The sequence below is a fragment of the Manis javanica genome, chromosome 3 (assembly GCF_040802235.1).
Source record: "Manis javanica isolate MJ-LG chromosome 3, MJ_LKY, whole genome shotgun sequence".
NCBI lineage: Eukaryota > Metazoa > Chordata > Mammalia > Pholidota > Manidae > Manis > Manis javanica.
Genome location: NC_133158.1, coordinates 63,775,755 through 63,847,843, shown reverse-complemented (window position 1 = coordinate 63,847,843; position 72,089 = coordinate 63,775,755). Strand labels below are relative to the sequence as shown.

At 37.7% G+C, this 72,089-nt stretch overlaps 1 long non-coding RNA gene across 1 annotated transcript; it reads left to right on the top strand.

The window, feature by feature from the left end:
- The first annotated feature begins 36,236 nt into the window (after positions 1-36,236).
- On the top strand, positions 36,237-39,452 carry LOC140848161 (uncharacterized). Its single transcript, XR_012128713.1, has 3 exons — positions 36,237-36,356; positions 38,849-39,017; positions 39,361-39,452. It is a non-coding gene; the product is annotated as an uncharacterized lncRNA (long non-coding RNA).
- Positions 39,453-72,089: the final 32,637 nt, after the last annotated feature.

Here is a 72,089-nt window from a genome sequence, read left to right as displayed (position 1 = left end):
GTTGGGAACCTCGGAGTTGAGCAGGTAGCCAGGGGGATGGAGCGCTTGATGCTCTTGATAGTTCTCAACCTGCTGGGCAGAGTGCACCCAGACAACCTTGTCCACTTATCCCTTCACCCACACAGCAAATTCCATGCAAACTCCATCCTTCAGCAGCTTTCTTGCTGCTAGGAAGCCTCTCAGACCACCTACCTTTCTTTTGTCTCAGAGTGGCTGGATGTGGATCCCTTTCCTCCACAAATGGCTAGAATTTCAGTTTCTCCAAGTATTCTGCCTGTCTTAGCTTTTCAACCCCACTAATCTCCAGAGCATCATGCAACGTAGGTTTGTGCTCCCATAGCATATCTCCAGGGCTGGGTGTTCAGTAGTCCTAGACTTCCACCCCCTCTCCACTCCATTTCTCTTCCTTTCACCAGTGAACTGGGGTGGGGGAAGAACTTGGGTCCCACTGGATCAAGGCTTTGGTACGTTACCCTGTTTCATGAGGTCTACTCTGTTCTCTAGGTGTATGCAGTCTGGTGCAGCCTTTTTTCCTGTTGCTCTTTTAGGATTAGTTGTATTAACTATATTTTAATATATGTGGTTTTGGGAGGAGTTCTCTGTCTCACCTCTCACACTGCCATCTGGAATCCAGTGTCCTTAATATAACATTTTATGTCAACTAATCTTCATGACAAACTTTTTAGAAAAGATGCCTACCTTCTCTAGATTTTTTTGCATGTGTTCACCTAAGGTCTAACTCATTCAAGCTGTAATATTACAGTGCATTTACATAGTTCTTATTGCTCTATATTTATATCCTCATCATAATTAGAATTCTTGCCAGTCAGAAACATTGTTCTACCCTTATCAAATTACTAAAGAGAAGAGAGGGACTCTAAAAGAAAAACAGTTATTGAAAGGGAATTTAGAACCAAGCTTACTCCAGTCTTCATTTCTTGGTTTTTGGTTTTCCTGAAGAAAAACTATTCTTGGATTTCCCATAATCACATAAGGATTCCTAACCTTTGTTTGGAAAAGGATGGACAATTAAACCATGAAGTAGAATCATGTTTAAAAGTGGAAAAAAAATCAATGCCCTGCTCTCCTGAGAGGGACCTAGTAGAGGAGATTAATAATGAACATTCCTCATATCAGGGCTGGAGCCTGGTTTGTGGACATGCGCACAGCTGTGCCGGTCTTGGAGTGGGGAAGAGACAGGAAGAGCTCTGTGCTTACTTCCTGTAGCTTTTATTTTATTTAGACCCCCACCTATGAGCTTCACTCTGCAACGCTAAAGGTGGGGATAAGACATGCAAAGTGACATTCACGCAGAACCATAGCATTTGTCATCACTTTTAGGTCACAAGTGAAATTGGGCTTTAATGGGAAATTTGCCTTAGGCTCAGCAGATGGTTACAAAACATCATAAGCATCGGTCTGCCTTCTGTATATTGATGGGTTATAATAGAATATAAAACTGCAAAGGAACTCATATCCTGTCCAAATCAATCTGGTCCCTCCCTCGCCTGTTCCTCCCATTTTTTTCTATTTATATTATTTGCCACAACACATACCTTGCTGCATTCAACCTGTGCCAATCACACGGGTTTATGATGAGAGAGGAGTGTGGGTGGGAATAGAAGAGTAACACATTTCTATACTAGACTTGTTGGGCTTAGATCATATGCTGATTTCTCTCCTTCTTTAAAAAAAAAAACCTTTTAAAATTTGAGGTGAAAAGGTAAGCACATTGGATGGAGATTTATTTACTCAGATGCCATCTCTGATCATTCTCATCTTTAAATCATCCTGGAGCTGCATTTCCAACCTTTCTGGACATTGATATTAATGTTCCCAGCTCTTGGCAGTAGCTGGTAGAGGAGGCATTTCATAATTCAGATGTAAAAATTAAAAGCCAAATGCTAGAGGGGGTGCACAGCAGCAGATTCCATCCATCTAATTGTTGACTGAAAACCCTTCAGAAATCCAGCCTTTCACAGCCCTCCCTTAGCAAGGGAATGCAAAATTAACAGATAAATAATGGGGGCCTAGAAATGCACTTGCCTTCTACACTTGAGAAAATGAAAAAGAAAAGAACAATATAGGTGATGAGAGAGGAGTGTGGGTGGGAATAGAAGAGTAACACATTTCTATACTAGACTTGGTGGGCTTAGATCATATGCTGATTTCTCTCCTTCTTTAAAAAGAAACCCTTTTAAAATTTGAGGTGAAAAGGTAAGCACATTGGATGGAGATTTATTTACTCGGATGCCATCTCTGGATGATTCCATAAATATTATGACTTTGAGGATATTCAAGCAGATTTTCAATTGGTACACAAGGGTAGAGAAGGGTAGCGAGCTCTGGGAAAGTCCAGCGGAAGATAATGCTTAACTAGCAGCGGCAAGAGAGTCAGTGGTGCTCATCAGCAGGAAGTTGACACCACTGGATATCCAGGAAATGTGCCTCTCACTCACACAGATCGAGAACTCCGTGGACAAAGGTCCCATGATCCTCTTCATTAGTCATTGGCACCAAGGTCTTATTTCTCTCTTTTGTCAATTAATGTTCTTATGTCATAGGGAAACTATATCCTCAATTTTCTGCAGCTAGAAAGATTGGCTTACCATTATTCTTTTCTTCAAAAACAATCCCCAAATTTGAAAGATGGAGAAACTTGGAGAGGATATGAATGATCTTAACTAATTACAGATTAAAATAATTTGAAGAGACATTTTGCCATAAATTCAATACTGCAACTCCATCCAGTCAAAAAAAGAAAACTGCCTTCACTTCATCTCCATGTCTATCTAGAGCTGTGTCCCCCCTACCAGCTAGCTCATATTATTTTACAGTTGGAAAAAATATAGTCAATAGAAAGCAGAGAAAGGTCATTCTTCATCGACTTCCTACCTCTACCAGTATCTTTGTTTTGTTTTGTTTTCTAAATTAGTTTATTATTGTTGTTTTTGGTTTTACTATGTGGCTATATCTGATAAAGAAGAGAAAGGGGCTTCTTGTCAATTCTGGCCAAGGTCCTGTTTCCTTGCCTACTTATTTTCATGACTTAAGATGGTCTATTTCAAAAACACGGCTGCTTTCTCTAGAAACTCTGAGCCAATGTCCACACCAAAATAACCATTACAGTACTGATTCTGTGAGAATTCTTATAGTTATTTATAAACCCCAAATTTAAGTGAGGTTTGTTTTTCTAAAAAGAGTATGCCATGACAGGTGTTTGCACAATTTGTTTTTCCCATAAATTATAAAATAGTTAAGTGCTTCTTGCTTGTTATTACTTTATTCTCGTAATTTCTGTCCTAATCATTGCTGAAGTGATTTTTCTAAGGAAGTAAAGCATGCATTGCTACTTAAAAGAGTTTAATTTTCCTTTGTCTTCTGTTTCATTTTCTTCTTCAAAACATGTTGAAAATAATATTTTTATTCTCCATGACTCCAGGGTCTTAAGCAACTTGTTTGTTAGGCCAGAATAGGGGCAGAACACAGAATAATTTTCATAAGTTCCAACAGTTTCAAAGCCCGAAAATAAAAACTTAAAGAAAAAAGAAGATGAAAACAGGCTGTCCATCTGCTGATTTACAGATGTGTATGGAGAAGAGAGTGCTGCTACATTTTCAATTGTGTTATTTGTTGCTGTTTTAGTTGGGTTATTTGTTGCTTTGCACGTCTTTCCCTTAAGAGAATGCTTTCTAACCTGCCTTTCAGCCTGTCAGGAATGAGAAGCCAGGGACTCAGGAAGCTTATGATTGTAACAGGCAGTGTTTGTACTAACCAAAGCCAGGCACCAAGGCCGACTGGGTGAAGCACTGCAAATATATGTGTGGTTCAAAGGAGCAAAGAGATGTCCCTGGTTAGAAGGAAACCTATGAAACAAGATGGACAAGAGATGCTACAAAGCTTAGGAAAATGAAAGAGGATGGATGGGGGAAAGGGGAGACAGGGAGTGCTTGAATTCAAACTTGGACTTAGGTTTTATGTGAGGTCAACTCAATATGCCTGCAGAGATGAAGCCCTACTATTCTTTTTTGTAAAGGACAATAAAACAGAAAAACAAATAAAAACCCCACAGACTTCAAACACCCTGCAAGAAGCTCCTACTGAGTCTCAGATTCTCACCTCCCTCTACCTCTCACACTGCCTTATCTTATCTGATGCAGCTTCATAGTCCCTGGGCACCACAACAGATTGCTCACCACCCACATGCTCTTCAGTACATGAAGGGAGAGGAGAGAAATCTTGGTGATTCTTGCACAGGTGGAGCAGAGGAAAAAACTAACAAAATCATGCTTCTGAGCTTAGCTTATACACTTGAGAAGTTTCTCTGCTTTGTTTCATGGCTTTGTGAGTGTGACACTTTTAAATAATGTGAAAGGCACCATTTGCATTATTTGATTATCTCGATAAATTTCCGCCCCAGTTTCAGGGTATTAAGTATCAACTTGGAAGGCAACTGAAAGTCAGTATCTAGTGCTGTTTGGCTCCAAAAGGCGCATTTTCCTTCCACAGTGATGGAAGGCTGTGAGAATGCACTAGTCTCCTGAGTTCGCCTGTTTAAACAATGTCCCTGCCCTTCCACGCAGGCATCAGAGAGCACAACAGGCATGTGCCACTTTAGGGATCTCTCTAGTATTGTTGTCATTTCTCCTCAGTTTGTGCAACCATCTTCCCCTGGCCTCCCAAAGGTGCACTATGGCACAATCACAGCCCTGCTGCAATCATATTTAAAGAGTTTTTTGGGTTTCAGTGCAATGGAGGGGCAGTTTCATCATTTGCGGAAACAGCAGGGAGACTGGCAAAAATATGCCATAGATTTCTTGCCTGTGAAAGGATTAAATGGAAGTGAACCCTGTGATAGAGCTGGTTTTTCAAAATAATGAGCACCATGTCTCTTGTCAAACAGCCTGAGTTCGAGGTCCATAAAGAAGTGTAATTAAATTTGCATTAAAATTCAGTGGGAACAGTTCTGGCTTCTAGAAGAAGAATGGGTAATGTCAGAGAAAGAAAAGGAAGGAGCAATTGGCTTGCAAGATCTAGGTCTTTCCACATGGATGGGATAATCTAGAATATGTTTTATTGTAATAAAGGACTGGATCTGCTCTTTGAGTTGACTGGAGTAAGCTTTCAATGTTCTTTGGCATAACTGTAATTCCAAGCATAGCTCAAATCAAAATAGAGCCTGGGGTTCTTCACAAATTATGCATTAACTCAGCAGGGAAGCTGTAGAACATAGGGTTCCAGAGCCAAGACTCGACCTCAAAGTCCAGCATCAACATTTACAAACTTGGTGACTTCAGACACGTTACTTCTTTTTATCTGCTCTCTCTTTTGTAAATAGAAATAGGAATTGTAATTCCTGTCAGGTTATTGTGAGGATCCAGTGATATAACACCTAATAAACCACTGCATAGTTCTTTCAGATTTTAGGAACTGCTCAGTAAATAGTAGTTGAAATTAGCTAGAGGATGTCTCATATTTTCTAGCACTCAACCAACATCCTAAAAGCTGCAGCTAAAACACTAAACTAAACTCCATTACTTTACATCAATATGGAGCATATAATGAAGGGGCAGAAAATGATGTCAATTATAGTTTTCTTGTAAGGATATTTATTCACCATCAAACTTAATTCTTGATGTTTTCTACCACAGAACAGTGGGTCTAATCACAACAAATTTGTATTGAGGATTCCCTGCGCACAAGACAAACTGATAGTACACATTCTCCTGTGTGCTTGCCCGTTCTAAGTTTTCAGACACATTACATAAAAAATAGGACCCACAAGGGGATTAAAGATGGCAGCATGAAAGGTGAGACAGAGGCTTCCTCCTAAAACCATATAATACAAAAATATAATTGATACAACTAATCTTGACAGAGCAACAGGAAAGAGGACAGCACCAGACTGCATATACCTGGAGAAAAGAGCAGATGTCACTGAACGGCACCAATCCTACTACTCTGCAACCCCCGACATTGCTTCAGAGGCTGAGCAGCTCCAGAGAGTGGAGCTTCTGTACACTAGAGGGCACCATGCACAAATATGAAACGCCAAAGGAAACTGGTTCAGAGTGAAATGAATAACTCCTGAGAAAGATTACATGGACCTCATGACTCTTCCTGAAAGGGAGTATAAAATTAAAATCATTAACATGCTAATAGAGGTACGGAAAGATATTCAAGAACTCAGTAATGAATTCCATCAGAGATCCAATCATTGAAGAGTATAATGGAGGGTATTAAAAGCAGATTGGATATGGTGGAAGAGATGATAAATGAAATAGAAACCAGAGAAGAGGAATACAAAGAAGCTGAGGCACAGAGAGAATAAAGGATCTCTAAGAATGAAAGAATATTGAGAGAACTGTGTGACCAATCTAAATGGAACAATATTCGCATTATAGGGATACCAGAAGAAGAAGAGACAAAGGGATAGAAAGTGTTTTTGAGGAGGTAATTGCTGAAAACTTCCTAATCTGGGGAATGAGATAGTCTCTCAGGTCATGGAGGTCCCCAGATCTCCCAATGCAAGGGACCCAAGGAAGACAACACCAAGACATACAGTAATTAAAATGGCAAAGATCAAGGATAAGGACAGACTGTTAAAAGCAGCCAGAGAGAGAAAAAAGAGCATATACAAAGGAAAGCCCATCAGGCTAACATCAGACTTCTCAGCAGAAACCTTACAGGCCAGAAGGGAGTGGCATGATGTATTTAATGCCATGAAGCACAAGGGCCTTGAACCAAGATTACTTTATCTGGCAAGATTATCACTTAAACTTGAAGGAGGGATTAAACAATTTCCAGATAAGCAAAAGCTGAGAGAATTTACCTCCCAAAAACCATCTCTGCAGTCTATTTTGGAGGTACTGCTATAGAAGTATTCCTAAGGTTTAATAGCTGTCACCAGAGGTAATAAAATCACAGTAAAGAAAGTAGAACAGATAATCACTAAGCAAATGCAAAATTAAATTAACTATCCCCAAAGTCAATCAAGGGATTGCCAAAAAGTACAGAATATGATACCTAATAATAAAGAATGGAGGAGAAAGAAAAAGGAGGAGAAAAAGAAAAGAACCCTTAGACTATGTTTATAATAGCATATTAAGTGAGTTAAGTTAGACTCTTAGATAGTAGGGAAGTTAACCGCGAACCTTTGGTAACCACGAATCTAAAGTCTGCAATGGCAATAAGTACATACCTATCAATAATAACCCTAAATGTAAATGGACTGAATGCACCAATCAAAAAACATAGAGTCACAGAATGGATAAAAAAACAAGACCCATCTATATGCTGCTTATAAGAGACTCACTTTAAACCCAAAGATATACACAGACTAAAAGTGAAGGGACGGAAAAAGATATTTCATGCAACAGATAGGGAGAAAAAAGCAGGTGTTGCAGTGCTTGTATCAGACAAAATAGACTTCAAAACAAAGAAAGTCACAAGAGACAAAGAACGACATTACATAATGATAAAGGGGTCAGTTCAACAAGAGGATATAACTATTAAAAACATCTATTCACCAAACACAGGATCACCTACACATGTGAAACAAATACTAACAGAATTAAAGGGGGAAATAGAATGTAATGTATTCATTCTAGGAGACTTCAACACTCCACTCACTCCAAAGGACAGATCAACCACACAGAAAATAAGGACACAGAGGCACTGAACAACACATTAGAACAGATGGACCTAACAGACATCTACAGAACTCTACTTCCAAAAGCAGCAGAATACAGATTCTTCTCAAGTGCACATGGAACATTTTCAAGAATAGATCATATACTAGGCCATAAAAAGTGCCTTGGTAAATTCAAAAGATTGAACATTCAGATTGGGAAGGAAGAAGTGAAATTGTACCAACCAGTTTCTCAGACAACAAAGGTATGAAACTAGAAATAAATTACACAAAGAAAATGAAAAATCCCACAAACACATGGAGGTTTCACAACATGCTCCTAAATAACCAATGGACCAACGACCAAGTAAAAACAGAGATCAAGCAATATATGGAGACAAATGACAACAATAATTCAACACTGCAAAATCTGTGGGACGCAGCCAAGTCTGTGCTAAGAGGAAAGTATATTGCAATGCAGGCCTACCTAAGGAAAGAAGAACAATTCCATATTAGCAGTCTAAACTCACAATTAATGAAACTAGAAGGAGTGACATAATAAAGATTAGAGCATAAATAAATAAAATCAAGAAGAATAAAACAATAGAAAGAATCAATGAAAGCAAGAGTTAGGTCTTTGAGAAAATAAACAAAATAGATAAACCCTTAGCCAGACTTATCAAGAAAAAAAGAGAGTCTACACACATAAACAGAATGAGAAATGGGAAAGAAAAATTACTACAGATACCACAGAAGTACAAAGAATTACTAGAGAATACTATGAAAAATTATATGCTAACAAAATGGATAACCCAGAAGAAATGAACAACTTTATAGAAAAATACAACCTCCAAAGCTGACCAAGGAAGAAGCAGAAAATCTGAACTGACCAATTACCAGCAACAAAATTGAATTGGTAATCAAAACATTACCTAAGAGCAAAACACCTGGACCAGATGGTATCACCACTGAGTTTATCAAACAGTTAGTGAAGACCTAATACCCATCCTTCTTAAAGTTTTCCAAAGAGAAGAAGAAGAGGGAATACTCCCAAACTCATTCTATGAGGCCAGCATCACTGTAATGCCAAAACCAGGCAAAGACACCACAAAAAAATAAAATTACAGACCAATATCTCTGATGAACATAGATGCAAAAATACTCCACAAAATATTAGCAAACTGAATTCAAAAATACATCAAGAGGATCATATACCATGATCATGTGGGATTCATCTCAGGGATGCAAGGATGGTACAACATTCGAAAATCCATCAACATCATCTACCACATGAGCAAAAAGAAGAACAAAAACCACATGATAATCTCCATAGATGCTGAAAAAGCATTTGACAAAATTCAACATACTTTCATAATAAAAACTCTCAACAAAATGGGTATAGAGGGCAAGTATACCCATACCTCAACATAATAAAGGCCATATATGACAAACCCACAGCCAACATCATACTTAACAGTGAGAAGCTGAAAGCTTTTCCTTTAAGACTGGAGAAAAGACAAGGAAGCCAGCCCACTTTCCCCACTTCTATTCAACATAGTATGGAGGTCCTAGCCACCACAATCAGACAATACAAAGAAAAAGAAGACATTCAGATTGGCAAGGAAGAGGTTAAACTGTCCCTGTTTGCAGATTACATGCTATTGTATGTAAAAAACCCTAAAGAATCCACTCCAAAACTACCAGATCTAGTATCTGAATTCAGCAAAGTTGCAGGATACAAAATTAATACAGACAAATATGTGGCATTCCTGTACACTAACAATGAGCTAGCAGAGACAGAAATCAGGAAAAAAATTCCATTCACAGTTGCATCAAAAAGAATAAAATACCTAGGAATAAACCTAACCAAGGAAGTGAAAGACGTATACCCGGAAAACTACAAGACACTCTTAAGAGAAATTAAAGATGATACCAATAAATGGAAACTCATCCCATGCTCATGAATAGGAAGAATTAATACTGTCAAAATGGCCATCCTACCTAAAGCAACTATATATTCAATGCAATTCCTATCAAAATACCAACAGCATTATTCAACGAACTGGAGAAAATTGTTCTAAAATTCAAATGGAACCACAAAAGACCTCGAATAGCCATAGTAATTCTGAGAAGGAATAATGAAGCTGGGGGCATTATGCTCCCCAACTTCAAGCTCTACTACAAAGCCACAGTAATCAAGATAATTTGGTACTGGCACAAGAACAGAACAATAGACCAATGGAACAGACTAGAGAGCCCTGAAATAAACTGAACCATATATGGTCAATTAATATACGATAAAGGAGCCATGGGCATACAATGGGGGAAATGACAGCCTCTTCAACAGCTGGTTTGGCAAAACTGGACAGCTACATGCAACATAATGAAACTGAATTATTGTTTAACCCCATACACAAAAGTAAACTCGAAATGGATTAAAGACTTGGATGTAAGTCATGAAACCATAAAACTCTTAGAAGACAACATAGGCAAACATCTCCTGAATATAAGCATGAACAACTTCTTCCTGAATGTATCTCCCCAAGCAAGGGAAACAAAAGCAAAAATGAACTCATGGGACTACATCAAACTAAAAATTTTCTGTACAGCAAAGGACACCATCAACAGAACAAAAAGGCATCCTACAGTATGGGAGAATATATTTGTAAATGACATATCCCACAAGGGGTTAACATCCAAAATATATAAAGAACTTACATGCCTCAACACCCAAAAAGCAAACAACCAGATTAACAAATGGGCAGAGGATATGAAGAGATGGTTCTCCAAAGAAGAAATTCAGATGGCCAACAGACACAGGAAAAGATGCTCCACATCACTAATCATCAAGGAAATGCAAATTAAAACCACAATGAGATATCACCTCAGACCAGCTAGGATGGCCAGCATCCAAAAGACAAACAACAAATGGTGGTGAGGATGCAGAGAAAGGGGAACCCTCCTACACTGCTGGTGGGAATGTAAACTAGTTCAACCATTGTGGAAAGCAAAATGGAGGTTCCTCAAAAAACTAAAAACAGAAATACCATTTGACTGGGAATCCCATTCCTTGGAATTTACCCAAAGAATACAACTTCTCAGTGGTACAGATGTGGTACATATACACAATGGAATACTATTTGTCCATAAGAAAGAAACAAATCCTACCATTTGCAACAGCATGGATGGAGCTGGAGGACATTATACTCAGTGAAACAAGTCAGGCTGAGAAAGACAAATGCCAATTGATTTCCCTCATTTGTGGAGTGTAACAATGAAGCAAAACTGAAGGAACAAAATAGCAGCAGAGTCAGAGACTACAAGAATGAACTAGTGGTTACCAAAGGGGAGGGGTGTGGGAAGGTGGTGGGGATGGAGGGAGAAGGGGATTGAGGGGTTTTATGTTTAGTACATATGGTGTGGGGGATCACGGGGAGACAGTGTAGCACAGAGAAGGTACATAGTGGATCTGTGGCATCTTACTACACTGATGGACAGTGACTGCTTTGGGGTATGGGTGCGGACTTGATAATGTGGGTGAATGTAGTAACCACATTGTTTTTTCATGTGAAACCTTCATAAGAGTGTATATCAATTATACCTTAATAAAAAAAATAGGACCCACATCTTAAAAATCACCATGTGTACCAGATAGTAGCTATCTGGGAGTAGCCATATCACTTTGATTCCTGGGATCTCCAGAGAAAACAATGTGTATATTTTAATAAAATGAACCACCTCGGAACTGTCAAGTATTTATGATGGCAAAATAAACAATCATTTATATGACTCAGATGGTGAAGGTCATGCTACAGTGACTTGTATACAACACGTTCCAGGTGTTCACCATAGTTTGACGAACTCTGCAAAAAGATAAAATCATTAAGATAGCAATTTTTGCACTGGGCTTTCCAGAGCAGTCAGATTTCAGTAGGAGAGACTTGAAAGTGGGAATTGAGCATTGTGGGCCTAAATCCCTCATCCTTGCCTCATTCAAAGCAGCTCCTTCTCTTTTATCTGTTTTATGTATTAGGCTCTGATTAAACCATCTCAAAAAGGGGGCATTCTGCTGCTAAACGTCAATCAATCAAATAAACAGTTTGAAAACCACAGCATTAAGAAGGTTCAATCCAGTGACTTTTCCCTTTAACACCTCCAAAGCTTACCTGTCACAAAATTTACAGCAGCTTTTAATGTTCAAATTGTGTCAAGGACTACTACAAAGTTAATGCTAAATCCTTTCCACTCTATAGCATAGCTTCTTTCTCTTTCCTGTATCCTGAGAAAATTAACTTACGTGCTCTGATGGGAGACAAGGAATGGCCATCCTACAGAGGCCATTCTGTAGGATGCACTGCACTTTAAAACACATCACTAACCACATTTATTTGTGTGTATGTTTACAGGATTAGAGAAGGTGGAATACAGATAATTACATGTATTAAGCAAAGTTTGTTTGTTTTTCTGTTTGCTTTAATTTTCTTTTGGCTTAACTAGATCTCCATAATGATTCTTTTTAAATGCCAACTTTCCCAGATGCTATTGTGAAGATCCAAGCAAACTACTTTTTCATTACTACTTTCTGTGCTTCAGGACTTCATCTACTTATCCAAGCAACTTTACTGAGTTCCCACTATGTTGGGGAGATTGTGGAATGATGAAATTAATAGACCTTCCATGATCCAAACAAGTACGACTGGTGTACACACACATGGAGACGGCATGTAGAACAGAATGGACGCAGGCTTTGCTCATTCACAGGGTCAGACTGGCAGTGCTGTGGAAGTCCCTCTAAGTTCTGTGAACTTGAGTAAGTGATTTTTTTTCTCACCGAGTCTCCATTTCCTGATCTGTGGAATTGGGCTTCATGATATCTTCCTCATGTATTCCTGATGATTAGATGTGGAAATATATGTGTTCAGAAACTAACCCACTACTTAGCACAAGATACTTACTCAATGGCTGGTAAGAATTATTTTTCTCTGGAAGGCACCTTAGGGCCATGAAATAAAACCACATCTCTCCTGCAAGCCTGTGGAGGAATACTCAGGTGGTGGTGCATTAGTGAAACCATCTATTTGGCAAAAGGCCTCAAAGTAGTCTCCATCACTCTCAACCGCAGGGAAAATTGTACTGTCTCCAAGCATTTGCTAAATTAATAGAACTCTAACTTGGTTAGAAACATACTTACTTAGTATAAATCGGCCTTTATTATGGGAGCTAATGCCTTGTGAGCCCAGGTGTAAAATGGGAGGGAGTTCCAAAATACTCTACAAACATGCTTTCTCAGAATGATAATATGAAAGATTCATCTACATTGACAATTTCCCCAGGACACGAGCAGTTCCCTGGGAGTGACTTAAGAGATTTAGGCCACCATCAACAGACTAACAGCTAACACACTGAAGCAGTAATGACTAAATGGTACTCTGAGTTATTAATGCAATTTTTAAAAGGGCCTAGCTCATTATGAGAATATGGCTATCAAACAAGGCAAATTTGGCTTCATAATATTTTGCACGTACTTCACGTATTTAATGCTTGAGGCTTGAAAAGCTGTAAATGCATTTGGCTTAGTATTTGGGCTTTTCTGGTATATTAGTTTTCTGTTATTGCTATAACAAATTATCACAAACTTCGTGGCTTAAAACAATACACATTTATAATCTCTGAATTCTGTAAGTCACGAGTCTAATGTGGGTCTCACCGGGCTAAAAGAAAAGTGTTGGTAAGGCTATATTTCTTTATGGAAATTCTAGGGGAGAACCTGTTTCTTTGCATTTTTTGACTTCTAAATATTGTCCCCATTTCTTGCCTCCTGCCACTCTGCTGCACCTTCAAATCCAATAATGTTGCATATCTCTGGTGCTTCTTTCTTTGTCCATCTTCCTCTGCCTACAGCCAGAAGAGGTTCTTACCATTTAACGACTCATGTGATTAGATTAGGCCCATCTGGATAACCCAAGATAATGGCTCTATCTCCAGATTTTGAAACAGTCATATCTGCAAAGTCCCTTGTGCCACATAAGGTAACATATCCACAAATTCTGGGGCCTAAAACATAGGTATCTTTAGAGATTATTCTGCCTGACACACTGGCACTGGGGAGAATGGGTTATTACAGATACTGTTAAAAGATACATGGCTGCAGGTCTTCTGAATGCTCCACATATACAGCCATTAAGGAAGACACAACATGCCAGAAATCTCTCCTGCTCAGTACATCCTGTTATACTTTTCCTCCATCTCTAAAATGAACCAGTTGGACTAAATGATCACTAGGTACACTTCTAGTTTCACAGCTGGGATGCCTTAGGTCTATATGGTCTATATGCATTGCTCCTTGAGAAATTTGGATGCTTCAGATTTCAGGGAAAATTAAAGACTCAGATGGGGGGAAATAGAAAAGGAACAGAAAGGTGCTACCTAGACCACTTGGACTGCAGTCTTGTGGTCTCTGCACTCACCAGTCCCCACACACAGTTGTGCTCCTTTGGCACTGCTGCTGTTTAAAGGCGTGAGCAACACTCTGGAGTCTAACAGACATAATCAGGACTGTGAGAGCTCTCACCAATTTGAAAGATAGTGGAAGGAACAATAGAAATTTACTTTAGAGAGCAGATAATTGGAGGATGGGATGGAGAGGGGATATGATAACTGCCTTTAACTATTTGACCTTATTGAAGAAAAGCAAGTCTTCTGCGTAGCTCTAGAGAGTCAAGGGTAGGACAATGAGTGGAAGGCACGGGAAGGTTCCATATAAGAGAGGATTTTCTTAGAGTAAAACAGGAAGAAAATGGAAGCAGTTGCTTGTGGGGCAGTAGATTCTGTGTGATTAGACTACATGATTGAGCTAGAGATACTGGAGAGGCAATTCCTTCACTGGGGGGCACTACATGTGGTGGTCCTAAAGATCCTCCCTACCACCAAATCCCTAGAAATGTTATGAATCTGGTACAGGAGAGATACTATTTCTATTCCTAATATAAGTAGATTGAGAAGATTATTATATAGAATGTGTGATTTCGGTTATACCTAGAGAGAACTTCCATTAAGCAAGGGTAGACTGCTTTGAGGCTACAAAAACAAAGGAAGTTCTTGAATACTTTAAGAGCTGAAATTACATCATTTTCAGGAATAAGAGGCCGACCAGAACTGTGACTCTGAAACTGCATCAGACTAGAGTTGTAACATCAAAACTCGGGTTCTCCCGAGTGAGCCAGTGCTGCTAGGCATGGAAAGATAACGAGAAGAGATTTTTGTGGATAAGGTTGCAGCAGAGGAGTTAGGGTCTACCATTGCTTGTCTCCTGCTTCCAATGATAAAAGCTATACTTTAGGGCTCCTGTAATGTTCCTTTAAGGAAACAAGCAGCTCAAATGCTGGAAAAAAAAGGAAAACTACTGATCTAGAGGAATATTCAGACACAAAAGTAGAGGATTTGAAATGAGACAAATCTAGAATCCTTTCTCCCACACTTCAGAGGTTGATTTGTAAGATTTGTAGTTTTTTTCAACTTGTGTAAATATCTACATATCATCACGTCTTGATATTTCAGCATTGGGTATAACTTTGTGGCATAGCCTGATAGAGAAGCACATGCATTTTTAAAATTTAAACAGTTATCATACTGTATTTCAGCAAAGTCAATAGACATGCCTTGTGAAACCCTGAGGCTTCATATAACTTAGATTAAAATCTGCTCCAGAATATAATGCCTTTTGCTAAATTCATTTGAACAATTCCTAAGTGCACAGTAGCCAATAAAAGCAAACTTTTGCAACTTTTAAAAATAAAAACTTCTCAAAAGATAAATGGCAAACCAGGGGGGGGAATACTTGCAACTCATCACAAAAATGTAATCTGTCTAATAATAAAGGGTTCCAAAACACTGATTAAAAAAACGCTCACAATCCAACAGAAAAATAGGCAAAAGCCACATATAAAGAGAGCTAAACTTTAAAAAGAAATACAAATCACATTTAAATATAAAAAGATGGCAAACCTCACTTTTTAAAAAAGCCTATCAAACCGGCAAAATCCAAAAATTTGATAACAGTACCTTGGTGAGCCTATGGAAATAGAAATTCTCATATGTTCTTGTGTGCTCTTCCACTGAGGGCTACTTGACAGTGCTTATCCAAATTATAAAGGAATATAATCTTTGTCACAGCAAACCTAATTCAGATAATTTTTCCTACAAATATATGTACATATACAAAAGGTTATTCATGACACTGTTGTTTATAATAACACAAAATTATAACAATCTAAACAGACTGGCTAAATAAGTTATGGAATCCATGTATGAAATCATATGAAGCTGTAAAGATAAATGCTTTAGCTTTGGGTGCACTGATATATCATTAGAAAATCTTTCAGATAAAGCAAGATGCAAATCATTGTGCCGAATAGCAGTCTATCCTACTTTAATGTATAATCTGTCAAGTGACATGTAATCTATCTATGAGGTGTTTGTTTTTATATACATGAATAAAATCTGAAAGTATACATACAAAGTAATAAAAATGGTTATTTGTGATTGGGTAGAAGCAACCAGGGAGAAGGGGACATGAATAGAGAGGAAGGTATTATATTATACTTTTTCTCTAGTTACATTAATCTCTAATCACCTTTTCAAAAATAAATGTAAAAAATAATTAAATAGTTAGCTCCTTTCTGTGCTGAGAAGATTCAACTCAACATTTACTTTTTAAAAAAGCAGCCTATTTTCTTAAAAAAAAATAAAGGTTGAGACCACTTAGAAGATTGCTATATTAAAAATAATAAAACCACAATTTCATGTAGGTGAATGAGAATTTAAATATGTGACATCTCCAGTTAATGTGGACAAAGTGAGTAATCATGAATTTAATTCTGAGCTTACAGGCAACCAAAGAAAAAAATGAAAAAAATATCAAATTATGTAATTCTTATCATCAGAATAAACAGATCCTACGGTATTTTTCATGATTTATTTTAACTTCCATAGCCTACTAGAATTTCTAGAGATGGAAACATTTTTATAAAATTTTAAGATGGTCCTTCCTTATCTTTAACAAATTATCCTATAGTAATTTGAACAATTGTTCTGTAGAATATGTAGCAGCTATTTTCACTATCTAGAATAAAATACATAAGGCTATTTTAGATGGTGAAAACAGCTAAGACTTATTTAACTCTCAGTACAAGTCAGGCAGTGTGAAGTGCTTTTCCCTCAATTGTGCATGCAGAACAACTGGGCACTTAACATACAAATGAAGAAACATAGAAATGATGAAACTGAGGCCTGCTGGTTTGGCCACCTGACCAAGGGTACACTGCTGTTAAGTGAAGATGGAGGCTGAACTGACAGCTGGTTTCCTGACCACTGTAAACGGGTGCTATGGCCAGCCCAGATATTTAAACCTGGGGCAGTACATTTAGGTGTTAGATCTGGGAAGTCTGGATCAGAGGAAACAGAGCAAGGAAACAAGTCAAGGTGAGCAACTGTCTCGTGAACAAGTACAGGCTTGGAATTTATATATATTTTTAAAAGTCCTAAAAATATTCTGATTTAGCTGGAGCAAAGTCCAAGCCTGGGAATAGCTGCCTTAGACTTTCTTTTGTGAATGTGTCACTCAACTAAGTTTTTAAAAGGAGCCAAAGAGCAGTGACTTCAAGGACACACCCTCGCTACAGCCCGCAGTGCTGCTGTTCTCTGTTCCTGGGGAAAGACGGACCCACACGCTCTGGCTACCACACTCTCAGGTGGCAAGGTCAACATTGTGTTTTTACAGGTTGGGGGTTGATTTCATTCAGCTGGAGGACCATCTCACCAACTGTCTCCCTCTGCAGACCTAGCCCGGCGATAGATGCGCATGGCACAGAGAAGACGGTCTGTTGCCCTTGCAAAGGTACAGAGTTGTCAATTTGGGCAGAAGAGATTTACATACTCTGAAACAATTAAAGAACCATAAAATGCAGTGCATAATCAAGGGCCAGATTGTGTGGTGTGGCTCAGTCAGTTGTGAGAAATCAGGGAGCGAATATGATAAAGCACAGTAAAAAAAAAAAAGAAACAAAAAAGGCTGTTTAAAGCCCTGAAGGTTAACAAATGAGAGAGAAGTCACACAGAACCTGAGAAAAGACCGAGGGACAAAAGTGGTATTTTTTCAGAGAATAAAAAAGGAGACAACAGGGGATCCATAGTGATCTGTTTGTCCATGCATGATTTCATTTGGTTTGATAACTTACTTTATGCACACACTCCGCTAAGCACAGGGAAAAACAGAGAAGACTAAGATAGTATCTGTATCATCTGAACATAAAGAGTTTACTTTCAGCTGGGGTAGGATCTCAGTCTGTTGAGAATGAGGATGGCATTCACATTAAGGACATAATGGCAGCCAAAGTAGGACAATTCACTGTATGGATGAAGGGTGAGTGTGGACAGAAATACAGAAGGTGTCTAAGGAAAGAAACCTGGGAGGTGAAACTGGGAAGGATTTTGTTCCAAGGCCAGTGATCGCTAACAAATCCAAATGAGGAAAGGGAACTTATGCCACAGATTAAATACAGGTCACCTACTGTATTATCAACTTCCTTCAGAAGAACTGGACAGGAAGTCCTACATAGCTAAAAGAAGAGCAGAAATTTTAGATACTTTGAGATGATCTGGCCGAATAAAGGCTGGTACCACACTCAATTCCACATGTTTTATAGCTTAGAGAGAAAGTATTGTGGGCCAGAAAGGGCTGTTCTGCTTCTGAGCCAGGACTCACAGAGACTGCTGGAAGTGCAAAGAGAAAATAAAAACAATGGAAGTTTAACATTAATTCTCTGAGTTAATGGAGAATATTCCAAATCCCCAAGTCAGAAAAAAAGAAAAAGAAAAGCGTAGGATCAGGAAGGTCCTGAGAATCATTCCAGACCTAATGAGGCCAAAATAAATAGACTTAGAGCTGAAGTCTATGCAGAGGCTTCCATACAGACGCATAGGTCTGTACCAGCTTGGGCACAGGTCACGGGCAGCAGTGCCTATGTGGATAACCAGCCAGTCTGTGGATAAGCTTCCAGACTTAAAAGGTTTATTCTCTAGAAATGTGTCTGTTTCCTTATGTGTATTACTTTCACTTGGGGCTTTGTTTTGTTTTCCTTCTACTTTTCTAGTAAACTTCCCCTTAAAAATGTTCCACCTTGTGATTAGAAAGCTGGAGGGCATAGAGGAGGTGGTGGCAGCTGCCAGCTCAGCTGGATAACACTCCCTCCCCTTTTTCTCCTTCCCTAGCAGCTGATGAAGCTCAGGCTGAAACAGATGAGAGGTGAAACCCCTGGAGGGGACACAAGACAGCTGTGATCACTGATTCCTTCCTGCCTGGGTTGCCCTCTCCCTGTAGGGCTACAGCACCACTTACGTTATATAAATATATTTACAAATATGCAAACATATGACATCATCAGTGGCTACTCCATGGTTGTTTAATCTCTAACAGAAAGCAATTATTGCTTTCGCACTTAAGCTCACAAATAAGCTGTACCTAAAATAGTTTAAGATATTACACCTAAACTGCATATAAATGATAATGTTGGAATAATGCATTCTAACAGTACTCTTTGCCTTTAGCAAATTGCATTCCAACATATTTATTTCCAATTTCATATTGTGTTGAGGAGGAACAGACCCCCCCTGAATACTTCATAGCCCAAAGTACAACACATACTGAAAATAGTAATCCATTTCTTTCTATCACCTATTGTGCAGTGTTGGTATGTGTCTTCATTCACATCAGAAGTAGTAGATTTCAGTGTTAGTGCAGGGATTCCAGGTAAAGTCATTCTAACATGCTGGTTGGATTGGATTTCACTCTTCTCAGTTGAGTCACCTTCCCACTGATCTCAGTGGGAGTGTTGCCTGAGAGAAGGTGGTAAAATTCAGCCTCAGAGTTTATAAAGTACCTTGAATTTTTTTTTAAATCAAATAGAATTGTGTTCTCTTCTAGACTGCTGTGGCTCTTCCATGCACTGAGCTCTCATTGACTTTGGAGATAATGTGGGACATGGAAAAGATGGGGAAAATCTGAAGCAAATTGAGATCTGGCCAATATCATTATGTGTGAAGGAACAAATTTTAATGCTTTTTTTTTTAAGAGCAGAGTCTAATGCATGTGTTGACTATGCACTCCACTGAAAAACTGAATATTGAGAAATCAATCTTACAGCTTTACATGAGCTGAGGTTTATGGAATGGGACTGAGCCAAGCTGAAATTGCCCTATTTATTTTGTCTGTGACCTCTGTAATCCTACAAATGAGAAATACAACATTGAAAGTATTTGCTATTCAATGAAGACTTTCTAATGCTCAGAGAAATAGTCAATGAACATGCTATTCTTTCTGAAACAAGATAATATTACCAACCCCCCTTGAGGTTCATGCTGCCCACACAATCTTTGGGTATAGCTTGTTAAAATAATCACAAAATACCTGATAATGAAAATTAGACTATATATCAAGGTGATCAGCAAAAATGCCATGTCATTTTATATGTCATTCCCTTCCTGGGGAAGGAGACATAAGCATGATTTTTAGGATAGCATAAAGTGGTAAAGGAGGTCAAAGAAGAATATAAGAATATGTCATTTGAAAATGCAACCAGACTTTGTGGTGGTCAACAAGGAAAATGGGATTTTGTGATACCATTTATATCCTTTTCAAGAAAGAACAATGACCCTTCTCGGGGAACTTCAAATCCAATGTAAGAATGTTAGCAAAACTAAAATGCCACATAAAACATTTTCATGGCACTCAGCATATGGGGATGTAATTAGAGCTAACCCAAATACATGAACATATGCAGTGAGATTGCTATAATTCCTGAAGAAATTGTTAATTGGGATGTTTTTGTGAAGGCTTTTGAGTTCTGGGTAGAGTTTTGAATGAAAAGAACCATGACACACAGTGAAGAGAACATGTCAAACTCAAGGAATTAAAGTCAAGAATGATAAATTCAGATTTGGGGGTTAGCTACTAGGTTTGGAGGTATAAACTGAAAGACTTAAGAAGAAGAAATTGATAGAGGGCCTGCCTCAAAGCTCAATTAGGCTAATAAATTACTAAGAATAAGCACTCAAAATATTTGTTGAAATTATTAAATCAATAAATAAAATTATATATACACACACATAAACAGTTTTTAAATGTGTGTATGTATGTGTGTACATATACATATATAATATATATGTGTATATATATTATATATATAACAGTTTCCATTTACTGGATCCATATGATTTTCTAGGTGAAGTGTTAATTGTTTTACATATATTATCTCTTTTGGTCCTTTCAACACTGTGAAACAATATTACCCTTATTTACAGAGGAGCAAACTGCATTCAAGGAAATTAAATGATTTTCCCAAGGCATTTTGGTTTGATAAAAAAGGCAGTTAAGAAATTCAGTGCTATTATTGGAGAGTGAAAACATTACAATTCTAGAGGAAGACACTGTTGTTATATTTGGAATAATAGAAGAGAGAGAGAGACTTGAGAAAAGAATGTTTTGGTAGTTCAATCATGAAGTGAGTGTTGTGAATTGTGGCTGGGAATGGTGGATCTAAGCATTTCAGAGCAAAAGTCAGTATAGGCGTTGAACTGTGAATCTAAGCAACTCATAAATATTTAATACAAGTTCAAGCTTATAAACAGGTCCTTAGCTCACCATACAAAATATGTTTGTACCAAAAACTTTATAACATAATAGTTTAAAACACAGTTTAGAAGTCAGCTTGCCTAGGTTTGAGTTTGGGATAGTGGGCAAATTACTGAGCCTCTCTTATCCTGAGTTCTCTAATTACAAAATATCTTGTTGCCATTAATAGTTCCTAACCCATGAGTCTATTGTAAAAATTAAATTAGATCATGCATGAAAATAAATAACATTAATATGTGTCAGTTACACATGTTCTATGTCAGCTTTTCTTGACATACAATATCCTAAATTCTCTACTCCTTTCTGTATATAAAAGCCTGGAAAATATGCAATCCATTCTTCCATATCTAAATTCAGTTGCTTTCAAATGTTCTTGTAATATATAAAAAGAAAAAACCTTACATAGTGATCATATGTACATGTATGCACACACATTTCATGAGAATACCCTTATTAAATACCATGAAAACTGATAGTCTATTGTATTACATTCTCTTCAATTTCTTTCTTTTTAAAAATACTGGTTGTGGCTCACTAGTGGCTTTGTGACTCACTAATGGATGTCAATCCACCACTTGAAGAACATTTTTAAATTTCTCCTTGGGTTAATCAAGACTAGTACAGAGTTGTGAATCTATAACCCATTGTCTGCCTCTCAGAGATTTGATTTTATTGAACTGAACTTAGGCATTATGTTTTTGGACTATTTTGAGGAGCTTGATAAAAATCAGTCTTATGAAATTTGGAGCTGTAGGCATTTCAAGGATTTTTTTTAAGGGTTTGATGTGGTTTTTGAGGGCTCATTTACAGGAGCCCTTGTATTTCTAGATCTTATTGTGTCTTTTCTTTATTGGAAACTATGGATCACACAAGGCATCAAAAGCAAAATAGGTAGGCTTCCTAAGGACGAATAAAGCAGAAATAAGAAAAAAGCAGACATTGGATGTATCGGTCCTACCATTGCCTTTATATCATTATTATCTTACATTTTTATGCAGTTATTTTCCATTATTCCAATTAATTTTCTTTCCATGGTATCTTAGGTACCTATTTTTGGGTATCTAAGATATTACTTTGAGTATTTAAGATATTACTACTTTTGGAAGAGATGGTATTTCTGCATGGTTCAAAATACTATAGGTTCAGAAGTGGTGGAGTCTCCCTCTCACCCGGGCCCTGCAGCCTTCAGGTCTCCTCTCCAGAATCAACCAATGTCATCAGTCTCTTGTGTATTCTTCCAGAGATATATAATATCTCAGGATAAATAAAGGTAGATTTACATATCTCAACAAAATTATTTATGATCTACCTAAACAACTAGCCATTTTCTCCCCCTCCAAAAGTGTTTACATATGATTCTATATTAACTTAATCAGTACAGAAGGTTATGCCATATCAGTATGTGACTTCATCAGTGTTTTCTGAGGCTGACTGATACCTCACTATTGATTTTTTTTTACCAATCCCCTACTACTGCATGTTTAAAATGTTTACAACATTTGTAATTATAAACAATGCCAATTAAAAACAATACCACACTAAGTATAGTTATCTATAGATCACTTAACATATGCATAAGTATATCATAGGACAGATTCCTAGAAGAGGAATTTATGACTGACACATATGTGCATTTGTGGTTTTGATAATATTGCTAAACTGGTCCATTCAGGTTTGACCAACTGACGCTCCTAAAGGCAACTCTGATGGTGTCGCACATGCTTCTGCAAACCATAACAAACATCTTTCAAAAGTAATGGGAAATAGATATTTGATTCTGTGTAATGGAGGTAAAATTTGGTTTTAGCGGGAGTAAAATTGAAAAATTACAGAAGTTTCTCAGTGATTATATCTTCTAGAGAAAGGAAGATATTGGATAAGGTAAGGATATGGGAACTACCAACATAAAAATTATAGTTTTTATCTTAGAATGGATAAAGTTTACTGGATATATAGATGAATGGATGGATAGATGGATGCTTGGGTACATCTATCAATAGACTAATAGATTGACAGATTGGGATATCAAGAGATAATTCAGAGATTCCCCAGTTAGTGGTAAAGGAGAGCAAGTTAGCAAGAGAAATGTGGAAGGAGATGTTAACTAACATGATGGAGTAGGGGAATGGACAAATGCTAGGTTAAGGAATTCATCAAGAAGGGAAAAGAAATCTAATTAAGGAAAGACTGTAATGGCCAGAAATACAGGGAAAAATTCTGGATGGAGCCAGGGTAGCAATATTGGTGATAGGAACAAAAGCAGCTTCAGGCAATGAGAAGGACAGAAGGCACATGACAGGAAACAAAAAGACAAGGACTGCTATGAATGCTAATTGCAAATGTTGTGTTGACTCTCTAGGAATATGTCATGTGATTTATAATAATAACAAGATAAAAAGTTCCTTTCCACATGGAGACACCCTTAAGACCTATCTATATTTTCTACCTAATTAGAGTAAAATTATCATACAACAAAGGAAGTATATTATATGTAAAGGCAAAGACTTCAGTTGCTTTAGCCTTCATGGACATAAAAGGAAATTCGCAAAAACTTTCCTCACCATCTTGTACTAATTCAGCCAAATTATCTGTGGAATGTGCCAGCTTCAAATATGAATAGGTTAATTAATGATTCTGTAGTATTCATAAATGCCAACCTCTGGTCAGTACAGTTAGAAAGGTTGTTCATGGGCATGGAGGAATATCTTCCCAGTAGTTCAGATCTAAGGTGGTGCAGTATTGACCAGTGCACACTCAAATAGTTACCTAAATAGAAGTTGGAAAAAGGAGTTACTAATACCATTGTAGTGCTTTCTAACTAATATTTTAACATATGTATGTATATCTTTAAGGCTTTGAGAAAAATTCAGAAAAAATAAATGGGGTTGAAGAAAAATAGATCTAAAGGAGATGAGATCAATGTAGAGAAATAGAGTAGACAAAGTAGCAATAAGGAAAGGTAATTGTTGGAAATGGGAGAGGACATGCGATAAATTGCTGAGTTATGAGAAACAGACAAGACCAGTGCTTGATGTGAGAAAACTTTCTTTGCAATAAAAGGCCCTGGCACTGGTCTCAGCCTGGCAGTATCTAGTGCAGAGCAGCATGACTCGATGCTTCCACCATAGCGGAGGAGTGTGCAGATGAGCTAAATGGGAACTGACACTCATAATCAAAGAATCACAGAAGATGGAACACATATTAGAGATTGCCCTGTGCAAAGCTCTCATTTTACAGATGGGAAAACTGAAATCTAGAGAGGGGAAAATGATTTGCTATGGTCATTAGACAATCTTGTAGAAAAACTGGAGCTTAAACCCCAGGACTCTAGATACTAAATGTAGATTAAAGATCTAGTAGAGATGATTCTTCTTAACTCCATGCAATCTTCCCACTTTCCCAATGACCTTGCTGTAATCTCTTCAAACTCAACCTCTCAAATCACAAATAACAACCTCTCTTCAAAGGACAACCTCTCAATCACAAATTTAATGGCTCATGTGACTATTAACCTAAAGTAGAAGACCTGCAAAGGATTTAGGACTCACAAAACAAGCCACCCATCCATCACACAACCCTCAAGATCTCAGAAGTTGCTATTTGCTTACATTTTCCTGGCTAATGACAAAATTAACAAAATCATTCTCCCTTGGATTCCTATCCAGTTGCTGCCATTTATTTCCACAAGCTTATATGTGTGATAGGCATGGATGTTTGACATATGTATTATACATTTTGATATTTAGTCATACACAACCTTACATTTTTACTTAGTTGTTCCAAGTAACACTTTTGTCTTCTCAATTACCTTAGACTCCCAGGAGGCAGGAACCATGTCTTATTTGTTTTTTATCATCTTGTGCCATCACCGTTTGCAGTCACAATGTATACTATACTATCTAAAGCTTTTCAGACAAGTGGCTGTTTATCTCCATCCTTATTTGGGCATGATTCTAAATGAAAATTCAGTTCTGTTTCAAATGGCCCTCAAGATACTCAGTTGTGGAGATGCTAATGCTATTTCTGCATTTAATAGGCTCATCAACCAATCACATGGAAGAATGATATTTGATCAGTTCTTCTTTATACTAATTCCTAATCTCCTTTTCCATCAATAATCTTTTCCTGCCTTTGTTGTCAGTTTAAGCAGGCCCAAGAGAAGTGACTTTTCCTATGTGCAGTTTCTCTGTTGTTTAATCAAATGGTGGGTGGAATCAAGGTTGGCTGCTCTAAAATGCATCTAAGCAAGGATTCTTAGAGGGTGGAAATGTCAACCTACCTATCCGGAGCTATTCCAAAGTCAGCTGGAGCTGCCTCAAACACTCTTAATTACCATTTTATATTTTAAATGTCTGAGCCAATGTGGTCTCTTTAATAGAAAAAAGTAAAATAAATAAGTCCAGGTAAACAAGAAAAGAAGCCCAGTAGAATGCAATTTTTCTCCAGACTTCCCCTGATGGAAGAAGTGTAGGCAAAGCTTTCCTTAGCATGTTCTTGCAAAGATTGTAGTTAACTGCTCAAAAGCACAAAACACCTTTTTCTGTGGTTTCTTCTTCTTTTTTTTTTTTTTTGAGAGGGCATCTCTCATATTTATTGATCAAATGGTTGTTAACAACAATAAAATTCAGTATAGGGGGGTCAATGCTCAATGTACAATCATTAATCCATCTCAAGCCTAATTCTCGTCAGTCTCCAATCTTCTGAAGCATAACGAACAAGTTCTTACATGGTGAACGAATTCTTACAGAGTGAATAAATTCTTACATGGTGAACAGTACAAGGGCATTCATCACAGAAACTTTCGGTTTTGATCACGCATTATGAACTATAAACAATCAGGTCAAATATGAATATTCGTTTGATTTTTATACTTGATTTATATGTTGATCCCACATTTCTCCCTTTATTATTATTATTATTTTTATTTTTAATAAAATGCTGAAGTGGTAGGTAGATGCAAGATAAAGGTAGAAAACATAGTTTAGTGCTGTAAGAGGGCAAATGTAGATGATCAGGTGTGTGCCTATGGACTAAGTATTAATCCAAGCTAGACAAGGGCAGCAAAACATCGACGGATGCAGAAGATTTCTCTCAAAACAGGGGGGGTGAGGTTCTGAGCCTCACCTCTGTTGATTCCCAATTTCTCACCTGATGGCCCCCCTGCGACTGTGCCTGTCTTAGGTTGTTCCTCTCTTGAGGAATCTTACCCATCTCTGGCTAACCAGTCATCTTCCAGGGCCATGCAGGGAAATGTAAAGTTGGTAAGTGAGAGAGAAGCCATATTGTTTAAAAAGGTTAGCTTTTTACTTCTTTGCAGATTTATGCCCTGTGGCTTCTATGCCCAGCACTTGTCTCGAGGTATCTTTACTTGGTAAATTCGATATGAGGCACGAATTCTATTTAAGTGTTGTAATTAGGAAGGAAGAAGAAAAGCTATAGAGGTAGTATATGGAAGAAAACATGGGAGGATTGATTATTTCTTTAACATATCTTCTTGTAGAGTACCTTAAGCATGTATAGGTTTTAAACTAACAACTAATTTGCACTCACATATTAACATAATAGGAATACGGTGACATAAACAAAGCAAATCTATAATTACCTGTGGTTTCTTCTTTTGAGGACTGATCACCGCAACTGATAGCTCAGCCCTCATCCCAGCTTGAGTTGCCAAGACAGACATTTAATTGGGTGGGGCATTCAATTGCTTGGAAATTATTGTGCAAATAAAACCCCTTAACCCCAGGTATTGCCAATGACTTTATCAGGGAAATAAACATATTTGAGGAATATGAAGAACTTTATGTCAGACTGCACACAACTTTCCCATTAGTCCCCAGTGTCCAGCTTTTTTCACGTGCCTTGTCTCTGATCACACTCTATTAACTCATCTTTTTTGTTCAGTTTTGGTATCCTTGTAGTCAATAAAGCTACAAACACACCTGTCCATAGAACACAACAGACCTGAGAACATCGTGCTTTTATACTGTGCAAGTGTTCCCATTGGACACACAACCCAAAAACATTCCTGAAGAAACTCCAGCCATACTTTTGACATTTATTTGACTTTGTTTATGGCAGTCATCTAAAAATATAAATTACAATCCTAATAACACAATATCACAGGAAATCACTGTTAGAGCCTATAAATATTATACGTATATTTTTAGAGGTTAGATGATTCTTCTAGAATTTCTTATTCTTTACTAATTTAAGGCTAAAGCTTGTTTAGATTGCATTTCTAACTGAAAATCCCTACAGTAACACCATTATGGAAAAGCCACATGTTTAAGAAGCTGCATAGGACCAGCAGGAGGGTGGGAGATGCTAACAGTAGTGTTATTAAATGTGCATTATACTTTATTCAGGGAGAGACATTTACTATTCTTGTCATACTCCTTAGAAGAACCTGTGGGAAATGAGTTTTAAATGGAATTTATATCAGGCATGACTTTAAAGAAATGTAATTTTCAAAGGAGGCAGAAGAGGGATTGTTGTGTGTGTCTCCATGTGGGCTTCTGTGTGTACATGTGCATGTGTCACAAGTGAACCAAATGCCACTCCGGAGGACATTGCCCTTCACAACATATACATTGAGAGATCATGGAATCTTTCCCTACTCATTTATGGAAGGCATTTTTTTGGAATGAGCCTTTAAATTAATGGCCACAGAAGAAAGGCAGTTTTATTAATGCTTTGTCAAACTTTGTTTCAGATAAAAAACAAACTGCTCAATTTACCACAGTTGATTCCAAATGATACTTGTGTACTCTTAAAATTGAAATCCACTCTAAGAAGACAGATTTACCACTTTCAGTGATAAGGGCACAATGGCATCCAGGATTGTATGGTATGAACATAAAAGACTCTTTAGCGATGTTTGAGCTACGTCAGTATCATTGAACTATGTATCTAGCTCCCATACATGACTGGTTTGAAAAGGGTAGAACTTATTAGAATATACAAATTCTGTTTCATGTAAAAAAAAAATAAGGACTTCAGTCATTCTACCTTATATTCCCACCATGTACACAGGTGACAGAAAAGAAGTTATCATTCACTTTTTAATGTATTCATTTTTTAATAAATATTTTTTGAACATGAACTGTGAGTCAGGTATTACAGGGAACATTGGGTGTATAACAGGTGCCTTTTGTCACACTGGGCCATTCTCACAGAGCTTATGAAGAGCAAATTACTACGATGAAAGTATGACAAAAGTCTTGAGGTAAAACTAGTGTGATATGAAAGCAGATCAAAAAGGGAGCCTGTATTGGACAGTTAGAGGAGATTCCCTGAAAAAGCAACATTTCAACTGAGGTCCTAACATGGTATTAACTACTTTGGGCACATTGATTTATTTTCACATTGGTTCTGACAATTGCATATTACTATTCCCATTTTATAGATGATGAAACTGAGACATAGGAAGTTTAAGCCATTTGTCCAAATCCAAACTGCTTACGTGTGGCATAATTAATACTTCAATCCAATGTTTACCATTCTTAAATTTATGCTTCTTCTACCAACACCACAACACCTCCAACAATACCTTAAAGACAGATCCTGCTGCACTCACTTGATAAACCTTCAGGGCTCCTGAATATGTTCAATGTCACTCAGTCAATGTTGTCTGATGAAGACTATTTATGCCAAGGGAATTTTGAGGATAGTCCAGTACAAATCAATACAGTTTTGCATGATTACAAATTGGTAAATTGATCCAAATCTTTCTTTTCCTTGCAGAAACCAATTCCACTGGAAAATATAGATCCCTTATGATGTATATTCCCTTAGTAATAAGCAGCACCAATCTGGGACATGGTGCATCATGTCACTTGAATAGTTTTGGAACTGATTGTTTGGCCAACTTTACTACACTTCTCATACCAAGAGACTTGATGTCTTTATTTGGCCCAGAAAAATCTGGCTCTTCACCAGATAAACTTGTTTCAATAGTCCAGGAGGTATCAGTAAAATATATACACACTTTGTATATTCATTTCAATTATACAAATATTTATTGGGAGCCTTATAAATGTAAAACATTGTATAAGTTTCACCTCTTTCCTCCAGGAAGGAATCTTCCTACCATCTAACAGGATGGTGCCAGAATAACTCAATAACAAAGGGAAATAACTCAAGGGAGGGAGATTTAAGTGCCATCAGGACAAAATGCCAGAAGAACTGAATGGAGGAAAGAAAGTACATCTGATTTCCAAAAGAAATGGCATTTTAGGTACAATGGAAAGGGGATTAGAGGAAGGGAAGGCTCCACAGACTGATGATGGCATGTGGGGAAGTTTTTGGTGTGCTTGTACTGAGTGGTTCCATTTGACAGAATTACAAGGTAGTTGAGTTACGGTAGAAGGACTCAGTAATATTGTAGAGTTATTATTTGAAGGTAATTGGAAAACAAGGATTTTGAGTAAGAGATTAGTATGTTTAGAAATGTAGAAAGATAAACTGGGTGAGAATGTGTAGAATTGTTTGGATTGGAGGGAGAAGAGACAGTAGGAATGAGGAGAAAAGGGAGACAAGTTTAGAGATTATTAAATATCGACAGTGTGAATGAAGGATGTTTCTATATAGCATAGTGATCTGTAGCACTACTGTGCTATAGCATTAACTATAAAATATCTATATTTACTTTCTTGATTAGGAAAAAAGGAAAAAAGAGTCTGGATACAGTTTGTACCAAGTGTTGGTGAAAAACTAGAATTCTCATACATTGATCATGGTAGTGTAAATTGGTATAATTTACCATTTTTAAAAACTGTTTAACATTATGTAACAAATCTGAGTATATTTGCACTTTATGACCCAACAATGTCACTCCTAGGTATGTTCCAAATAAATGTATATGTAAAATGAAAACGTGTGTATAAGAATGGTCATCGCATTTATAAGAGTCCCGACATTTTGTTGTTTCCATGCAACACAACTGTCCATAAACAGGTGAAAGGATAAACAGGTTGTAGGATATTAAACACTGAAATCCTATATAGCAATGGAAGTGAATGAACTGCCACTACACAGTAACACGGGACAAAAGCAGTGGGACACTGATTAGCCACAGCCTTTGCATAACCAAAACTATCAACATTACCCCCAAGTAAATTAAAAAAGAAATGAAACCTATAAAAAATCCACCAACAGTCATTACAATACCACAACCAATCCCACCACTTACAATCAACTCCACCCCATCAAAACAGGTGAAGATTTTGATGAAACAGCACAGTAACTAATCACAAAAATAGTATTTAAAATACAGAGAATATATGTTATCATTATTTTCACATGGGATTTAACCATGGTCAAGGACATGAAAAACCATCATTGTATGTCAGCTATTAAGAACATTAATGACCCATGTTATATGTTATTCCATTCATATAAAATTCATAAATATTGCATTCATATAAGATTTAAACTAATGTGCTGTGTCAGCCAGCAATCACAATAGCGGCCATCTAGGAAGAGGATGACTGGTAATGATCAGGAAGAACTACAAGGATTTTTTGAAGTCAAGTATTTTTTCTTGCTCTGAGTGGTAGTTACCTGTATGCTCTTTTGTGAAAATTCATCAAGGTGCCCACACATGATTCTTACACTTTTCTACATGTAAGTTATACAGCAATAAAAAATTTTATTAAGTTAATAAAAAAGAACTGGGAACTAAGAAATGTTACAGAAAGATAAAGACATTGCAAAATGTGAACTGGAAGTGAAGCCTTCAAGATGTTTAACCACTTCAAGGTTCCCCATTTTGTTCAGGATAGCACAAGGTGGTCCAACATCTGGTGATTCAACCTTCTGAGAACCAGAAATCACTGGATGATGGATAGGATGCATAAGAAATGTAGAATTACCTTCTGCTCTCACACATACACCTATTTACTTATGGGATAATTTGTAACACAGCATGAACCCCATGCACTGAATTAGTTTTCCTAGGTATTTTAGTATTTGTTGATGTGTGTCTTTCTCTACCCTGGGGGTCTCAAAAAGTACAAAGAAACTGATGGTCTGATGGTAAACATTCCTCTTGCTTTGTTAAACTTCGTGTTGTTGTGTTCTGGCATCATTTTCTTTATAGGTAAATATAATGGCTATTCATGTGTGTACACTCATTATTAAAACCACCTATATAAGCCTTGCTTGATGATTGATGATTCAAAGCTGAAAACCCTGTAGTCTGGTCTGGCCTTTCTCATATGCCAACTATAACTACATTAACATGTAATGATCAGTAAATCCTTTTACTAAATAGGTAAAGGTAAAAGGAACAAAATTAAAAATTTTAAGAAGAACTGTCAGGCATAGAAACAGTTTGGATCACTGTGAAAATAGAAAATATTAGGGATTTAAAATAAAGTAGACATCTATTTTTTTTTTCTTTTGCTCCAGCTCCAATTTGTCATTTGCATGCTATTTGGAATTGATGCTAATGAACTGTCACCATTGAGCTGGATTTTGGTGGGTGTGGGCTGAGGAATGAGTCTAAATAGATTGCCCTTTAGGTGCACCAGTATCAGAATTTTTCAGCAGAAACCAGAGACTAATAGCCACAAAAAGGAATTAAGTACCCTCTCATTACAATGGATGACTTCCTCAAAGGAGGTCCTTGAGCGCTGAGAGGACAGAGTGGCAGGGAGTTTCCACTCCAGGGAGCAATGTCATACCTTCATTGTGGATAGAAGATGCCTTTCTTCTGGGTTGGGCACTAACTCATTTTCCCTATACTGAATCTACTTTTACTATTTAAATGCAAAAACCATTAATATAACAGGCTTGACATGCAGAGTATGATTAAAGCGCTATGGCACTAATCTATTTTTTCTGGAATGGGAAGGCAATTTCTGCTGAATCAGAAGGGTCCCTCACTACATATCACTAGCCAGCTCATAATATTTTCAATTCAATATAATGTTCATTTCAGTGCAGATATCCATACTAATGGGTGGGAGCAATGTCATAGACAAAGCCAAATTTACTGAATATATTGTTATATTTAGAATTTTGATGTATTGGATATTTTGGTAACTTATACATAAACACACACAACACATAGGCCATGGGGAAAGATCTGACCTATGAAAGCTAAAAGAAATAGCATCCTTGCCCAATCAAATTTTTGCTAATTCTTTAATTCTCTTTTTATCCCTTCCCAGTTTGATGCAGAATACCTACCCAAGATGTGCTAGCCTTCCTCATTTTCACCCTCCTAGTACTAAGGAAATTAATTGTTTTGTTTTAAAAGACTTCCTGCAGGGCTGCAGACAAGCTGGGAAAATAAAAATAAGCATGAGAGAGTAAACTTTGTCTGTACATGATATATTCTACTTAATTATGTTAATAAGGACTCTAAAATAATTATGAGATGATCGTTTCTATTTATGCCACTATATTGGTAAAAAATTTACTTCCCTCTTCTAGAGAGTCATGGACTTTTCACAGAATCTCTCCTTTTTCTTTTTGACTATTTAATTTGCATGATAGTAGGCACCAGAGAAAGAGTGAAGTACAGAAGATGAAACCAAACTCAATCATAGCAATATTTATCAGAAAGTTAGAAATTTTACAAATACAAATACTGTTTCTGTCCCTATTATAACTAAAGTTTGAGAGATGGAAATAACTTGTCACTGGCCCTTTCGGTGCAGGTAGAGAAAGGGGAAAAAGGTGGCGTTAAACAGTTATTAAACTTGAACTATTCTTTCTTTTCAGTCTGCAAATGTATTTTTCTGCTACATCTTAAAAATCATGCTGAAATCCATTTGACCTCTTTCTCACCTCCAGCCGTTCACTTAAAATGTGGCCTCCTATGCATATAAAGCTTTGAAAATTTAGCAAGAGGAAGAGATATGAGAAGGAAGGGAAAATGCACTTATGCAGGTAAGGGCAGCCATGTCCCAGAAATTACATCAGGTGTGTTCTATGTTTTGTTCATTTCATTCCCAGAAAAATTAATAGGAAAAGGAGACTTTTTACTGAGGTTCACAAAAGTTAAATAATGTGCCCAACTTCACGTTGTTAATAGGTAACAAAGTTAGAATTGTAACCAGGCTGTCTGATCTAAATCCCATGATTTTTCCAGTGCATGTTATTGAAAAGTACATGTGCCTCACTATCCATTATCATCCAGTTTTTCACTTGCCTTATCTATTATGCTTATGTTATTATGAAAATAATTAAACTTACCTTAAAATAGATCAACATTTTATTTTTAAAATGTAGAAAAACAGTTTTATCTCAACAAGATACCAACAGCAGAACATAACTTCATTTCTAATGCAAACCACTCCAAAAGTGGCTTTATCTCTGAGATGATCCTATTTCTAATGCAGTGTACAGAAGAGGAAAGGTTTACAGTGGTGATGAGGAAAGATCAGGAAAAGTGTCAGGCCTGGGGCAGAAGATCAATTGTATACACTGTGAGTTGTTCCTGCCCAGAACCCCAGGGACTCAACTGCAATCCCATTCTGCCTTCAATGCCTCCTTTCTCTCTGCTCTTGAATAGTCCCTTTTGAAAGCACACTGTCTAAAGTTCACATAGAACTGACTCTAGCTCAGAGTTCAACCATTTAGTTGAGCTAAGAACCTGGAAGGGCAGATGATTATTATTTTTTTCTTTCTTATCTAAACCACTTATGACTTCTAAATTAGAATGGCAAGATTTCAGATATAGTATTTTCTGCTTCCAGTCAAGTCAGTTAATATTGTAATTTATCATGTTAGTGGTACCATTTGTCCCTTCTGATCTCACCCTACATGCAGAGGCAGCAGTTTAAAAGGGGTACATAAACTCTGCTTCAACTGAGGGGGAGAAGGGGTGTAATTACAAATAATGCACTTGGCAGAATAAATAATGCATTTTGTAGAATATAAATCAGCATCCTTACAGAATGACTCTGAAGACATCTTGGCAACCTTGATGGCATTACCATTAATATGTGATGATAAAGAGCATGAATAAAGTACTTAATGCTATATTTCATATCACATGGTACATAACTACAGAACTGAATTTTCCCATTTCTAAAATAATAGATCAGAATATAATCTGGTCACTGATTATTAGGATACTGTACAAACAGAATTGCTAGCAAACTGCATATATTTTTAATCAAAACCATTTCAGCAAGGAAAGTTTTCAACCTTGAGCTGCCAAAATCTATGATCACTCTCATCATCATCTATTCTTTGTAGTTTTCTTCTCTTGTAAAATCTGCCTTTGTTTGCTAGACTAATCATAGGAATCATAAATTGCAATTTCAAGAAGATAGAAAGAGACAATATAAACTTTGATCCCAAGTGTTTCTTCTCGTAGAACTCCAAAAAGAGGTTTTAAATCTTACAAATTGTCTTTGCCAACAATGATTAGAAACCCAGTGGCTGCCCCGGTAATTGCTCCATAATCATATCTGTAATACCGACCTGGTTTATGCATACAATCTATATTCTAACAGCAGTCAACAGGTCACAAGTTAATAAAAATACCATTAACATCCCTCTGTGATGAAGGAAGAGAGATATTAATCTTACTAGGCCACAGTGGGCCAATATAATTTCCTTGGCTGTTAGTATAATTAACTGTACTGGGCTGTGGACTTCCCTGGAGAACAGTGTGGGCACAGGATGACCTTGAAGTGTGCTCTCTGTGGTTTTATGCCAGAGGTCACAGTTTGTCAAGGTTTCCAGTCAGCTCTGAGCCAGGTTTCTCGGAAGATATTTGCTTATGTAACTGGACTGGACACCAAAGCATTCACACAATATCTGTTTTCCTCCAGTACAGGTGCATATACACAGTGCAACTGGTGCAACTACCATAACATTGAGAGTTTGACATCTCCAGTTTCTCCTTTGCCCCTCTTTCCAAGCCTGAGACGATCAACTTTGTTTTCCTGCATATTCAACATGCCTTCTTGCTTTTCAGAGTCCTCCCTTACCTAATAAATGTAACACAAAGATTACAATGTCGACTTTCAAATTTTGAGCAACCCCCATCACAATACAGCTTAAATCCTCTTGTGTTTTTGCATTTTGAAAACTGCTTTTTAAAAAAGGAGAATGTTTTCTCTCTCATTAAATATTTCTTTGGAACAAAAATGTTTCTGCTTGATAAGACATAAGGTACATGTAACTTCATTAGTTAAAGATCTTGTCAAAATTGCTATCAAATATGATTGTAACCATATCATCTTCTTTGGAAGATAGGGATTCAAAATCTGAAGGAAGAAAAGGGATATTATCACTTGTCCCTGAGATGCTGCTTACTGACCCTCATAGTAAATTTGCTTTACTGATGTTTGGAGGTATACATGGGGACTGGAGAATAGCATCAGGTAAGTTTGTGATGACCACAAAATGTATGCCTTTCCTCCCTGCTTAAGCACAGCTCCACTGTTTCAATATGGGATCTCATTGGTCACTGTCAGTTTTGTAATGAAAAATTTCCAAGATATAAAAACACAGAGGATAATTATATAAACACATCTGTAGCTTTCATTTGGTTTTACTTATCTAATAATATTTGCTACATTAGCTCCTAATCTTTTTCTTTAAAGCAATAATTGTCACTGATTCAGATGATGTTTCTTTTCCACCATCCTGAGTGGTAACTATCATCCTAAAGTTTTACTGCTGGTAAAGTACTTTGACTAGTAAACAACCTGCAGTTGAGCTCTTCATGTTTTAAATTGCCTGTGTTGTGGGCTGAATTGTATCCCCCACCCAAATTCATATGTGGAAGCCCTAACCTCTGGTATTGAGACTGTGGCCATATTTGGAGATAGGGCCTTTAAAGAGGTGATTAAAATAAAGTGGCTGTTATTGTGGGCCTTAATCCAACCTACTGGTGGCCTTATAAAAAAAGGAAGAGAAGTCAGGGAGCTGCCCAGAGACAAGACCATGTGAGGACACAGGGAAAGGTGGCCAACTCCAAGCCGAAGAGAGAGGCTTAGAAGAAACCAAACCTACCCACTCGTTCATCCAGGATTCCTGGCCTCCTGGGAAAAAATCAAGTTCTCATGTGTAAGCCACCCAGTCTGTTATACTTTGTTATAGTAACCATAGTATACCAACTCCTTCAGGGTTTTTTTTTTTTCTTCACTGTCTTTCATGTTTCCCTCTGCTGATAAATGCTACACTAGTTGACTTACTGTAACAATGGATTCCACTGTATTTATGTGCCATGCTGCTTTATCTGCTCCCTCACTGACGGATGTCTATGTCAGTCTCAGTTTCCTGCTAAAATAAGCAATGTCGAACTGAATGTGTTCTATATGTTTCCATGTACACACTTGAGAATATTTCCCTATATTTAGGAGTAAATTTTTCTGTTTGGTACACATAGTTTCACGAGTTTAAGATCTTCTCAAATAGCTATCAAATGTGATTGTAACCAAAAATCCTCCTCTCTGCAATATGTCATTTCTGTTTCTTTACATTCTTATCAAGATTTCTTAGTGTGTGACTTTCAGATGATTTTTTTAATCTGATGGGTGAACAGTGGCAGGTATCTCAATATGTTACTTTGGATTTCTCTGAGTAAATTTGAGCACCTTTTCATATTAAACATTCTAGTTTCCCATTCCCTAAACTGCTTAATCATAACATAACATTTGCTCATTTCAGATTTATTTTCCTCTTTTTTTACTGATTTCTATGATTTGTTTGTATACTCTGACAATTGATCTTTTATAGGTTATGTACAATTGCAAATATCTCAAAGGCTGTGGTTTATACTTTAACTTTGTGGATGGTATTTCTAATCTGAAGGTGGTAAAATATAATAAAAATATTTATGGTTTAGAACTTTTGTGTCTTGTTTCAGAAATCTTCCCTTGTATCAGAATAAAAGAATACATTTTTAAAGGTTTTAAATATTGCCTTTCAAATTTTGTCCTTTAGTTATCTGTAACTCATTTTACTATATGATATAAGAAAGGGCTAATTTTACAATTTTCTGTGGCCAATTGTTTCCACATCATTACTTCTCTAATTATTACCTCATCTACCCAATACTATTTCATCTACTAAATTTCGATATAGAGCTGAGTATGTCTTAAAAATGTTAATCTACTCACCTATATGTCTATAACTGAGCCAATACCACCTTGTCTTAGTAACTATTGCTCTATAATAAATCTTGACATTTGGAAAAATAAGCTCCCTCCCGCAAAATGTCATCTTATTTTCTTTCAAAATCATATCAGCTATTCATGTACCTTTGCACTTTGAATATATTTCAGAAATAATTTGCAAAATATTGTAAAAACCTTTTTGGCATTTGATTGTAATTGTGTTGAACTTAGCGTTTGCTATTCTTACATACATTTTAGACAAATATTATATGGAATAATTAAGTAGCACAGCTACACCTAAAAATTAGATAAATATATCTGGAGGGGAAATACTAGAAAGTAAAGAAATGCAACAGATTGAAGCCTCTGAGCTCCAGGCGGAGTGTGAAACAGTCTAGGACAGCCTCACCTGAAGGGAACAGGGCTGGAGTCACATCTTGACAAAGGATAGGGCTCCTGGACTTGCCAAAGAAGGCTGAATACACCTCCATTTATTTATGCTTTCTTAATGCCCTTCAACAAATATTTAAAATTTTTTTCTATCAGGCTTTTAAACACCCTTTTTCTATTTTTTTCCCAGGTAATTTATATTTTCTTCTGTTACTAGAAATATTGTCAAAAAAATAACTTGCAAAAAACCCAAAACCACTAATTTAAGAAGATATATGCACTCCTATGCTTATCAAAGCATTATTTACAATAGCCAAAATATGGAAGCAACCTAAATGTCCATTGATAGATGAATGAATTAAAAATAGGTGGTACATATATGCAATGGAATATTACTCACCCATAAAAAATAATGCAATCTCACCATTTGTGATAACAATAAAATGGATGGACCTAGAGGGTATTATGCTAAGTAAAATAAGTCAGAGAAAGAAAAATGTCATATGATTTCACTTATATGTAGACTCTAGAAAGCAAAACAAACTAGAAATAGACTCAGACACAGGGACCAGACTGGTGGTTTCTATACTGTAGGAAGGTTGAGGGTAGTGATAGAAATAGGTGAATGGGGAAGAAAAGTAGTGAAAATTTTGGTATCTTGATCTAAGTGATAGTTATACGAGTATATCCATATGTCAAAATTCATTGAGTTATATACTAACATTTGTGCATTTTATTGTATGTACTCAATAAAAAATAAATCACATTTTCTGTTTGTGTCTTTATAAGAATGTTGTTGTTTTTTGTATATTCATTTTTTTAACCTAGAAAACTTACTGAACTCTTTTATTGATTCTATTTTTTTCTATTTAGTTGCATGCAATCAAACTTTTGTTTTGTTTAATTAACCTTCCAATCCAAAGAGTTTATATTTATTTTCTTGTATCATTTTACTGACCAGTATCTCTGAAATTGTCATAAATTGAAGTGGCAATAGTGTGCATTTTTGTTCTTGTCATGGTTTTAAATAAAATGTTTCTATATTTTCAGTCTGACTGTTAAAGACTTTTGGTAAAGACCCTCCATTAGGTGTTGGGACCTCCTGTGTGTCCTGTCCCCCTGGGCAAGCAGTTTGAGATAGACCTTTGCCTCAGGCAATAGTCACATCCTGCTTTATCCATCCTTCTTTGCAAGTCCAGGAGCTCCACCCTGTGTCAAGGTATGATTCTAACTCTGGTACCCTACCACAGGTGAGGCTCTCCTAGACTGCTTCACACTCCACCTGGAGCTCAGTGGTTTCAAATAGTGCATTTCTTTGCTTTCTAGTGTTTTCTCTGTAGAAATACTTGTCTATTTTGTAGGTGTAGCCATGCTACTTAATTGTCTCATATTATATTTGTCTAGCATTACTGTGATTTTAGAGTAAAAGAATACATAAAAGCATTAACTTACTACAATATCTAATTCAGGAATCATTCCCATCCTGTGCAGCCCTTCCCTGCTCTAAACTCCTGCCCTGCTTGAAGGAACAGAATGATAGGCTCTCAGGATTTTTTTCGCAGTTACTGATTTCGAAGATCAAGCTCCAGTCTCCTGGATACTGTTCAAGTCACTGTTCAAGGACCTTGGTCACAGATGTGTCATTGTGGCTGAGTGAGCAGAAGAGAGGTAAGAGATAGAAAAAAAGTAGAATGTGAAAGGACTTCACAGAAGACAGTGGACTCACATAAACAGCATAGTGTGCAGAGAAGAGGGGAAGGTCTGCAAACCTAAATATACCGAACAACATTCAGTTCACTGGTCATTTAATATGTATATAATAAATAATGTATGCAAGTGGGTAATTTTCAACACTGATGTTGACTTCAGAATGAAGTGAAAATGTACAAAAAATTATTTGATTTTGTATAATAACTCATTATAGTTGAATAATTTCTGTCACATTAAGTATGTCTCAGTATTTACTTGATTATAATAGCAGATGGTCTTAACATGAACTTAAGAGTCATGATATAATATTTATGTGGAATAGACATCTAGCACAGGAAGGAAAAGTCGAGAGGGAATGTGGACCAAAGGCAAACATCAGTTCTGAGTATGACATTGATGCTCTTACATTTTAGCTCTGAGGATTTAGAACTTAATCTATAGCAAATGAGCAAATACAGAAGACTAGGACCTGGTTTGTTCAATTAATTGTTGAGCGATGAGGGAGATTAGAACAAGGGAACTCCAATTAGAAAAGTATGACGCATATTTTCTATCAATTACACTAACAATTTGTGCATAAAAATGGAGACATGGGACAAGAGATACCTTCCTGTTCATTTCTGACTGAATTTTTGCAATCGACCATGTAGGGTTTTGTTCTGATTAAGAAGGAAAGTTGGACTATAGAAGTGGCTGGTTAATTTTATGCCATTATCCCATAACGTCATGCAATGAAGCAGGATTCCTACAAATATTTCTTATAATTGTTTCAGAGTCTTACCAACTGAATATTAGAAAAAATGTTTATTTTTCTATTGAGGTTCCCTTAAATTTTAAAGTATTTTCTTATCTCCTTCAAAATTGCACCTATGTACATTGCCCTTGGATGCAGCCAGTGATCATAACCACTACCACAAAAACTCCTTATAATATGACAGCTGTTCAGCTGCTAAGGAAGAAACATATTCCAGAGCTTTTTCCTGGGTGGATCTATTTCAGGACAGAGGTCTTTTAGAGTCAATATTTTATAGCAGAGTGGTGCACTGAAGCAGTTACGAAGCATCAGGGAGATGCAAGCCAGCAAAATTCCTACAGGCACAACCACATCCATTCCCTTTGAGCCATGCTGTTTAACTCCTAGAGCCTGGTATTTGGGTAATGTTAGAGCAATAGGGAAATGACTAAAAAGCTGTAATTGGCTTTAAGAAAAGTATAAATGTATGTTGCAGGCATGAGCAGAATGAGTGGTTTAGAAGTGAGTCCATTTTGAGTAGTTGCTTGACTTGGTTTTTAATATAAAGTGTTATGCAGAAATAAGTACAAATGCATGCAGTAACACATACAAATATTTAAATTAGCACACAGGAAATGGTGTAGGGGCCACTGAAGCACACCGCCCATGTAATGCTTCAGAGCCAAGGCACTCACTGCCCAGGTGTCTGGAATTTCAGCTGCCAGTGGCTCTTACCTTTGTCCTTCTCCAGTAACTGCTCTTAGCTAAAGAGCTTCACCCAGTGTTAAACCCCTTACCTGGGGGCAGCCTGCATCCAATAACTGCTCAATGTGTGGAGACAAACGCCTGGTCCCCTTGCTTCAGCTGGGACAAGGGAGCCATCCTAGGTCCAGAGCTCCCAACAGTAATGGGTGAGCCTTTTGTTTTAACTGCATCATGTTCAGCTTCACCCTCTGCCCAGTCCCTAACCCTCACAGGTGTTTCCAGGAGCCCTCCCAAAAACCTCTAGAAATAATTCTCTGTCTCAGAGTCTCTTTATCAGGAAGCCTGACCTAAGACTGTTGATACCAGAAGTAAGCTTCAGGAAGGCTCTAAAACAGTATATTGGATCTAGATTACTCACTAGCTTGCTGACAATAAGTCCATCTCCAGTGGCAGGTGGAGCACTGATAGCCCCTGACATATGGTAGTAATAAAATTTTTAAATCTTTGATCAGTGCAGATGCAATATCTCAGGTGTTTGAAAGATTTGGGGAAATAAAAATGATAAAGAATATGGGATCAGATAACTGTTGTCAGGGACCATTAATGCCTTGGACAAAGACAACAGAAGGCAAAGGTGATTAATTACCAACAGAGGGCAAAGTCTGAGTGCCAGAAAGCCTTGGTGACAGTATGTACTCTGTTCTCTGGCAGGCAAAGGGCAGAGAAACCTGAGGATCAGACCCAGGACTTAATTGTGACAATAGACAAAGTGGAATTTCCAACCTGAACAAGTCTGCTACCAGGTCAGAAGTGGGATTCTGAGATGAAGTGTGGGGACATCTGGGCTGAACTCTCAAATACTGTGAATCCTCAGGATCCCCTAAAGATTCTAAGCCTCTAGAAAATCCCACCCTTACCTGCTATAAGTGAGTCCTCATCCTTTATTTGGAGATAATGCAGACATTTCTATATTACAAGATTACAAACTCTCTGAGAACTACCACAACAAAGTAACATGGGATGTACTTGTAAGAGAGGCATATGAATCAATAATCACAATGGTGAACATTTTCTGTAGGCTAGAGTTGATGGTAAAAGATAATATTAAAGAACTGTGTTCTTTAGTAGCAACTTCTCCTTCTAGATGCCAGGCAAATAACTAGGATCAAGTTCCAACATAACCTGGCCAGGAAAGTGGTGAGTCTATTAAGAGAAACAGGTGATATTCTGAAAGAGCTTCAGGATCTCACTCACATGTACTGGTAGGAGTTCGGGTTATATATATGGGCCTGCATTCTGTAAGGCAGTATATATGGAAGTGGATCCTGAAGATGCTTTCAATAAGAAAGAAATAGAGTTGTATAAGGAAGAATTTATTAATACGACAGCATTCTCCCATGATACAGAATTTAACACCCTAGCAAGGACACGGTGAGACAATGCTCCTAGGATAACTCTGGAAGCTTTGATAAAGTGATTATCCATACCAACTGAATAGAAATGTGAAATCCTTCTTGGTGGAAAGGCTCAGAGAAGTGGGGATACTCGTATGGATAGACTGCTTAAGGTCAGAAAGCCTACCATATTACTCTATCCTATGGAAGACGGTTTCTTTAGCAAAGTAACATGGGATGTACTTGTAAGAGAGGCATATGAATCAATAATCACAATGGTGAACATTCTCTGTAGGCCAGAGTTGATGGTAAAAGATAATATTAAAGAACTGTGTTCTTTAGTAGCAATAAGATGGTTGGGTTGCCAAATAATAGAAGCCAGGTAGAAGTGCTTAGCCACCAGACACAAAGGAGTACGTGCAGTTACTGTAATGAATAACATTGTCAGAGTGGCAAACAGGCTAGAGGATGGGGGTGTGGGGAGGTGGGCTCAGTGGGTTTGACCCTTACGGAACTATGGAGAGTGTTAATAGGACATAATGTTTCCAGGACCAAATAGATGGGCAGCCGACAAATGTATTAATCAATTTATCTAACTAAAAGCAAAACAAAACAAAACAAAAAAAGGCTGCATGATCAGGAGGTTGAGGGCAACTGCTTAATTAAGAATTCCCCACCTCAAGCCCAGTTTTCAGGTCTGAGTGAGTTCTCAGACTTGAAGCCTTTTGCCTGAAAGGAGAGGCTGCTCTCCATCAGGATGAATTCGGCAAACTAGATCTTACCTATGGCCTATAGCTATTTAAGTAATCATACCCTGAGAAATGGGGATATGCAGGGACTTCAAGGACAAATGTTCAAGTTGACATTATTATCCATTGACCTGATGCTTCATAATGGCCCTCATGTTAGACTGGAGGCCACTCATAGGTTAGGTATCAAATACAGTTTCTGGCTGAAGTCAATTCTCATTGAGTTCACTGCATGTAATTGAAATGGACATACTTTGCAGCTCACACAATCTCCACATAAGTTCCTTGATCTGAAGATAAGAGCTATCTTAGTGGGGAATGCTATATGGATATCTCTCACACTGCTTCTACCCCAGTCAAAATGGAAAATCATAAACTATATTACAACATGGGAAGAATGGCCACCCTTAAAGAATGCAGAGCTGATAGTTACATCCTATCTCCATGTATTTACCAGTTCGGCTCTAACAGAAACCAGACCGATTCTAAAGGATGACAATGAACCTCCAGAAGTGGTTGCCCTACTGCCACCATTGGGCCAGATGTGGTATCTTTGTTAGAACACGTTAGCATAGTCTAAGGTACATGGCATGCCACCACTGGTCCGATAGATGGGTTCTCTTCCAACCCTATTAGCAAGGTGAACCAAGAGTAGTTCACATTCATGTAGGAAAATAAGAGTATTATAATCTTGACAGAGGACTGGTTAAACTTCCACCCTCTGCCATTATATCCCCCAAAAGGATCTGGATCATTGAGAGATTCCAGGATCCCCTCTGTCCACTGTTTTGAGAACATTATTTAAAACTGATTCAACAAGAAAAAATTGTTAGAGGCTTTGGTAATATTTGGTAAGATTCAGGGATGTGTCATGCAGTAACCTTTAGGGGTCCCGGACTCTTCACCATGTTAGGACACCCCTCCAAAGAAAAGACACATTACAGCATCCTGTACATCTCAATAGGAGGCATAATGCCAGCTATGTCTCTTTGATTTCAGGCAGAATAACATTTTACACTTAAAAAAATGTTCTTACCCATTTGTGAAATGATATGGAAAGTTGACAGCTAAGAAAGGGGCCTGGGGTAGGAGAGAGCTCTGTAGCTGACTCTGTGGTATTACAAATATCTGTCAGGAGAAAAACACTTATGTAATTAAGACAAGGGCAATTGGAGAAGAATATCCGCACCTAGGGTTTTAAAGCAAGCCCTTGGTATGTACGACAGAGAATTATACACCATTTGGAAAACAATTTTTGATCCCTCATAGAAATGGAGTGCCTGGTGTTGAATATTAAATACCCAAAAGGCCAGAGCTGCCCCCCATGAGCTGAGCTCTGAATCACCATGTCATTAGGTAGGGTGGGCTCAGCAGTAATTCATCATAAGATGAATATGAGAAATCTAGGATCACACATAAACAAGGCCAGAGAGTACAAAAAATCTGCATGAACAGGTGGTTCAGAACCTCATGCCATCCACTATGTTGCATCAGCATCTCCTCACTTTATACCTACAGATAAATCTGGGATGTGAATGTAAGAAGTGGGTAGAGGGAGAGTCTCTATGACCAGCTGATAGGGAAGGAGGAAGACTGACTTTGGTTTATGGAGAGGACATGGCAGTATGTGTGTGTAAGCTGATGATGGACTCCTGCCCCATGACGGCGCCATTCAGGGGTGAGGGATAATCTCTCCTTGGGCAGAGATTTGATGGGTATACTTGATTATATACTTTTTATAAAACACGCTTATTCTAAAAAAACTATACTGGAACTCAGTCATTACAGTGAATGCCTTAGTTGATTGTCCAAGAACCTGAAAGGAGAAGGATTGAAAGATCATGTTCAAGGATATCTGGAGAAGTATGTGGATGGGCTTCTGGAAGTGCACCAAGTGTGGGGAGCTCCGAACCACATATGCACACTTACCAAGGAGCACTACCAAGGAAGAGGCACCAATAAATCCAGCAGGACTGAGCCAGTCACTTGACATTTGCAATACCTTGTTCTCAGCACCACGTGCACATGAATGGAGTTGTCATGGTGACAGAAATGGGAGCTGTGCATGACCCCAAACCACACAATCTGCTACTCACTAGGTCTGACCTAGGAAGTGCTGCTGCCAGAAGGCCAAACTACCAGCCATAGAGAGCAAGGCTGAGCTGGTGATATGGCATCATCCCTCAAGGAGAGCAGGTCACTTAGTAGAAGTAGGTTACAGGGACCACTTCCACCCTTTGCATCAGGTGGGACTAGCTTGAAGGGCCATCGCAGACCCGGAGCTTGCATAGAATGTGCTGAGCTAAATCAGTTTAGCTTCTTGCTCTGCCTCATCCTGCTTCCTTCATCCCTCACAAGTGTTGTTCTGAAAGTGCTTCCCAATAAATCTCCTCTAACCAAATTTCTGTCTTATGATCTGTTTCCCAGGTAACCCACTCTAAGACTGATGGTGAAGCCCAGGGCTTCCCCACTGATGAAAGTAATTACCTTCAGAAGACCATGAATAATATCAATGCTCCTTTTTCCATGTCTGCAAATTCAGTAAAGCAGTATTACTTCCTTTTTGACATCAGAATTTTCTTTTCTGCTCAAGGGTGAGTTAACAGCAATAATTTGGAGAAATAAATTATTTTATTCACATTTTTCTTAAAGTGATTTATCTCTATTGTGACCTGAAAAGTCATAGAATTAGGTCTTAGTATGGGCCCCTACATACATAGTCTACCAGAGTGTTTCAAAAGTAATGCTACCTTATACGTTATAAATGTGAAGTTGAGGGAGATTAGTTGCTTTAAACTGCACAGCTGGATTAGTGCTGAAGGGGAAACCAGAAAATAGATCCAGCTTAATAAAGTGTTTCTTTCTATTCATATGCTACCCTTCCAAGTCTTTGAAGCCTATTAAAGTCTAAGTAAAATAAATCATTTTAATGGGCTATTCCACCTATTTCCAAAGAGTTATTTGCTAAACTATTGTGTGTGTTTCTTGGAATAGCATTATATGATGCTCATATTTCATCAGCTTCTGTTTGAGAAGGAAGTGCAAGGATTTGTCTTCAAGTTCACCTTAAATAGAAATGTTAAAAAAAAAATGGGAGAGTCTATCTATTCTCAAATTTTCCATGGAAAACAAAATCATTTCAGAGAGTCAAGATTCTTCTATTTAGATTTCAAAAGAAAGAATTTCTGATACTAACATATTTCAATAGCCACAACCTTCACCATCAAGTAATTGCTCTAAAATCAACCCAACTCAGTTTATTCAGTTTATGCTCATTGGTTTGGAACATGTTCTATCCTTAACAGAGATGAAAATACACCTGAGGTGTTACCAGTGACGTTCTTTAAACTATGGTTATGGAATGGAAATTGTGTGTGCTTATTTATAACCAAATTATCTACTGAGTACACGTTGTACATCTTTGTATTCCAAAGACCTAACCAGATTAAGGAAATGCAATATACACAGCTGATAAATAACCCAGGTAGATAACTTTCAGAGTCCATCACTTTTTGGCTTTATCACAAATTGAAAGAAATATGCAATATATAAGAATGTGCAGAATATAAAAATCATAGCCTAGCACTAAAATGAATAGAGAAATGGCAGGAAATAGGAGAAGTGACTGGCTAATTTTTTTAAAGGAAAGTATATAAATGAGGAAAATAGAATTAGCTTTGTTTAATGGCAAAAACAAGGAAATTACATTTTGAAATAAAAGAAAATAAAGCAATATTTTAAGGGAAATGATCAGTTTGCCTTCCATAGAATATTAGTTTTGTTTTAATGGTTGAAGCATTTGTCTCATGAAAATTATGAAGGGGAAGGTATACATGCTCACATGCAAACTGAGCCGGTAGGTTGTGCTGGGAAGAAAGGAACTCAGAGAAATCAGCTCACAGGACAGGCCTTATCCCCGTCAGCTGAGCGGCATGAGAAAACCTACTTAGCTTCTCTGGGACTTCATATGTTATTTGAATAAAGAACCCATGGGGCAGTTAAATGAAGTCCTCTAGTCCTAAAATTCTATGGCATTTCATGTTTTCCCAGGCTTTACTTTATAAGATATAAAATATTTAGTAATTTTAGAAATATTTACTGAGTGCATACCCTATTAATAACTCTTTCCATTTATATAAAACTTTATACTTTTACAAGTTTTATTTAACATCCCTTTTCTCAATTAATACCCACCATGAAGCTGTGAGAAAGGTAATCATATCTCCACTTTGTAAATAAGGGAACACCCACTTGAAGAAGTAAATTGCCCAAGATTACAGAGACTGGAAGGGCAAACAGGACTCAAAGCTGGATGTCCTCATTCCAGGGCTGCTCTCCGATCCAAGCTCTCTACTACTGTAAATGAAGAGCTTCTTTGAAGGAGAGTGTACTGAATTTAAGAAGTATTCATCACTGTGAAATTATTTCAGAATTCTTTTGATTGTGCCATAGAGGACTAAAGGAGATGGAAACGCTGAAAGCCCAGATCTGCTTACATGCACAGGTGCTAGATCCCATCTGAGGGAATTCCTCCAGTACAAGTTCATATTTTCATATATTTCAAAATGTAATTCAGATTTTACAAACTCTGGAAAAATTATAAAAATCACTATTTTTTAAGTAGTAGGCTATGTGTTCTAAAACTCTGTGGCATTTCTTGTTTTCCTAATACCCATCCTCTGAAAGATTAAGATGTCTTTTGCAATTCATGACCGCATACCCTCCCCTGCAAAACAAAAACAAAAACATGTGCTAAGGTTCAAAAAGATTAGGAAATGCTGACCTTAATTAATACTAATCTTAGTCAATGCTAACATTAATCAGAATATCTTCAGTAGAGAACATTTCAGAGCCCTTAATATGTCACCCTGCATTGTGAATTAGCTACTGGAAGAGACAATCACTTTTCCTCAGATTTACTGGAGCATCAGCTTTTTTTAAAGGAAAATATTATCTCACCTGACTTATGTTCTTTAGAATACAGTTTGGGAATTTTGTCTCCTAACATCTGGAAAGGGTCTTGGAAAGTATTTATTTCAATTTCTACGGTTACGGATGAGTAAAATAAAAGTCCTAGAGGTCAAGGAATTTGCTCAAGTCACAGAGTGATATGGCTCATCACTAGAATCAAGGCCCTCTGACTCCCACTGGAGTGTCATTTTCATCTCACATACTATATTTCTGCAAAATAATTTTGCCACCTGATACATAGTGGACACAGCCAAAGTCAATTAGCATTGATCTAAATAATATCTAGTAAAGTATCTTTCTACGTATAAGATATTCATTTACCAGAGTATGTTTCACCATTAACTCAACGTTTTTAAACATATTGATTTTCTGAATTCACCAGGGCACTGAACTTTATAAGAAAATTTAATGTTTTGTCTTGCACAAATGCTAGAATCTTTATAAAATAAGAAGATATGTTTTAATGCAGAAAGAAAATCAAATCCATTGAGTGCCTAGGGTGTGCTCAGTACTTGGCCTATAATGTCTTTATTCTCAAGATAACTTTAAAATGTATACCATTAGTTCTCTTTAATAGGATATGAAAATGTGAATCAGAATACCAATAGATGTCCTATCACATGACCAATTGGTAAGGCATCAAGATTTCAATGTAGTTCTGTCTGGACAATTCTCTAACTCTTTAAGCCCCCATTTTTCTTTTTATGAAACAGAGATAATATCCAATTACATCAAATATGATAAATATTAAAATATTTGTTTACTTTAAGGGGCTTATATATATAAATTACTACCATTTTTCTCAGTAGAGAGCTCAAATATCTTAATTTTTTTCTTAATTTTCAAGTAAAATATGCTTTCAGTCATGTGTGTTTAAAAATAGATATTCCCATCAGATAAAAACAGTAAAAAAGTTCATAAATTATCCTTTTGTTTTAATTCTAAAGGTTCCACATTACTTTTAAAGTTGCACTGCAGGCCTTGATCATATTTGTGGATCAAGCATCTGTAAAACTGAAAATCTTTGATGAGACATGCAAGTTTTATAGAATTTAAAGTTACTATGGGAAATAAAAACATAATTTCACTTATTAATGGTCACTAATGGCATACAACCAAGGCAGCAACTGCTTGGCAAATAAACAAACAACTAGCTGGTTTATTTGAAGTGAAAGCAGAAGATAATCTAGGAATTGGTTCATTATTCTTAGCTATGAGCCCTTTTAACTCTCAATTCCATAATGGAAAAGCTGGATATAAACTAAATGATTTCATATTAAACTATATTTTAAATAGCCAAGGTGAATTTGCACTTAGTCTCTAATTTAAATTCTGTTCATAACTACATTTTTTATTCTGTGTTTCCATAAAGAAGACATTAACAGAAAGTAAAGTACAGTCAATTCCCCACTTATCCAGAAGGTCCAGCTTGTCAGTAGTCCCTGATAAAGGCCTCAGAGAAGCCAGAAATATCTATCCCAAAGCTCTTCATTAAGGTTCTTAGGGATTCATGTGGAACTTTATTGACTTTTTAAATATGCACTTCTTTTAAAGCTTAGTTATCTGGCTTTTCAGCCTTTGATAGATTAGTAGAAGCAAACCAGAAAAGGTCAGAAGCTGTCTGAGGGAGGTAGAGTAAGAACAAAGGTGATGGCTGCCTTGGTTGTATGCCATTAGTGACCATTAATAAGTGAAATTATGTTTTTATTTCCCATAGTAACTTTAAATTCTATAAAACTTGCATGTCTCATCAAAGATTTTCAGTTTTACAGATGCTTGATCCACAAATATGATCAAGGCCTGCAGTGCAACTTTAAAACCGCACATGTCCAAAAATCCTGGTCCAAAATGACTGTCCTAGATCACCAAGGGCTAAATCATGTCAGTAATGCTGGGAATTTTCTGCTTAAGTCATGCATTTTAGAATGATTGCCCTCACATGTGGTTAAGTTCAGGTAACCATAAAATCAAGTGATGCATGTGATTGTGTGTGTGTGTGTGTGTGTGTGAGATTACACCTTCTTATAGGAAGATAAAAATGAGGCACATATTTTAAGAAGGAGGACACTATGATCCAGTATTTTAATGACTTGAAAGAAGGGTCAATGATGAGTTGTCTGCTATACCTGGACTACAGAGTCAAAATGGGAGGATGACCCAAAGCCTGGATCCATGTCTTCTAAGTCTTTAATGATCATTAAAGTCTTCTTCTTCCCTAATGTCTTATATGTCTCTACCTTGGGGTGTCACTCGGTAACATACACATTGCTATTATTAAACGGCCTGTGGTATGGTTTGGGTAGGAGGAAGAGAAAATGGCATGCCGAGGGATGCAGGAAGGTAAAAAGAAAATGTTGCCCACATATGCTAAAAATCTACCAGATACCACATATTGGGCTACATATTTTTTATTTCTCATATCATCTAATTTTCATAACAATTGTAAATCACCATCATTGTTATTTTCATCTCAGCTGAGAAATGAGATTCAAAGAAGTTAAATATCTTATTCATAGTCATAGAGCAATTGTGTGGCAAGGCCAAATTTCATAGTCGGATATGTCTGGCTCCCTATCATATGATTTGTTTTTTTATCACTCCATATTACTAGCCTGTGAGAAGGGGCTCTGCACAAGTAAAAGGGGTATATAAAAGTGGACTATGGCCTCGAACAGCAAACATGACCTGCTGCAAAATAATAGCACTCTGAATTCCTGAATAGGTATTTATAAAAACAAATGAATGAAGAGCATAAATTACGTGCTTTGATAATAATAATGACACAGTATTAACTGAGCATCTATTGTATTGTAGATGACTTACTTTATATACCTTGTTAGTTAAGAATGATGATTCTCATATTAAAAATGGAGAAACTGGGGCTGAGAGATTTTAAATAAATTTCCAACCATGACATAATTCTAAGTGGTGGAGCTAAAAGAACTAGTCTGTGCTTTCTCTCACTTTGGTGTGGTGCCCAATAGTCCAAAAAGGATTAAGGTTAGTAGAAGAAAATGGGAAGTTGTATGAAACTAGGAAATGAGTACTTAAGGTTACTGGGAAACAACTGAGTGTCTCATCACTACATACAATTAACTGTATGTGTATACATCTATCTTTGGAAATAGAAATATCATAATGCTTCAAATTTTTCCTAAAACTATCTAACTATAAGAAGGCAGTAACTTCAAAAGTCTCTATGGTATACAAACTTCTGCTATTGTTTTGATTTTTAAAATGACGTGGACTAGTCATCTTTCTACTTTACTCAAATAAATTCAGACATTGGGGCAGTGTACAACCTATTTAAGATTATGAGCTATGAGAAAAACTACTGCAAAATCTGCTCAAGGTTTTCAAGTGATATGATTGAAGAAATGACTAAAATAGCTATTTAGAGGCCTGGTTCTAGTGTTGGTCTTTCACTAAGTCAGAGTATGACTTTGTATGAGTTACTTACATGATCAATTTTATTTTAATCCCTTATGTTAGAATGATAGGTCTAGTGTTACCCACTGTACTAGTCTAAAAAGAACTGTAAACTAAGATCAAAAGACTCAGTATTGTGCCTTGTTGCTTCTTAATTGTGAGACATGGATCAACTCAAACTCTGGTTGGCCTAATAGAATTATTTTGAGGATCAAAATGAAACAGTGAACTGAAAATTCTCTAAATTCTTTAAAATACTGTAAGCCATAAAAAACTACATGAATGTCTTGTACATTGATGGCATATTAAATATTTATGGAATGAATGGCAGACAAAGGGCCAATATTGATTTAAGATTTAAGAGTGTAGCTGTTGGGTCTTGCTGCCTGAGTTCAAATACTGACTCCACAACTTACCAGGTGAAAAGACTTTGAGGTGTGACTTGCCCTTTCTGTGCCTCTGTTTTCTCATGAATAAAATATGCAGCATCTCAGGCTACATGTAGTATTATATAGTGTTTTCCTATTGGACTATTGTAAGAATTAAATAAAATATTCCGTGGAAGGTGCACGGCACTATACTTCAGCACAGGTAAGCATGCTCTTAAAGAGCAAAAGTTACTAATGTTATTCTTTTCCTGAGATTCAAATGAAAACAAAAGGAAAGGAGAAATTCAGGAGGACTGCACAGACTCTCCCGTCTTTTGAAAGCTTGTGAGTGTGTGGATGGAGGTGGTTAGTTTATAAAGACGCACATAACTTGAATCAGCAGCCTCTGTTCCATCCCTATTGTTTCTAAAAGGGTAAGGAAAGTGAACACTGCCAGGGAGACTGTCCAAGAGTAGCGCAAGCCACCCCTCTTATTTTTCCAACCCCTTTCCTGTGCTGTGTTTTTCTAAAATGCAGAAGGTATACTTTAAGTCAAGGCAAGTAGGAGGTGCAGGAGGGTTAAAAACTTAGGGTAGGATATACCAATCACTTTTTGGATTTTATGTATGACAGGTAGTGTAATTGGAGAATTAAACATATAAAGATGATGATCTTTTCTATGCTGAGAACATCCTTTCCTCCCCCCACCCCCTGCCTGATGAACCTCAGCCCTTCTTCCGACACCCAAGAGGACCTCCCTGCCATGCACTCTGGTCTGAGGGCCCATCTTCCGCTGTAGTCATCCTTCCATGACTACGTCTTATCAAACCCTAAAATTATCTGCTTACCTGTTGGTGAAACCTTTCCAGAATATCCTCCAAGACAAGGACCATAGTCATCTTTATTTCCCTAATATAAGGGCATGTATTAGGGTGGTACCTGGCATGTCTACTGAAGTAAATTATTTTTCTTCCTGATCACGATAATTCATCTTAAATTTTAAATCACTTTAGAAAGAAGTTCAAGACCTAGTCTATAATTTTCTGGACCAAATTTATTACTCATGACATTTTATAGATGATTTCTAATGACACAAAACAAATAATCATCTGTTAACCTTTAGAGTGAAAAAAAAAGTCCATGCATTCTATACAACAATCTATAAAAACTCTTAACTCCATACCATTTTTTGTATATATACTATTTGATGTATTGACTTAGACTTATAACACAACTTAAAAAGCTTCCTTTGGTTAACTTTCAGGGTGGCCCTGTGACAGAATGCCCTCCTCTTTCCTAACTGCCTGCTACTACAAGTGCCCTTAAGCTAAATTCCTTAAGGCATAACACTGGAGTTATTTATTAATTAATAATATTAATTATGCAGAACAGATTCTTCTAATCAAAAAGAGAAAGGATGTATACTTCTTGGTACAATTACAGTGAACTGTAAAACAGCTGTTTCTGTTTTTCTACTTTGTTTACCTAACTCTTAAGTTCAATCAAGAAAAACTTCTACCATGGTAGAGAAAACCCTTACCTCCTGAACTCTCTTTTCCAGGGATTTGTGTGGGCTTCCTTAAGACCACAGAGTACTTGGCTACTTTGACAAGATGACTGGGAATTTGATCATCCATAAACCACACAGATTTATTTTATGAATGCCACACATATTTCTCAATTATATAGCACACAAATCATGAATAACAAATGTGAAGCTATACAAAAAAGAAACCTGAACAGTTTATAATGAATTTTTCCTGTAAAGAGACATAGACACTAGGACCAAATTTCATAAGAAATTATTTTTCCTTCACTTTTATGTCGATTGTCTTTCAATAATATTTTGGTATTGATTCGAATTTCATTTGAAAAAAATATATATATATCTTTCTGTCCCAACCCTTGTATGGCACAAAATTAAGAATGAAAGTAGTATGCTTTCCTCCTTGACACTTATGTAGTCCAGTTGAAGCAATGACATATGCTCAATAGTTTACATATGCAATATCCTTGAATGTGCAGTGCATACGTGAGCATATATTCTTGAATATAGAAAGGAAAACATTAAACTTAAAATAGAAGTGTATCACATACTCGGCTGAAATGGGCATTTCTAGGAAAAGATTCGAAATAGCAAGACAGAATTCAGGAATGATAGGAAGAAAATGGCTAAAAGTTACAATATAAAGTATAGGATTATCTTCATCCTTAGTTGGGTAAAGATAATGGCAGAGTTGGGGGCATATACCTCCCTTCAACCAAAGAATTATGATGCCTCCAGATCTATTTAATATTTGTGTAACCATATTTTCAGGCACACTTAAGTAGTTATTGATGGTTATACAAAATAGGACACACATTCTCTTGCTAAATAATACAATAGTGATTTCACTAAATCTGTCATTATTGAAAACTGTGCTGTAGGAAATACACCAGCCAATCACCTTCAGAACCATTCAATTTGTTCATGTCCATCTAGAATGAAAGGCTTGCTGCACAGCTGTGTTTAAGACTATGTAATGACTTTAAATCTAGGACACAGACTCTTTTTGCATGTCCAATCAATCTGTTAGGAATCTGTTACTCTATTAATAGGGCTGTGTGCATTAAAATTCATTCTTTGAAAACTGTATCTGAACCGGATGCTGCATACAGCCTTCAGACTCTATCAACCTGGTTTGGCCTTTACTTCACTTTCCAGAAGAGATTATTTTTTCTTTGAAAAGGAGTCTATTCTTTTGAGGCACAAATTGAAGATTAGAAAATGTTGCTAGTGCTGTGAACTCCTAAATTAGTATGTGTTGACTATAAAGTAGCCAGACTCAAATACATGAAGCACATTGCCCCAACTTCTTTAGAAGTCCATGGAGTCTTAAGACAATGCTTCCTTATTAATTTTAGAATTACAACCACAAACAGCAAATGCTAATCAAAATCTCACTTTAGTGCACAAAGTGCTTGAAATAAGATTATCAGACATGGCATAAACAGAAAATGGATAAGGGAATATACCAGGAAACAACAGATAAGCAAGGTCATGTAGTTCTCTAGTGTACATACTCAGTTAAGGAAACCCATTTTTCTTAATTTTCTCTATTAGCAAACTCATTGAAAATGCAAAGTCTAAAACTAATTTGTATCAACTGTCATCCAATGTTATGATTTCCTTGGTTTTGTAATCTTATAATTACACACTCTTTTTCAGATGTCATGGTAATAATCAATATGTGACTATAACACTCTATACTCTGCATACAACTTTGTCATCCTACCTTGTTTTCAAAATTCTATGACACAGTATTAAAACTCTGTAAACCAGTGTTTGCATGGAACTGTTCAAATCATAACAGTGAATGAGGCATAGAAATGTCATGACATGATTATCATACCTCATGAAACAAGCACTATAATTGTCATGTCCTGATTATCCAAGCTAGTGAAGAAGCTAAAGTGCTGCATCCAACCACAGTGAGAGCATAAAAATCTCCTCTTGTCCAGTTTAGTCAAATCCAGTCCACCTAACCTTCCCAGGATGGACTTCTGTGCCAAAGGAGTGGCCTTTCCTTCTTGTTCTCTGAAAAAGTGGTTATCAGTTATGTGACTAAGGGATAACTGTGGTTTTCAGTTAGAGAGCTACAGGTTGAACCACCAGACAGACATCAAGCAAAAGAAGCCAGTAAGGAGTCCTAAGTTATAAAGTCCTTGAAAGCAGGAACTATATTTTACTATCGAATCTCTGCACAATATATCACCACATACATGGCTGTGAAGTCCTAGATGATATTATTGAATTGAATTGATTTGTTGGATTATGTGACTAATCACCCTGCTCCAAGAAGAAGTTCCTCAAATCAACCAAAACTACCATGTTGGCTTGTTCAATTTTTCAATCATAATGCAAAAAAGCAGGATTGTTGTTCACTGTATCATTAGAACACCCTGAATGCCTTGAAAATTGAAATGGGGTAAAAATAAATGCCAAATTAAATGTAATTCAGAGGTTAAATATGCTTCTCATATTATAGCTGGTTTCTTCCAGAATTCTAGGTTTTCAAAAGATACTCTTTTGTCTGTATGAAACAGATAGAAACATACAGTAGGTGATGCTCACACACTGAGAAAATGAGATGCAAATCTTAAAGCATCTTTGGACTATGAGTCAGAGTTGGGAAGCAGAAAGAAATTTTGGAGAAAGAGAGTGAGGGCTCTGGATGAGCTAAACATTCCGACTCTTCTCTCTTCTACCTCCATTTTCCCATGAGACCCCCTTCCTCTCTCTAACTCACAGTCTTCTACGTGGGCCATAGTCAAAGTGTTTTCAGACCTTCTATGACAATTGGTCTAGGGACAATCAAAGAAGAAAATTCCCTAAGACTCACTCTCTGATGTTTCCCTCAGTTCATTTCTATAAATGTTATTCAGTACTTCTCAAGACAGAGGGAGTCAAGTACACCATGGACAGGTAGAGGGTGTGAGTTCACACTGCTTCACTCAGTTCACACCACAATACAAGAGGAGTTGCTTTTGTAACTCTGCTTCATGTGACCCAATTTTTCAAAAGGTAACAAAATAATTTGTTAAATGATTCTTCTCTAGTATGGTTTATAATTTTAAAAATTTAAATGCTCTGTAATTGAGTTTCCATCATTTCCCCATAAGGCAATAATCAACTGTCTTAACAACTGGAGATAGTTCTCTATGTATTTTTTTCTACTTTAAAAAATTTAATTAGTTACTTTTATTACTGTCTATCTATAATAAAAAAACATTTTCTTCTAGGGATAGATTTTCTTGGAAAGGAAATGGGTAAATAAATTAAAAGAACTGAAACATAATCACTTCATAGCTTCTCAAATTTGAATGATGGTTTAGGACTTTATTTTCCCTTCCTGTAGTAAAAAGTATATATGAAACTGTTCAGTAGCTACTATATCTTGCCTTTTCCTGAAACACTGAATCCTTGACATCAGGATCCACTTCTTATTAGCTTCAGATTTTCTTTTTCTTATTATCAACATTTGGAAAGTACACTTTTGGTAGTAGGTGACATATTTCATTGAACGCATTTGTTATGATCAGCATGTAGAAATTTGACTATGTATTAGAATATTAAAAATCACTGAGCATTGTATTCCTAACTCTGCAGGAAGCTTTAGACATATTTTAATGTTTCCTAAGATGCCACCTGTAAACACTTACTCAGCAAAGGAGTGATTTATTTTAGTTAGAAGAAGAAAGGTTGTTCAAAAATAAAATCCTAGATGGAATTTCCAAATAGTAACGATTCATCAAAATGGATTTCACTATTGAAAAATAGAAAGTCTACCTTAGTTTTGGGGGATAAACTGAATATTTGAACTAACTGGGTACATTTAGAAAATAATGCTTCTAGAACTTGATATAGTAATATAATTTCATAAGCCATTCATCTAATATTTAGTTATGTATGGTTCCCTTGCTTCTGTTCTCATGTGAAGTGTTTGTAGAACTGAAACTACAAATCGGAGTTGTATATACATTGAAGTTTTGTAAATTAAATTTTTTATCAGTCACCAGTGTTGAAGAAGCTACTTCGATAACCTAGATTGTATCAGCACCAAAATCTATGGTACATTTTGACTGTCTCATCACTTAGACTGAAAATTTAATAGGTTACATATATATATTAAACAGATAATGTGAACACTAACTAGCATGAAAAATAAGGCACTTTATATTCAAGACTAAGAGACTTATGAAAACAGTCAAGAAATCATATTTACATATATTATATATATTTCATATACTATTTAGAGTAAATTGTGTATCTGTTATTGTCAGAGCTGTTTAAAATGACATTGCAATTTGAAGCAATTCACATATAATGAGCTTTCTCTGAGGATGGGCTGCAGTGGCTTTAGATTAGTATATAAGTGGATCTCAAATGCAGATACATAAAAACAGACAATTCTTATAGACCTTAAGGTTTAAACCATATCAAGTTATAGTGAAATAAACAGGTGTAACTACACAAAAGAATACAATATCCTTATTGGCCATGTGAGACTCTTCCCGTGTGAATGGAACAGCTGAAATATTACCATTTCAAGGATCCCTGCCTTCCTTTTTCTTCTAAGAGAACTCTGCCACCTGCAGAATTTACGCAGAACACTTCAGAAGATATCTTTCACTTACCTAAAAGAAAGAACAGCAACAAAAAGCATTTAAACATCATTTCATGGTGAATTTGTTTTTGCAATCTTAATTTAAAAAACACCTTGTGCTACATAATAGACATGTTTCTGAAGTGTTGAATACACAGTGAAGTTTTGTAAAACAGATCCTGCTTTCCTCTTGTTCTGACATTTCAGCTTTAGAATATTTTTGAAAATTTAATAGTCCATTGGTCGTCAACCCTGATAAAATCATTTAAGTGTCTTGCACATATCAGATTTGCTTGTGATATAAGAAAACACTGTTTCAACTGAATGCAGAAGAAGGTGGCCATTACCTGGTCCCTTCTTGTATTTAATCGTTTAATCAGTCGTTCATTCCTTCATATAGTCAACAAATACATATTGACCTTATTGTGTGCCTGCACCTTTTCTAGGCCTGGAGGTGATCAAGACACTCACTCTGACCTTAAAGATCCTACATTGCATCTAATCATTCTTAGAGGTTAAGTTGTATACCTATCAAAAAGGACTAGACTCCAAAATCCCCTACGGCTCCACCCTTGGGCATATTCAAAAGTCTAACACAGAAAAGTTTTGTCTTGTTTGGCCCTCAGTTTTCTGCTAAGTTTGTGACATCAGGGCAAAGATATGATTCCTAGCCAGAGGCAACATGGTCTAGGACAGAACAAGAAAGTTCAGTGACACAGCAGTAAACATCATCTAGCAGTCTGATACGTCATTAGGAGGGACTTGAACTGTCTAGAAACAGATGTCCATACCCAGGTCCCAGCAGTCCCCAGCATCAGCACCACTGCCAATGGCATTTCCCTCTGGCACCTTTCACTGTGTACTGAGACCCTTCAAGGGTCCTGGGATTAACTACACTTTGGCTCACCATTCCTCACATAAGAACACTTATCTCTGCATTGTTGACCTCCAATTACCAGCCAGTTCTTAGCACCTCTATGCTACAAACCAGATGGGCCAAACTGGGTAGTCCCAGTCCCTAGGGTAAAAAAACGAAACAGAAAAACACTTCTTGTTTCAGATGACAACCGTACTGGTTCCCTTGGGGATTTAGGCTCTGGCATTTCCTATTTGCCATTGGGTGTTTCCACCTTATATTCTATCTTAACATCTGCAAGGAGCTTTGGAAGCTCTTGGCTTTCATCCCACCCTATCTGAGAACAAGGAGTGAGTTCCTTTCATTGGGCATGTGACAAATGAAGCTGCTTTTGACATATAATAGAAGTTACTAGAGCTATCGCAGAGGCTGTGAGATGAGCCCTGCTGATAGCCCTGGCAGGGAGCTGCTGTTTTGTTTTGTGCTGCATGAGGCTGAGCCAATACACTCTAGAAAATGAAAACAATGAGGTGGGATGGGTCAGGAGAAGGCAAGGGTGTCTGCACGGGCGGAAGACATGTGTCTTCTTCAATCAGGCATTCAAGGTGTTGATTTGAGTGATGTGATTTTGAAGTGAGTAAAGAGTTCTAAAAATGCAAGCTTCTGAAAGGTATCAAATAGTAAGATTCCTTTATTATACCGCTAGTTACTAAATGGATATGAGTATGCCTTAAGAAAGCTCCAAAGCACTATGTAAATAAAAAGTGATTTTCCACACACTACTTACTATACTTATCCTCATGTTACCAAGAGCGAGTGGATGAACTTAAACAAATCCCTACATAAAAGAAGTGTGCCTATCTAAGCCTATTTACTAGTAGTGAAGCAGATTATGCAGTATTATTAATTTTCACACAAAGATCTGTGAGATGATGAATGCTTATTTGGCTACTCATGTCTTTGAATATTACCTTATCATAGTAAAAACTCTGGAGATTAAGTAAAGAAATCAGATATATTCTGTGATACCCCAGCCAAATCCACCATAATTGCATTTCCTGGCCACAATATTGACCATCCGATGCATAGCAAACTGGAGGCTAGCATATTTTAATTTAGTCTATAAAGGGGCCATAATTAAGCTGGGAAAATAATAATGAAGCTTGATGATTACTTTCACATTTGCAAGGCTTCGAGTTCTCTGGGGGCCAGTAACAGCTTTTAAAAATGGCAGTCAAGCTGCTAAAGGCAATTTTGGTAGAGTCAGAAAGAGAAATACTCAGATATTCTGGAAGCAATATTGTGGGCTGATGAAATGAGCATACTCCGGAGTCAGGATTTCTGGGTTGGAACCCCACTCTGCATATGATCAGCGGAGGTAAATTACTTAAACTGTACAAACTTTGATTTCTTTATCTGTTATATGGCAAGTATCCCTCTATCAACATCATGACAGGCCTAAGCCTGCTCACAAGAGCCCAGTACGTGTTAGCCCAGCACATACTAGTTTACTTTCTTTTGGATAATTACAGCTGTGTCTTCCTTGCTTTATCATAGGGAAGGTGGATCTGAGGAAGAAAAAAAAGAGGGGACTTCAGATACAAAAGTCTTACCTCACGGCTGGGCACAGAGTAGGCTAATTGACAGTCTCTTTGGCAATGGTTTAGGGAAGGCACTGAGTCAAAAAGGCAATACAAGGGATGAGAATAACAATGAAGTACTACAATTGTGTGGCCTTCACTGCTTCCCAAAACGTTTCTTAAGCATGCTTTCAATGGCTGCCTATGAGGACTTGGGAGTGGGATGGAGTGGAAACATGGAGGTAAGTATGGGTAGAAGCTCATAGAGGATCTTTTAGCTAACAAGGCAAGGACAGCATTCTGAGTCTTAGCATTGCCTCACAGGATTAGTAAAACTTTGAACACAGTACTTTGGCCAGGAATTAAACTAAACAATTTTTCTCTCTTCAGGTTTTCACCAGAATGAAATGATGAGGTTTTAATAATGTTGCAATACTTGGAATATTTTCAACACAAAGAGAAGGAAGTATTAGAAAGTTTGACCACATGGCAGGCAGCTTTTGTTTGCAGGGCCTGGGGCAAAAATACCAATGCACACGTGGTGGTAGAGTTGCCCTTAGAAGAAGAGTCCAGGCAGGTGTTCCTTACAGACCTTGGAAGCAGGCTCGGGGCGACTTGGGCAGGGAATTTTGGAGTCCTCTGAGCCTGGATCTCGAACCTGGGACTAGGAGTGGTACAGGCCCTGGCTGGGCTCATCTTGTTGACCCACAATAATTTCTCACCCACTGAGGAGGGGTCTAGCTAGTATAGAGGATCGTTTTACAGCATGAGGCTCAACAGGGGCTCGTTCTTACCCAAGCTAAGAGTCATGCTGCTCCATGGAGTCTTGGGTAACATCCACAAGAGAGATGAAAATAAGATTTTCTAAAAATAACCAAGGCCATTATTGCCTTCCAAGTGCATATTGAACACCAGTCTTAAAAGACTGACTACCACACAGTTTAATTGCATCTCTACTGCCTTGTCGTTGTTTGTTTTTTTGCCCCCTTGTCATGGTGTAATTCTCTCTCAGTCTTCAATAGGAATTTTACCACATGGAGAGCCTAATGAGGCAGCTGCTTAACAGTTGCTAGCTAAGCAAGAACAAGGCAATTTAACCCAAAAACTCTTCTCTAAAGAACCCTGGGAGTGTGAAGTCCTATGTGCCAAAACTGGAATTTTTAGTCAGACTTTGAAACTAATGCTGTCACATTCTCAGATGTGTCATGGGACCCAGCGTCATTGCCCACAATCAAGCCTTGGCCCTGATGTCTCCCCTGAATGATGCAATGAAGCTACGAGAACCCAAAACTGTACTATGAGAAGCAAACAGCTGAGTGCTGATTCACGAAAACCACCTGCGTAAGGATGAATTCCTTTTTCACAGGAGAGCTCCCACTGGAAGTTCCACACAAGTCAGAATCATAAATAAATAATATTATGTAAGTACTAAATGGACCTAGCATCCTTAAGACAGCTTAATCAAAGCTTTAGGTATTCTGAAATCAGATTTGTTTTGATTTTCTTAAGGCTCCATTTTTTTTTACTTCATGATAATGAAACAAGAACTCTTCTTAAAACACAAAAATCAATCACTGCTACCTCAGGTAAATGCAATTCACCTTTCCTGAAAAAGTCACCTTGTGAACTTAATGTAATCAAACAAGGTCAGGAAAGTTCTAAACTCTGGCTAACTAGCCATTAATTATTTATCCAAATTGTCCACTGTGTATGAGTAGATGTAACTCTTAGGTCTTGAGAAACAAAAGAAACAACCACCAATGAAGTTTTATATCTGTTGAGGTTGTTGAGGTACAGTTGCATGTTTTTATCAAAGGAAGTCTACAGGAATACTGCGAAAAGGCAGTTTGGCCTATATTATCTATGTGATGGACCAAATTGCTTCAGTGAATATTGTTAGCCTGAGTGATAATACAACTCCCCTCAGCCAGTGTGCATGTTGGTGGATTAGGAATTTGTGTGGCTGAAACTATAGGAATGAATGAATAAATAAATAAGGCTAGTATAGTACGTAATGGTAGATGGTAAATACGATGAGACGATAAGTTAGATATGGATAGTCTTACGCTTAAGTGACACTTTGTAATATACCTTTTTTTTAACCATGTATCTCTTTTGATCCACAATACAACCATGGGCAATGCTGTGTCTAGAAAGCATTCTCATCCCTCATCTGTCCTTTACAGTTTTCTGTTCCATCTCTAAACCACAAATGGAGAATCACCCCCATAGATACTATAAGGAGGGAAGAGAAAGAGCCAGGGCTTGACTCTTATTCTTTCCACTAAGCTTCATTTCCTGTAATAGCAACCTAAGGAATCTGCATGTCCAGGCAAATATTTTGTATGCACTGAACTACATTTCTTCACCTGGGAACTCCTTCATATCTTTTTCTTCCCAGATTAAAGGATGAGACTAGGCAGAAGAAGTATTTGCTTAGCCTGGCCAGTTATGAAAACAACTAGTCTCAGGAAATTTCCCCTTCCCTTTATTTCACCTTCTTTTTTATCTTCATTAGCATCTTCCTTTTCAAGTTTGTCTAATTTACTTAATGGAATCATTCCTTTGTTCTAAATCTGTCATTATTATGTAGGTATGCATTCTATTTTTATTCATTAAGTCCCACCAAGGGTCAGATGACAAAAGCTCCTTGTATTTGACTGCTGTACCATACATATTTCTTTTTCTGGGTTGTTAGTACTCAGGGACAGACCAAAATAACACAAACGTTAGTGTGAAGGATTCAAATTATATCAACAATGATACTTATTGAATCTTTTGTCATGTTTTTTCTTGTGTATCATACTTACTAGCATGATTTATCTCAAGAGTTACTTAATTCCCATTGTTCTTTGTAAATTTCATCATCCTAAGCTCAAAAAAACTCACACTAAACTATTAATTTGCTTTCTTTGACACCCTCCCCCGTAGTGGCAACTGAACTAGTTTCTACTCTTTTCCTGCCATCATATAAAGTACTTCTATTCAATATATGAAGCTAAAAGAAATTAAGAAACTTTACTGAGGTCACACAGCTAGTAGAAGACTGAGCCAGGAATTAATTCTGTGGCCTGATGGGAAAGACCTGCCTCTTGACCACTCTGCATTTCTGCCTCCAGGAAACACCCTCCCTCCTTGCCATCTGTCTTCTACATTTTTTCTTCATTCCATCTGTAAACCACAAATGGGGAAAAGGCAATGAAGCATAAAGCAGTGAAAGGAAAAGGGATTTATGAATATTTTCTTCAATATTATAGCAATTGGTATGTGTGTAATAGAGTGAAGGCAATTCATGTGCTCTTCCCTAGTGTTCTCCACCAGCGATTCTGATTTTGCACATGCCACAGATCAGGTCCTGTGATCAAGGTCTTTTCTCATGCATTCATGTATCTATTATCTAAGAACCAGCCCAAGTTTAATTTTGCTGAAATGCTATTCTGCTCACACCCGGATTTTACAGGTAGGTAACCTGGCTTTGTTTATTGCCACCCCTGAAAGCCCAAGGTGCTGTAGGAGTTACCCTTTTACCAGCTACATCATCTCCTTAACTACTGCACTTCATCATCTGCATCCTCTGCTCCCTCTTAACTATACCCCTTCTTTTCTTTCCCGCAGGTATAAAGGAGTAAATTACATTATATTCCTTTGATCCATAAACTATGTCAATTTTGGTGGGAACAATATTAAATATGATAATTTCTCCTCTCTTTTTTCTTCATCTATTACATTGTCTAACCTTAGTTACCCTGACCTTTGAAAGAAAACAACCACAAAGGCGTCTGGGTAATGTCAATATGCTAATTTGCTAGTGCTAATATACAGAAATCAAAAAGTAACTATGGGAGTGGATAATCCTCTAGAAAGAAAGCACAGCACACCTCTCCCTCAGTCCTCCCCTGTGTCTGCAGTCCAGTTCAGCTGAGCTCTTTCTTTGTTAACTGGAGACATGACCTCATACTCACATGAGCCCTGCACCTCTCTGACCTTAAGAAGCAATTGTCAAGGTTGGAGTTGGTCATCTGAAGTCTGCCCAGAACACAGAAGGAAAGAGAACACTAGTAGGAAATTGGTTGCCTCTTTGGGAGGGGTACTCACAGATGATCTGAGAGCAGTTTTTGGGTCCATACTTCATGAAACGGGCAATGAGGTGGCATTACTCTAACCCACAGTAGGAGTCTGGAGAGCAGTGGAAGCTTAATGCAACAATGATGTCAACAAAGAGCTGCATATTGCTGCTGCCATTTTAGCTCTCTTACCCACCCTGCTCTGCAGTTTCCCTGGGTACACTTCTGCTAATACTTCAGAGATCATTTACCTGACCCCAGGCACCATCCTTATTCAATCCAAGATCGTCTAGGAGCCATCAAGAACCACACAATCATAGAGCAGAAAGAGACCCTAGGAAACATTCAGTCTCTCTCTATGAGATCTGCTATCCCTCCCTGTGTGTTCCAAAGTGAAAGATGGAGAGCTGGCCACAGGGGACAGCTTCCCACGTCTCTCTGGCAGTAGAGCAGAGACCCTGCTGGTCATGAGAGAAAAGGGCTACAATGCAACACTAACATCCAAATATTGCCTTGGGTCTCTGAAACTTGCTGTCACTTACTGCACTATTTAAATGGGTGTGGAAGAAAGTATTTTGTATAATTTCAAATCTATGGTAATGTTCATGCAGAATCATATTTATTTCAGAAATGACAGCCTCATGTATTCTAATTGGAATTAAGTAAAAATAAATAACCCTAATATGTCTCAAACTCAGACATATAGCTCAGCTTGAAACTTGTCTAATAGAGAAAAAATTAAAAGGTAAAGTATACACAGTGATGTTTTATTTTGACATAACCTCTCAATTTTTCTGGAGATACAAATGTGTTTAATCCATTGACATTCTCCAACAAATATTCTGGCAAAATTGCTGCATTATGACAGCGGATGTGCATTAATTATCTAAGTGCTGCTTCGCTTTAGAGCACTAAAGTATTTTATACAACATGGAAGGACCGAAGAGGTTTTGCACATTGTTAATTCATGTGTGTGTGACATCAGCAGGCTGAGAGTAGGAGGAGGAGGCAAATGGAGCTGAGGGTTAAGAGCTGAGTCTCAGAACACCTGTGTCTATTTTTTTTGTTATAACTCTTGTCACTATGAGAATTTTATTCCTTTTTTTCCTCCTTGGTTCATTTGTTTAACATTTCTGAATCTAGAAAATGAGCCAGTTTGCTGTGGGTAACTATATCATTCAGCATAAAATAGAGTTATGGTAAGAGTAGCAAAGAGGATTATGAGCATACTAGGAGTAGAAACTAATAGAAAGCTGAATTTATGTGGAGCTTTGTTGAAAAGAAAGCTAACATAAAATCAGAGAACGGTACAGTGGTCAGCTATTAAATACAATGCAGCACAGTGAGGGTAAAGCCCACCTCTGGGGCAGCCCCAGAAAAACTGGGACTGCCGGAGCCCTCCCCAGCTGAGCTGCTCTGTCCACCATCTGCTGGTTCCCAGCACCACTGCCCCAGTTCAGACCCTCTTCCTCTCCCTGAGGGACTGACCACTGCATCACCCACCCTCCTCAACTGCATCCAGTTGGCCGCTCTCTCCCCCAGGCTCCAGGCTTCATTCTTGGCTACAGCATTACTCAGCAACACCAGGCCCTCACTCAGAAACGCCTGTGTAAAGCCTACTGACTTCACAACAAATGGAAACTCCTTCACACGGCTTTTAAGACCTTTCAAAATGAGTCCACCTCATCCTGCCAGCCTTACGAGAGCTCCCCACCCAGGCAGTTCCCGCAGGAGTCAGGGAGACCACCGCAGGCTCCTTCAGTTCCCTCCTCAGAAGTTTCTTCTTCCCGTAATGTTCTGTGGTCTCTTTCCTGAACTTGTGAAAACCTTGTCCATTCTGCCAGTTCCTGTTTAAATGCTCTTCAGCCTATGAAGCTGTCTCTGGTGACTCTCTTCTGACCCAACCTCCATTGCAGGCAAAGGACTGGCTCCCCACCTGATATTCCTTTACATTACCCACCATGTCCCACCCTACCTTGCCATCCCCTTAGCATGTAGAAGCCTGTCTTCCTTCACCAGACAGTGGGGGCCTTAGGGGCACAGAGATCACTGAGTGATTCCAGATGTTCAGATTCCCAGGATAGGGCCTTGCGCTTATGTGGTGCTGAATTAATATTGACAGACTTATAGACTTCATTAATTCTATTCAAAGAAACAATCAACGGCTCCATCCTACCTATCCAGTAGTACTCCATGGCTAACAGTATAGATCACACTAACCGATATATGATGCTACATCTGCTTGGCACTTTGTAATTCCCCGAGTACTATGGTAGACTACGAGAGAGAGAAACATGCTGAGATGTCAGTACCCCGAAGGCAGAGCTTTGAAGGTGCTGGAAGCCACTTGGGGATGTCTTCTGTTGTCTTTCACCAGAACAGTAACAGTAGGCTTTGATAAGGAATAAAAAGCAAAAACATCTCTAATTTTCCCATTCTTAAAGCTTTCCTTGCTTGGAAGAAGCTCTCGATGTGTGAGAAAGCCTTGGGGACGTCTCTTTCCACGGCTGCAGGTAGCTGCCTTTGCTATGTCTGATGTGTCTTCCCACCAGGCTCCCTCCCATCCCCTCTGCCTGCCAGGTTACATAAGGATGAATTGACAGTACATATAAAAATAGCAGAGGTTAGATGTGAGGTCCAGATGCTTTAATAAGTAAGCACATTCAGTCCAGTCCTTTTGGGGGAAAAACCAATAAAGATACTGACATGGGGAATTGATGTTATCTTTGTAAGACATTCATAAAGCATCTCTAAAAACCATCCCCACGGTAACATTCGCCTTTTCATTCTCTACCTTGAGTACCCTCTTCTGATCGTGACTGCTTTACTTTCGCGTGGCCTCCGCAGCTGAATGCAATAACAGCAGTGGATTCCGAAGAGTAAACAAGGAAGGCAGAGGGGAGATCAAATCTTTGCTCTTCCACGAAGTGCAGTTTCGACTTGAGCGTTCAGCTGAACTGCTTAGGCAATGAGAAGCTACTTCTCCTTGTGGCTAGGGGGAGCCCGAACACAGTTGAACACTGACGAACTGAATTCATTTAAATTTTCTGTCCGGCAGCTTGTGTCTTTTGAAAGTATCCCTCGTATTGGTCCGGCAAGGAGGCTAGGCGTCTCTGATTGGAGGATGAAAAAGTAGACGAAGTAGAATCCCCCAGACACATTCTAGAGGTTTTATGGTATTTGCGTCTGTCTGTGGGAGGAGACTGTTTTCTGCAGTTGTATGTCGCCCTAGCAAGAGTCCCCAGAAATATCATTTCATGGCTAGGCGAACTGGAAATTTTAAGATGGAGATACTGTGCAACTGGCTTCTTTTCTCTACCTATTCAACTTCTTGTCTTTAATTATAATACTTTCTGTGACAGCACTTTTAAGAAATCTTTGTCGATATGGGATTGTAATCACTCTTACACCAAAAAGTCACATGGTTTGTATTGTTGTATATTTGCATTTATGTATGTGTGTGTGTGCATACTTTTGAATTTCAAATACAGTCTTTATATATGGATGAATTTGTGATATGTAAATGAATAACAATGCCCCTAAAACAAGTAGGCTAAAATCAGTGCCCAGTTTACCATCGGGCAGTTTGCATACTGGTTATTTGGAAGTCTCCCCATGCCTTAGAAATAACAAACTTCCTTTTGATACTTAATAATAATAATTTTTATTAAATATTATTTATATATGGGTGTGTGTATGTGTGTGTATATAATACACAATACACTTAATCTTTAATGCACAATATACTTGTCTCTAACCTGAGAAGTAGAAGAAACAGTGGAGTTACTTTATTAACTATGCAAACTTGAGCAAATTATTAAACTTGACTGATCATAGCTCCTTTAAAGTGAGGATAACATTCATATCTACTTCTTTCGGGTATTTTGAAGCTTAAATGAGAAAGTGGATGTAAGGTGCTTAGCATATTGCTTGGCACACATAAATGCCTGATATTCTTACCTGTTTAGGACCTGACATAGTGCTTGGGATAAAATTAGTACTCAAAAAACATTTGTTGAAAAAAAATGAATGAATGAATAAGTGAAGAGAATTCCACATTCAGTAGTATTTTCATGGTAAATACCCAGCATTAGAGTTTGCTGACTGCCTTCTCCTATCCTCTGTTCTTCTGTTAACATGGGTACAAGGTTTTCTCTCTTCCTTAGTTATTGAGTGGTGATGGGGACATTTCAGCTCTACTCCCTTTTGTTCTGGGAATGCAGGGACGACTGATGGCATGGGTGAGGAGAGGATGGGTCTGCGGAGATGGGATGGGGTGACAATAGGATGAGATTTGGCAAGGAAACAAGCAAGGGATAAGAAAGGGGGCAGAAGAAAATCTCTATGTGGTCAGGCCTAGGAACTCTTCAGTTTCACAAGCAGGATGAACAGCAAGGCGGAAACTAGAGCCAGGCCATGTCTGCACCAGTGGGTCAGGCAGGATGATCACACTGTTAATTCCCTAAAGGTCGAAGCCCCTGAGAGGTCAACAGGATTCCATGACATGTCTTCAGGCAGGGGAAGTTAAAAAGATACCAAGTCAGGGACAGAGCTGGGAGACAGGCCACACCACAGGCAACTGCAGAGCCAAGGAAGGCAGAGTCCCAGCCGGAGGACAGCACCATTAACAAAGCACAGTGAGACAAGGGACTCAGCTGCCCAGCTGGAGGGAAATGCCCTTTGCAACTCTAATAGTTTTGGCTCCAGCTCCCTCCCACCTTTGGGCCTTGAAAATCAGGCCTCATGTGTGTGGCCAGGCTGCTAGAGGTGGGAAGGAAGGCTTCCTCCGCACCACTGTTGCTGTGCTAAATGAAGCGTCTAAGGACCCGCTGAGTCTCAGTTTGAGGGATCATATTCCCCCTCAGTCCTATGGGCAAGGCTTTCATGAATTCTTTCCACCATTTGGCCACTTGGTCTTCTTGCAGAAATGCAAATTCCCCTGGGGTAAAAACTAGATTCCAGCATGAAGCCTGTGCCCCAGTGTCAATTTCTGTGACAAGGCACCAAGGCCCTGTGACTGGATCCACCCAGTGCAGAGGTGAGGGGCTCCCCCAAATAGAGATATTTACCCAGTGAAGATTTCCCAGTTAATACGAGTTTGCATTTCTAGGCATCTTAATTACAGGTCTGATAATTTAATAGAACATATAGAAAAGTGCTACTAACACTTCTGTAGTTAAAATTATAGATGATTGGATATTCTTTGCTTAACAGAAAGTAAAATATTTATAGATCCACTTCACATATATTTGTCAGTAAGTAAAGTCTGTTTCTGTTTGATTCTATTTCGTGTTTTCATAGAGAGAGTATGTATACAGAGCCTTAATGAAGGAGGTGAGGGGTTCTCACGCTCTATGTATAGTGATGTGTGGCTCAATTTGCCATCTCAAAACAAAGCAGCAAATAAATTTTACAAATGCTTTCCTTGTTTATGATTTTAAAAAGCTGATTGAAAATTACTGAGATACGTGCTTTCTCTGAAGGAGGTTACTAGCTCCAGAATCACATGCTTAAACAATTTGTCCCTTAGTATTGTGAAGATTGTTCCACGATACAGAAATATTCAGTTCAACGAACACCTCACTATGTCTGCGTTTTCTATTTATAAAATGAAAACTGCTAATCAAACTCACAAAGATGCTGACAGAACTAATGAAATGTCAAGGAAAGAAAAAAAATGCTTACATGGGTACCCATGTATGAGTGATTATATATATGTATATACATACAGACATGATTATTTAACATAGCTTGGTTTTGATTTACCAGGGATTAAATAAGCAGTTTGTAAATTCAATGGGTCCAACTAACCGAGATTCTTTAGTTTGACATCTCATTTCTGTGTCAACCTTGGTCAAGCCACTAACCTTTTCTGAACCTCAGTTAGAGTAAAGCCCTGATGTGAAAAACCATATGAAAATACTGTGTAAGCGGCAAAACACTTTATAAATGTATGTGTTTCTGGAACTTAAATGGATGCAGAAGCATAACTATATACAGCTTAAAGACATTAAGCCACAGGGGGATTTCTTTGCAGCATACAAATGCCTAAATTTAGATTCTAAAGAATAGAACATAAGGGTACGCCAGGTAAGTGGTGTGGGACCTCGTGTAGCAAATAAGAACGCAGATTATATATGTTAGAAAAATGTTAAGTATTTCCTTCTTCCAATCAAAGAACAAGCAAGGGTTTAAGTACTTTTAAATTCAGATGGGGGGAAAAAGAGGAAGTGGAAAGAACACACTGCCAACAATGTGTGCTATGAAGTGTATTCTTATTTTAATATATTTTCTAAAGACAAAACTGGAGCAAGCTGAATGGATGATGTTTGATTTGGAATGGAGACCTCAGTACCTGGGTTTTAATTCTCTTCTTTCAGTAGCATTCCCCAACTCAGACTTTGCCATGTGGCCATTACCTTCCTGCAACCTGCTACCATTTACTGCTCCTCTCCCCTCCTTTCTTTCGGCTCTAGCTCTTTCTGCTCCCTTTGCAAAGGATAAAAATGTATGGCTGGTGTACTCACAGAAGAGGCCCTATAATTTCCGGAGCAATATGCCCAATTGACACCGGGCAGCCTCTCCAAGAATCCTAGACTGAAAGAAGTAAAGGGATTCATTTACGGCGACACAGCTGGTGACAGAACCAGCACTGAAGTTCGGACCTCGTTGGCTCCCAGCTGGTTCCTATACTCTTTCCCACAGAGCTGAAAAGGAGAGTTCTCGGGCCATGGAGTTGGACACAGGGCAAGAAGACACGAAGGGGACAACCGAGGACACGTCGAATGGCCAACACCCTGTTCTCCACGTTAACTGCTCTCTGGGATGCTGGCTCAGGCAAGCTCAGGGAAACAGCAGCCTGACCAGAACTCAACTAAGGCTAATGCACAACGCAGTCAAGAAATGATGAGAGCAGCTCTGTGGAACCAGCAGTCAGTATCAAAAGTTTGCTCCTGACCAGACCAAGTCTGATCTGCAACTGGAACCGGAACAGAAGGAAGGAGCCACCCTTTGTCCCCAAGCTGCCCTTGGCAACTGCTGCAGGTCGCCATTTGCCCTGGGGACACTGACTGCAGGGCTTGATTTTTACTCAGTATCAGCCTGCTGTGTTTAGAAACCTTTTTACAATTTCAGTATTCTTTGGAATGTTCTTTCCACCTTTATAGAAAGACACATCATCCATGTCCTGGTCACTTATAGAGTATGCTTTGTAGTCACCTCCTTCCCTTTCACCATATATGCCCCCCCTCAGGACTTTTCTTCCTTTCTTCCTTCCCTGACCCCCGCTTCTTCTCTCCCTCCATTCTTTCCTGCATTTCTTCCTTTGTCAAGGTTTACTGACCCTTTTCTGTGGGCACTGTGGTTGGTCCTGGAGGTGTTTTGCCGGACCTAGGGTTCCCATGGGACTTGCACTCACACTGCTCTCCCCATTAATTTTTCACCCATAATTTTAAGTGAAGCCTTCTGGTCAAATGTTAGAATTGGATTCTCTGTCTTCATTGTCCTTGGAAAGGACTATCCACCTACTCTTTAAAATACAAGCTCTTCATGTAAGTCAAATAAGTATGTGTATGTGAAAAAAAAAA